General features: G+C 43.4%; 1 protein-coding gene across 1 annotated transcript; it reads right to left on the bottom strand.

Annotated features, from left to right (window-relative positions):
- Positions 1 to 26,741: 26,741 nt before the first annotated feature.
- IYD (iodotyrosine deiodinase) lies at positions 26,742 to 56,798 on the bottom strand. The gene is made up of 5 exons (XM_068985153.1): positions 56,600 to 56,798; positions 38,501 to 38,692; positions 36,481 to 36,640; positions 30,899 to 31,055; positions 26,742 to 28,208 (listed from the first exon to the last, which is right to left on the bottom strand). The coding sequence occupies exons 1-5, from the start codon at positions 56,769 to 56,771 to the stop codon at positions 28,026 to 28,028; spliced, it is 864 nt and encodes a 287-aa protein (XP_068841254.1). The 5' UTR covers positions 56,772 to 56,798; the 3' UTR covers positions 26,742 to 28,025.
- Positions 56,799 to 72,089: the final 15,291 nt, after the last annotated feature.

Genomic DNA, 72,089 nt, shown 5'->3' with positions numbered 1-72,089 from the left:
CTCTGTGGCCAAACTTCCCCTTAAAATCCACCCGGCGCCTCAGCTTTAGGAGCAAAGAAGGCCTTTCTTCCCCCAGGCCTATCTCCACTCTGACTCCAGGCGCCAGGTCAAAGTCCAGACCCACCTTCACGGGTCTGCGGGTTGGATGACCATGAACGCCTCACACTCCAGACTCCTGGAGGCTCCAGCCTGTCCCCAGACATCCTCGCTCAGTGTGCCCTGGGGCTGGTCCTGCGGCTGCTTCTGGTGCCCCACCAGGATGCAGTGTGTCAGGAAAGAGACCCTTCTCTTGCCCTTCACTGTTCTGAGTAGAACAGGTCTTTCGGGCGCGGTGTTTTGTGTCTCACTGCAGCTCAGGAACTGCGGCTGGAGATGAGAACTCACCAAAATGGCCCCTTCAGCTTCACCACGTGGCTTCATCTCTTCCAAGCCTAGAGATTCGCACCGCAACCGGAGGCCCTCCCGCCCTTTTTCCTACTGCCGGGCTTATATGGGCCACATTCAGATCCAAGTTTGTGAAAATAAGTTGGGGAAAGAAGGGGGCGAGGGGAGGGGTCTCTGATGGGAACGTTACTTGAGGAGGGCAGGCATTGTCCTGGCTCCCTGATCATCAGGACGGATTGTTCTCGACTCTTTTCCCCTTTGGCTACATGACCGTGTAGTCCACGAGCTGGGGCAAAGTGTCCTTCCCCCGCAGCTTTGGGCATGGCCACGTGAACGACTTCAACCAATGAAATGTAAGCAGGCACCATCCACTCGGGGAACTTACTTCGATGTTCTCGCGAGCTTTGGCTCATCCTCTCCATCTTGAGGGCTGCTTTTGCCTGGCGCGTATTAATGTGGTCCTTGCCGGGCGCCTATCAGTGTTATTATTACTTGGCCCAGGAATAGAGCTAGATGTGGGAACCCGGAGAGTGAAGAGGAGGAGTGATCAGCCTCTTTGCCCACCTTGTACCTCCACTTAACCCGTGTTCGGGTGCTCCAGGACCCTCCTGCTCCGGCCTTTACCAAGACCTCCTTAGTTTTTCTATCTTCTGTGGAAGATGCCCCTGCAGGTTCCTCCACCACATCTAGGGCTGCTACGTCCTTTAATCTGATCCCACATTCTCGTTGGCTCTCAAAACTTGAACGATTTGTGTCATCAACTGACCCTTTGTCTTACAGCTCAAATCACTAATTGAGCCTCCTACTAACTTGTCAAATAACGTTAGTGAGACAGTTTTCCAATAAAGCACTTAAATAAACCACACTTTTGAGTATAATAGCAGAGGGCAGTGAACACATTTCTATTAAAGGAGAAGGCAACAAAGGAAATGGGATTTCTAAATATTTAAGTGTATTTTCAAAGCCCATTATATCAAAGATTTTTAATTTTATTTTTTTTAAATACGAAAGTGACACAGTTCCAAAGTGTGTTAAATCCTGCCAGCATGGGGACATTTGCAGACACGTGTGTGGTACTCAGGCAGGCCTGGACAGCTCTTCCCCAGCATAAGCATCTCACAGACAAAAGTCCACTTGTGCCAATTCAATATATATGTCAGAGGAAAATTCATTCCTTTGCAGGATTATAGAAAAATTATTTCAGGACTGTTCAATCTTGCTCTATAAAACAAATTCTTAGTGAGTGAGTTAACTCTCTCAGAGTAAATTAGACACATTTTGGAAACTGCCTGAAACCCTGACGAGCATGCCGCCTGTTCGGTTGCCCAGGGCCTGCACTCTGAAAGAGCCTGTTCCTGCCCTAGGAGTCTTGGAATTCTTAATATTCATTGAACAGAAGCCTGCATTTTTCAGTTTGTACTGGGCCCCACAAATCATGTAACTGACCCTACTTTCAGGTCCCTATAAGAAAGAGAGAGGTTCTAAATAGTCCTTTGGTATTTTTCTAATCGTTTGTTAATCCACATGTATTCTTGACATCTACTTTGGTGACTGAAACCCTCTTCCACAGTAGACTGAATTTTTAGAAACCATCTTTCACCTCTTTTAATAGTGGCTGGAAGGGTCATGGGAGTGGGTCTGATGTCACTGGTTTAATGGCCAGTGGAAATATCACATTCCCTCATCAATTCAAAACACGCCATTCGTTTTATATTCACTGTCCCCAAGCCGGCTTTTCTGACGCCTACCTTCTTCCCAGAAATGAACGGTGAGAATTTGCTCTTTAGGGTAAAGTGGCCAGTTCAGCTACCTTAAGTTTGTTTGCGCTTGTGGCAATGGTTTAAAAAGGAAATTCCGTCCCCACCCCCTCCCTGAAAAAAAGAACATGGTAGGCAGTGCAGAGATTCAAAGGACTGTCGACTTGCAATGCGGGTATGCAGGGAGGATGGGAGGTGGCCACCAGAGGGAGGCTCTGAGGGAGATGAATGTCCCTTAAAGAAGAGGCAGGCAGCCCACCTCCTCCTGGAAGAATGCCCATTAAGGATGTGGGATTGTGCGTATGAATATTTAATTTGTGCCTTTTAATGGGTTTGTTTTTAGCATCTTTCTTATTTAAAAATAATTCTGACTTCATTTTCCCCGCTCCCCAAAAGGTAAATAAAGGCAAAATAGCGCTGAGAAAGCATCTCCAATGGCTTCCGAGTCATTTTGCTCGTTTTAATGCCCGAGACTCAATGTTCCTCGGGTGTCCTTGAGGTTAAAAGGATTCTCTGAAGCACACCATCTTTTCTTGCCCTCCTCCCACAGTTCCTGTCCTTCACCTTTTATAGGAAGACCATCTAAATGACAAATTACCAACGAGAGATTAGACTAGTCCTGGATCTTTAACCTCCCCCACCCCAAATATTCGGTATAATTATAGAGACAGTTTGTCTTGTGGATGATGGTTATGCTGGTTCTTCTCCAACAGAGACAGATGGCAAGAGGTAATTAACCTGTTTGCCAAACTGATAACTCATGGACATGACTGCCTCCTGAGAGTCACTCAAAGAGCAACACAGATGAATGGAGAATAAGCACCTTTAGGCTAAATGGCCAGTGGTGAGAAATATCAAAGAAAAGACATTATTTAACCATCTAAACTGTCCCACCATGACCTGGCCCTAATCTAGGCTCAACTGATCAATAGCTGCTGACATTGATGTAGGTTCCTACTGATTATAAAGTGTCTTTGGGTGCATTATCCTATCTTCAAGTCCCTGATCTGAGAATATACAAAAGGGTAACTTCCCACTGGAGAGATTCATTACACACTTGGAAAATAAATAATGAAAATAAGCCTTTTATTTATATCAACTAAGCATCTGAGGGGCTTCCCTGGTAGCTCAGCTGGTAAAGAATCTGCCTGCAATGCAGGAGACCTTGGATCGATCCTGGATTGGGGAGATCCCCTGGAGAGTAGATAGGCTATCCACTCCAGTATTCTTGGGCTTCCCTGGTGGCTCAGCTGGTAAAGAATCTGCCTGCAATGTGGGAGACCTGGGTTCGATCCCTGGGTTGGGAAGAACCCCTGGAGAAGGGGATGGCTGCCCACTCCAGTGTTCTGGCCTAGAGAATTCCATGGACTGTATAGTCTATGGGGTCGCAAAGAGACGTGACATGACTGAGTGATTTTCGCTTTCACTTTCAAGCATCTGAAGGGGCAGTGATGACTTGACAGTATGCCTGGGTTACTGCGGTTGCTGTTCTTCTGCAAAATTGCCTGTGGGTGGGTTTCCTCCATTTTTCTTGGCTCCTTTTCCCTGCTTTATGTACTGTTCTTCCACCTTTAGGCTCCAATCTCAGTCTTTTCCGTGGCTGACTTGCACCCGTCCCCACCTGGACCTTGGTTCTCATTGCCGCATCTTCCTGGTTCCACAGCTTCCTCCCCATTCCGTGCAGGGCACTGTCCAAGTGAAAGCCTTGACCTCTCCATGATGTGGCCCTGGCCTCATTTCCTCCTCTCTCTGCCTTGCCTCCATGCCCAGATCACAGTACCCACAGCAGGCAGCTTTCCATGCACACCATGGACTTTCTCACCTGGAGCCTCTCCTGCATGTCCCTTCTATCTGGGAAGGAAGTCATCACTTTCTGCTGAGACAGAAGGTCCCTCTCAAGGGCTTGAGAGTAAACATTTGAGGATTTGCCTGCCACAGGGTCTCTGTGGGGGCAACACACATGGAAGCAGTCATAGACAATACATAATTAAGCATTCTGGGTTCCACCAAAACTTGATTTTGAGATACGAAGAACTGGAATTTCAAATCATGTTTACATGTTGTAAGATAGTCTTCTCTTGATCTTTTTTCCCAGTCATTTAAAAATGTAAACATTGTTCTCAGGTCTTGGGTTGTATGAAAACCAGGCACTATCTGAATTTGGCTCACGGTATGTAGTTTGCCGGAGAAGGCAATGGCATCCCACTCCAGCACTCTTGCCTGGAAAATCCCATGGATGGAGGAGCCTGGAAAGCTGCAGGCCATGGGGTCGCTGCGAGCGGGACACGACTGAGTGACTTCACTTTCACTTTTCACTTTCATGCATTGGAGAAGGAAATGGCAACCCACTCCAGTGTTCTGCCTGGAGAATCCCAGGGACGGCGGAGCCTGATGGGCTGCCGTCTATGGGGTCGCACAGAGTCTGACACGACTGAAGCGACTTAGCAGCAGCAGCAGCATGTAGTTTGACAATTCCTTGATTTAGACTAGTATTAGTCTTCACAGCCATGTCAGGTGGTATCTTCAGGAAACTTCCCTGAATGTTGGGCACATTTGGCAAAAAAAAAAAAAAAAAAATCCTTTGTCTGTGTTCCCCCGGGACCAGTTTCCATTTTTTCATCTCTTCCCAAAGGATTTTCCAGTCAAGTGCCCTGCCACTGAGACGCAGCTCCATCCCCAAAGCATTTGGCAATGACCTGCTTTTGTGCCTGAGTTCCTACTAACAGCTTAGTCCCCCAGAGCAGAGCTGGAGCTTCCCTGCTCCTGGGCTCCAGGCCCGGCCCTGTACTCCCAGCCGGGTGAGGGCCCAGGCTCTGAGTGGCCCCTGGGTGGAGCTGGGTGTTCTGGGGTGGTATCTGAGCCATCTCCCCTGGTTTGCCTGGGCCTTGCAGGGAAATGGGCTTCCCAGGTGGTGCTAGTGGGGTAAAGAACTCATCGGCCAATGCAGAATTTGATTGAGAGAAGGGTTTGATTCCTGGGTCGGGAAGATCTCCTTGAGGAGGGCATGGCAACCCACTCCAGTAACCATGCCTGGAGAATCTCATGGACAGAGGAGCTGGGTGGGCTACAGTCCATGAGGTTGCAAAGAGTTGGACATGACTGAAGTGACTTAGCACACACACATGCAGGGAGACAGGTCACTGTAAATAAGAAAGCAGTGTGTAGGTTACACTGTGAACCAGACAGTTACCTGATCTAGAGAGAAGGAAGCAGTGATTATGGGGCAAAAAGAAGCATCATGTAGTTGGAACATACAAGAGCTCTAGAAATGAGAGGGACTCTCAAAACATGGAGACTGTGAAGGGGAAGGCATTTCCCTGCCACAGAACTCTCCTGAGAGCCAGAGGTGTCCTTCTGCCTCAGAATCACCAGCCTCATCTCAAGCTTACAGCTCAGAATGGCCAGGGGAGCTTGGGGATCTGCATTTTAGTTAGCTATTGGTACAGAACAAATTGCTCCTAAATTTAGTGGTTAAAAATAAAAATAACCATTTATCATTTCACTCCATTGTTATAGATCAGGAGTTGGAGAGTGGCTTAGCTCATAACTCAGCTGGTAAAGAATCTGCCTACAATGCAGGAGACCCCAATTCAATTCCTAGGTTGGGAACACCCACTGGAGAAGAGATAGGCTACCCATTCCAGGCTTCCCTGGTGGCTCAGCTGGTAAAGAATCTGCCTTCAATGGGGAGACCTGGGTTCGATCCCTGGGTTGGGAAGGTCTCCTGGAGAAGGGAATGGCTATCCACTCCAGTATTCTAGCCTGGAGAATTCCATGGACAGAGGAGCCTGGTAGGCTACAGTCCATGCAGTCACAAAGAGTCAGACACAACTGAGTGACCTTCACTTTCACTTCACTTAGCTGAATGGTCCTGTCTATGGCTCTCTCAGAAGATGATGGCCAAGAGGTCAACCAAGGCTATGGTCACCTGAAGTCCCAACTGGAGTTGGAGGATTTGATTCAAAATGGCATACACAGTGGTTCAGAAGTTGGTGCTGGGGGTTAGCAGCCTATCTCCTTTCTTCCTCAGGTGGATCTCTCCGTGTGTGTGTGTGTGTGTGTGTGTGTGTGTGTGTGTGTTTCACTGCTTCATTTCACCAGTATTTGTAATATGGCGTGATAGATCTTATTTTGAAGATGTTAGGATCGGTGGCCTCTTTTCATGAGCTTCTGAATCCATCATGTTGCTTAGGATCTTTCTTCTTCACAGGGATTTTTTTCACCCATTCACCACAAGCACTCAGCTTCATGCCTGGTAGCTTCCTCCACCAGGGCTTCCTGGATGTCCTGACAACATGGCAGCTGGATTGCGCCAAGAGATAACAAGGTGGAAGCTGCAATGGACCTCACTGTCACATTCTTTCCTTTTCACCATGTCTGTGGTTACCCAAGTCAGCCCCATTGCAGCATGGCAGGAAACGGTTCCAGGGTGTAACTATCAGGAGGCAGGAATCACTGGAGCCATCTTGTAGACTGGACATGGCAACAAAGGACTTAGAGCCTGTTTTTTTAAGGGCTAGATTAAAACAACTTTAAAAAAAATTATGTATGCTGATTTATAGAAAAACTTCCTTGATCCAAACTTCATCCAGATCCCTTAATCTAGACAAATGCTAAAAACAGAAAGCTATTTTCCAAGGCTAGATTTTGCTTGTGCCTGACTGGGTCTGGTATGAGTGGACTGGTTTTGGGGGAGTGGAACATGACATTTCCCACCCTGAGACAAATAGTTTTAACAATAGTTTTGTATCTTACCAAACTCTATATTGCTGGTGTGTATGTATAGTAAATGGGCTTCCCCGGTGGCTCAGATGGTAAAGAATCCTCCTGCAATGTGGGAGACCTGGGTTCAGTCCCTGGGTTGGGAAGATTCCCTGATAAGGGAATGGCTACCCACTTCAGTACTCTTGCCTGGATAATTCCCTGGACAGAGGAGCCTGGTGGGCTATAGTCCATGGGGTCGCAAAGAGTTGGACACGACTGAAGCAACTTGGCACACACACACGCTTCTGTTGTGAACATTGGACTATTTTACATCAATATCCAAATTCTCTTCTTCCAATTCCTGAAACTAGTTCTTATTGATGGAAGGTAAGCAGAAGTGTTGTACATTACCTCCAGACCGAGGCAGTTAAATGAAATAGGATTTACCCATCCTCCTCCTCTCCTGGCTGCTGGTCGAATGCAAAGCCCTGATAGAGGAAACCAAGGCACCAAAAATGGCAGAGCCACTAACTGAAAAAAGCCTGGATCCCTGAATGCCTGGAGCAGGGCTCCCTGCCTTTCTCCTGAGAGACCCATGTTAAGTTGTGAAGAAAGTGAGAAATAAACCTCTGCTTCGTTAAACCACTGAAACTTTCAGGTCTTTGTTCCTGTGACCAGCACTGCTGTTATGACTCATGCAAAGTATAAATCTTACGTAAATCTTTGCCATCCTAGAATTGAACTTAATTTTTCCAAAACTGAATCCCTGCCTACTTTCTTTTGTATTTGTGCTTTCTCATAAGATATTTCATTTTTAAACTAATAACAACAACAAAGCCCCAGACTGTTCTGGATCTTTATAATGGGTTGGTAACAGCTGTTGAAGGCCTTTGGGGGGAAAAATGTTGCCTTCTGGGTTGTAGCTTATGAGGTACAAATGTATTATATGATGTTACAACATATGACATGACACCTGGATAAAAAAAAAGGAATGTAGGGATTAAAAATAAAAGTAAATAAAGGTTATTAAAAATGATATCCTGTATACAAATTGATCCAGTATATTCAAAAATTAAAATAACTCTACTTCTTTATGAATGTCAGAGGACCACAAGGTTCTTTTTATATCCCAAGGACTGAACCAATTAAAAAAAAAACAACAACCTTTAACCATATACTTCTGGAATTAAAGGTCAGCTCTGAAAACTTCAATAACAGACTTATAAATACTAACAGTTCCTAAAATGCTGTCTGCATAATCAAGGACTATTTCTCAATGCTGCTCTATAAAAAACTAGATCACACCCTTGTTTTGTGATTTAGACTGTGAATTTTTGTCTTCTCCTTGTGTTAACGGAGCACCATGAGGAAACTGAGGAAAGCACGGTCAATGTGTCCCCTTTATTCCATCCATCTTTCACCCTCTTGGATCTACTGTCCCTTCACACCAGCCACTCCAGGGGCCACCAACACCCCAGGGGGCCTCTCCTTCCATTTCTTGGCTCAGCAGCAGGGCCCCAGCCAGGAGGTGGGCCTGCCAGCCCCCAGGCTGCCCTGCTTTCCACTTCCACACAGGGAGCCTTCCTGTGGCCACGTGTGTGGCTTGGTGATGTCAGACTAGCTAAATCTCATTTCTCTCTTCCGGCCTCTAAGTCTCTTAGTTCCCTTTATTGGCTCTGGACTTGCTCCACAGGATGTCCTACCAAACTTTTCCTCTGGGGGCCTGTGTCTCGCTCTAGAGGGCGTGCTGGCTGGGGCGGGGCGGGGGAGGGGGGGTTTGACTGGGAGATGCCAAATCTCAGTGACCACAGGACAGGCTCGTAACATGGCTGGTCTTGCTGGTTCAGCTTCAGACTGCGAATATTTCCTCTTCCCCCCACTTCCTCTTTTTTCAAAAGGCAAAGACAAATAAAGCTGAATAAAGAGAGCTATCATTTGCTTTGTATCTTGGGACATTTCTCTAACGTCTTTCCAAAAGCTGAGCCCCTTACATGCAACATAAAATGAATGGCATCTTTAAGAGGGTTGGGGAATTGATGTACTATACAAGAAAATTTCCAGGACGTTCCAGAGTAATGTTTTTCCTCTCCGTCAGTATGTGTAAGAAAGAGAAGAGGCCCAGACCACTGACGTAAGTGGGTGAAAAAGGAGTGTGCGGCAAAGGAGTAGTCAGAATACTTGAGCTGAAAGCAAAGGAGAGTGATCGTTTTTACAACCTAGCCTTAGACACTGAACAGGCGATTCGGGTGACTAGCTCTAGCACATCTGTATTTACACGATCTAGAAACGTAAATTACGAACACACAGGAAAATTCGGGGGTTGCCCGGGGAGAGAGAAAAGATAGTATCTGATTACACTGGTGTCTTTGTCCTTATGTATATGAAGTCCTGAACTAGCATGCGTGCGCCACCTGGTGGAGTCACAATACCTACGTTCACTTGGAAATGGATTCAATTCAGCAAGATGCTTTCAATTTCCCATCAACGGCAATGAAAGGGGATTGAAAAAGTATTTTTGTGGCAACCACATGTAGGGTATTTCCAAATTATGTAAGCCAATGATGAGTGAAAACTTACGAACTTCACACAAATGCCTGATTTCATCATCTAAAGGCATCCATTCAATGCCAAAGTGTATTGTGTCTGGACACCAAAGACACCCACCAGCTCTGCAGATAGTTCCTGCCTTCCAAAGCAGTTACAGATGTCTCCCTTCTGTTTTCAAGGTACTAAGAGGTAGTGATAGTACTAGTGGCAGCTAATAAAGAGAGAGAAGAATCATCCCTAAATTCAGTAGCCATCCTTCAAATAACCAACAGCTGATGTTTGCCATAAAGCAATAACATTGACCTGCCGAATCTCTTGCTCTGAAATTGTGGGGTGGGGGGTGGTTTTTGAAAATATTTACTCTAAATGTGAAGACTTCCCACACCAACTCTGACTCTCTCTTTCTTTAAACCATTTTTTAAATTAAATTTTTATTGGCATATGGTTGCTTTACAATGCTATGTTACAAAGCTATGTTACTTTCTACCATACAGCAAAGTGAATCAGTTATATGTGTATATATATCTCTTTTCTGGATTGCCTTCGATTTAGCTCACCGCAGAGCACCAGATAGCATTCCCTGAGCTGTACAGTAGGTTCTCATTAGTTATCTATTTTATACTTTTATACACACTAGCATATATATGTCAATCCCAGTCTCCCAACTCATCCCACCCCCTACATTCTCCCTTGGTGTCCATTATTTTTTTCCTCTGTGTCTCTACTTCTGCTTTGGAAATAGGATTTCTAGAGTCTGCATGTATGTATTAATATACTGTATTTGTTTTTCTCTTTCTGACTTACTTCATTCTGTATCTGATTCGCTATTTACTTGGAGTCTCCTGTTCTCTCTGACTTGTGTTCTTAAGGTCATCAACATCCACCTAAAGTTGTCCCCAGCTCTTAAATTTCCCTACTTATGCGCAATTCTCCGATCAGCCACTTACACTCTCAACTCTACCACACACAAGGAAAGAGTCAGAAGGAACTCAGGGAAGAAAGAATAGAAAATACCCAGAGTTTTTTTTTTTTTGCAAGTTCCTTTGAAATGACTGCACATTTTATACGGAATCTACAAAAACATAGAAATGTACAGAATGGTAAAATAGCTGACGTGAGAAGGAAGCAAGACCAAGGAAAACATCTCAGCAACTTTTGGAAACATTGGAAAAGTGGAAATGTGCCAACGTTTTAAAACATGGATTTTTAAAACACGAAAATAGAATATTTCAAATAGCTGTTGATGTTTGTTGGTTTATTTACTGTTTTGTTGTTGTTGTTGAGACGTAATTCACATAACATAGAATTCACCATTTTAAAGTATATAGTTCAAAGTTTTATTTTTCATTCACAAAGTTGTGCAACCATCGCATCAAACCAATCTTAGAACATTACAATTACTCCCCAGAAAAACCCCACACCCATACCTCACTCCCTGTCCCCTCTTCCCTCACCAGCCTCCGGCAACCAATAATCTACTTTTCATCTCTACAGATTTGCCTGTTCTATATACTCTGTGTAAATGGTAGCATATAGTAAGAGGTCTTTGGTGTTTAGCTTCTTGCGCTTAGCACGTTCAAAGTTCATCCATCTTGTAGCATTATAGTCCGTTGTATGAGTATATTGCACATCATTTTTCATACATTCAGTAGTTAATGGACATCTGGATTATTTCTACTGTTGGCTTTATTGTGAATAATGCTGCTATGAACATTCATATACAAGTTTTTATGTAAATATACATTTTCAATGCCCTTGAGTGTATGTTTATATATATGAGTGGGATTGATGGGTCACATGGTAATTGTATGTTTAACTCTTTGAAGAACTGCCAAGCTACTTTTTGCTGTGGCTGTACCATGTTATAGTCCCAACAACAATGTATGAGTGTTCTAATTTCTCTGTATCCTCACTAAGACTAGTAATTTTCTGATTAAAAATTACCATTATTATTATTTCCATCCTACCGGGTGTGAAGTGATCATTGATTTTTAAGAGTGAGTATTTCAGGTGATGCAATGGTAAGGAATCTGCCTGCCAATGCAGGAGGTACAAGAGACATAGTTTCAATCTCTGGATCGGAAAGCTCCCTTAGAAAAGGAAATATATTCTCCAGTATTCTTGCCTGGAGAACTCCAAGGACAGAGGAGCCTGGCAGGCTACAGTCCATGGGGTCGCAAAGAGTCAGGCAACATTAAGCGACTGAGCACACGCTCAACACACATTAATGCAAATACAGACTAGAAAACAAAGGAGATGCTCTTGGGCATAGAAAATAACTTTCAGATCAGTTCAGTTCAATTGCTCAGTCATGTCTGACTCTTTGAGACCCCATGAACCGCAGCATGCCAGGCCTCCCTGTCCATCACCAACTCCTGGAGTTCACCCAAACCCATGTCCATCAAGTCGGTGGTGCCATCCAACCATCTCATTCTCTGTCATCCCCTTTTCCTCCTGCCTTCAATCTTTCCCAGCATCAGGGTCTTTTCAAATGAGTCAGCTCTTCGCATCAGGTGGCCAAAGTATTGGAATTTCAGCTTCAACATCAGTCTTTCCAATGAACACCCAGGACTGATCTCCTTTAGGATGGACTGGTTGGATCTCCCTGCAGTCCAAGGGACTCTCAAGAGTCTTCTCCAACACCACAGTCCAAACACATCAATTCTTCTGTGCTCAGCTTTCTTTATAGTCCAACTCGCACATCCATACATGACCACTGGAAAAACCATAGCCTTGACTAGATGGACCTTTGTTGGCAAAGTAATGTCTCTTCTTTGTAATGTGCTGTCTAGGTTGGTCATAACTTTCCTTCCAAGGAGTAAGCTTCTTTTAATTTCATGGCTGCAGTCACCATCTACAGTGATTTTGGAGCCCCCAAAAATAAAGTCTGACACTGTTTCCACTCTTTTCCCATCTATTTGTTATGAAGTGATGGAGCCAGATGCCATGATCTTAGTTTTCTGAATGTTGAGCTTTAAGCCAACTTTTTCACCCTCCTCTTTCACTTTCATCAAGAGGCTCGTTAGTTCTCCTTCACTTTCTGCCATAAGGGTGGTGTCGTCTGCATATCTGAGGTTATTGAGATTTCTCCTGGCAATCTTGATTCCAGCTGGTGCTTCTTCCAGTCCAGCGTTTCTCATGATGTACTCTCCATAGAAGTTAAATAAGCAGGGGGACAATATACAACCTTGATGTACTCCTTTTCCTATTTGGAACCAGCCTGTTGTTCCATGTCCAGTTCTAACTGTTGCTTCATGACCTGCATACAGGTTTCTCAAGAGGCAGGTCAGGTGGTCTGGTATTCCCATTGAACTTTATGTTTATATATTAAGGTCAATTACATACTTGGCCCTCATCTAACCCAGACAAGAATAATTACCCAGCTTGTTTACCTAAGTATTCTGCTACCAGGGTGTTTATAGAATCACAGAGTCTTAGAGTGAAAACTGCCATAGAGAAGATTCCTCAACTTGTGCTACAGTTTCTAAATTGCAGAAATTTCTCTACAATTTATCTGATAGTTAATCATTTCATTCCACTCATGCAATGACAGGGAACTCTTTTCTTCACAAGACTTCCCATTTTATTTATAATTTCTAGAATAGCCTTCCTTACATTTAAAGCTTGCCTTCTTATAACATCATGTAAATTTTGAGACCACATGAAAAATCTTGAATTCCATTAAGCCACCGGTCATGTCCTTGTCCTCAATATTTCTCTTCATCAAGCTAACTGTCTTCAGAAGGTTACCCATCCTATAAAGTCATGGATTCCTCTCCTTCACCATCTCCGATGTCTTCCTCTAGATAGTAAAATGGGTCTATATCCCTCTAAACATGAATCACTGGGGTGTGAGCCCAGCACGCTTTCGACAGTAGGGAATACAGTGAGAGCGTTATTTGGCCGTGACGCTGTGCTTCCTCTGACGATGTTGTCTGAGACTGCATGCCTTTCTGCAACCGTGTTATAGTTGCAATTTGTTTGCTCAAACTGTGCTTGAGCCAATCAGCTAAAACCCACCAAACTTTTTCAAATGACATGCTCTCACTCCCCTGTTCTTGGGCAGTTGGTTTTCAAAACTTGCAGGACTCTTATCCTTTTTAAATTTCATCTTTTAAATTTTAGTCTCTAATTCCAAAGATTGTGACAATCTTTTGGACTCCTGAGTCTGTTTCCACTTCACTAACTACTTCTCTCAGGCTTTGTGCCCATCAAAAATTAGAAAGGCATTTTATTGGTCTTTGATCAATTCATGGTTATGAACCACATATCCAGCCTGCTCTCCTGGATGGCATCTGTTCTCACAGACAGCACCACTATGCAGTTCAAACACCTGTTCAAGTGTCTGTCTCTCTATTAGATTGGACTCTCATTGTTCTTTCAAGTACTAGTCACTCAGTAAGTTTTGGTGAATCAAGTTGGACTGAATCTCCTTTTCAAATGCCAGCTTAGAGTTTTTTTGGTAAGACCACTTGCCAAACATGTGAGAACATCTCCTGTCTTGCTAAAATCTCACTAATTAGTTATGTTAAACTATGGTCAAGGGGGAGGAAAAAGCTGTTCATTTATACCTTCTGCTTAGTTAGTAACTCATTTCCTAATACATCATCCTTCATCCACTAAGTTCTTGTAATGATACGTGCTAGGATCTGTATTAAGCATTTTGCATATGTTATCTCATCTCATCCTTAAAGGAAACCTATCAGGTACAATTATTTCCCAGTCTAGAGACGAGGAAACTGTGGCACAGGGGTAATTTAAGTAAATCATTCATGGTCACGTGTCCAATAACTAGCCAAGCAAGCATCGAAACTCAGGTCAAGTCTAATATGGGGCCAGAAAGCCAATCGCTATGCACCCTGTCACCTTTTATGAAGTCATGACTTTCACCCAGAAAAGAGATGAAATGCTATTATAATGTGTCACTGCGGACATCCATTTCCTTATCGGTATCCACAGATTCCTGCTGGTGATTAATACCTTCCATTCAAAGTGACCCACAGAGAATGGTTGCCTCGGAAAAAGGAAGGAAAAACATGAGACCCTGAGACCATAGAGGGTCTAATGAGATCTTAACATGCATTTCTAATGCTTTGTTTCTTGTATTTTAAAATAAAGAATACAAAATTATACAATGCAAATACTCACTAATACAAAGTGCTGGGTTTATGTGTGTTTTTATGTTCTCAATACTTGCCTGCATTTTTCAAATTACCAAAATAATATTTCAAAACAAAAATCTATAGATACGTGGAAATTTTGATGCATGTGAAACTGCTGATGCCACAGTTCCTTTTGATGTGGCTAAATGAGGCGGGCCACAGATTTCCCTGTTTCATCACAACAAGTTTAATGTACATCAGCAAAATCATAATTTAAAAATCACTTCAGGCTGTTTAGCTGAATGTATATAATTTCTTCTAGAAGAGCAATTCGCCTCCCAGCACTAGAGGAGAGAGGGAATACCCAGAATCCTCTTGACTCTGTGGACTCCATGCTGGAGCCCCAACAATTAAGCTTCTGTTTGAAGAGCTAGGCTAGGCCATTAGAAAATGAACTAATATGCATTCTTAATGCTGCAAATTTATTGCACGCATTGGCAACTAGGAAGAAATAAAAGGTTCCCAAAGATTATTTCTAAGTCATAAGATCAATGGAAGATTTTTTTTCATATTCTTTATACACATCCCAAATTTTCCACAGGAAAAAATAAAACTTTAATGTATTCTCTTTTGTCCTTCAATGTTTTACTATTCATCTAGAGGTTTATATGCTCTGAACCAGTGATATTGTTAACACTACTGAAGTTGCAAGCACTTTAGATAATTAACTGTCCCCAGATTGCTAGCAGCTTAGTACATTGAGGCTTCTATCTGTCTGTTGCTTCCCTGGTAAACTGTCACATCTTTCTTAATGTTGCTTCTTCGGTTTTTCGTCACCTTCCAAGTTCCTATTTCATTCACTGTATCCTAGGGAATTAAATGAATGTGCTTGTTAGGCCTGTTTGTAGAGTAAATAGACCTGAGTAAAGGTCTGAAGGCCTTTGTAGTGGAGGACTGCTCTGGATCTTTAGGGTGGGTTTGTGACAGCAAGTGAAGGCCTTTAGAGGTGGGAAATGTTGCCCTCTGGATTGCAACTTGTGAACCAGAGGATTGAGACTTTTTATAAATCCAAACATCTGTCAAGTGAGTCATTTCCATACTTGATATAAACTCTATTTTTTTGTTGTCGTTTAGTCGCTAAGTCGTGTCCGACTGTTAGAGGCCCATGGACTGTAACCCTCGGGGCTCCTCTGTCCATGGGATTCTCCAGGCAAGAATACTGGAGTGGGTTGCCATTACCTTCTCCGGGGGAGCTTCCAACCCAGGGACTGAACCAGAGTCTCATCCATCGGCAGGTGGATTCTTTACCACTGAGCCACCAGGAAAGATGTATAAACTCTACACACATCTCCTTTTTACCTCTAGAGTGTGTGGAAGAAGTTAGCTGCTTGCTGCTGAAAATAGTGTTTTGAAATCAAAGCAAAAATACATGAGCTTTATGAAGACACTGCAAACTTTTTTCTATTTTTATTCTTTATTAGGTGAAGAATGTCAACCTTCTGATTTTTTTAAATCTAGTACATTTTATTTGGAGCAAGTCCACTTAACAATTTATGCCCTGGGATTAGGCTATGAGATTAGACATTATAGATTGATTTTTGAAAAGTACCATTTTAATATATTATCATTGTAGTTGTTGAGTGTTTAAAATACATTTTATACATTTGTTTATATTTCCCCCAAGAAGCCCATGATTGGATCTATTGTGTTTTGACACTGCAGATCATTGGAAAAAGTTTCGATTTTCAGAGATTAGGGAACTGTTTTGACTCCACTGTAAAGTGTTTATTTGACTTGCTGTCCTTCAAAATAGAGACCAATGATAAATGGATCCGTTTCATAGGAATATACTTTGGGTTATTCTTTAGGAGTAGGAATAGTTTGCAATGAATCTCCATCATTTCTGTCTTCACTATGACTATTGCATCTAATATATACATGATACTTTATAGCCTCAAAATATAAATCATCTCAGTTGATTCTAACACCAAACAGTAGGAGTGATTCAGTTCAGTTCAGTTCAGTTGCTCAGTCATGTCCAACTCTTTGCGACCCCATGAATTGCAGCACACCAGACCTCCCTGTCCATCACCAACACCCAGAGTTCACTCACACTAACGTCCATCGAGTCCTTGATGCCATCCAGCCATCTCATCCTCTGTCGTCCCCTTCTCCTCCTGCCCCCAATCCCTCCCAGCATCAGAGTCTCTTCCAATGAGTCAACTCTTCGCATGAGGTAGTCAAAGTACTGGAGTTTCAGCTTTAGCATCATTCCTTCCAAAGAACATCCAGGACTGATCTCCTTTAGAACGGACTGGTTGGGTCTCCTTGCAGTCCATGGGACCTCTCATTGCCCACCGCCTAATGAGGAAGAGCCCAGTGGCTCTTGAGCCCGTTGTCTTCTGATTCTTATATAGGCGGCTTCTGACCACTCAGGGTAGCAGAGAGTGTCTGCTCCTGAGAAGGCTGGTTTTCTGCAGTCCAATGATCCTGGCTGGCCTGTGTTGGCTCAACAGTTTTATCTGTATTTGCTTCTTAATTACCAGCTATGACAAAGAATCCTCACTGTCAAGTCTTCATCTTATAAATTAATAATTCCAAATGAGAAAGAGTGAATCTCACACATATGTTTTAGAAGAATGTCAGTGAGCTTCTCAGAATCTCTCCTTCTAACATTGACTTTGAGAAGGACAGATCTTCTGGTAATTGGCTGGCACGTATTTGAGTTTACTTTTTATGATCAACCATAGAAATATGGCTTAGAAAAAGGAAAATGGAATTTTAAATCATACCTATTTGTATGTAAGGCTTAGAGTGAGTTGGTTTAATACTTCAATATAACTCATCATTTTGAAGTGAACCATTTTTCTCAATGACTGTGGTCTGTAGCTTCTTCTATGACTAATATGCCATATATCGTATTAAAATTGTCAAAGACTGCACTTTTCTGTGATGAAGAGAAAACACTGAAATATTCTTTATAAAAGCCTTTCCATATCCAGATTATTGTCAAAAGGTCTTATGTTTAGATAACAATGTAATGTGCTCATTTGCCCCCAAGAATGGTGGGAAAAGCAAAATATCACAGAAATTGCCTTTCTTATTGCCTCTATTGCTCCCCATTTTTTGTTTGCTTTTTGAAAAGAGAAGTTGCAATAATGTCAGCTGCCTTCAATCTTTATTGAAAGTAGATATATTAAAAAATAAGCAAGGGAGATTCATGCATTTAACAAATACCTGTGTGTGCATGCGTGATCAGATGCTCAGTCATGTCTGACTCTCTGCAAGCCCATGGACTGTGGCCCACCAGGCTCCTCTGTCCACAGAATTTTCCAGGCAAGAATACTGGAGTGGGTTACCATCTCCTACTCCAGGGGATTTCCCTGGCCCAGGGGTCAAACCGGTGTCTCCTGCATCTCCTGCAATGCCAGGTGGATTCTTTAACCACTGAGCCACCTGGGAAGCAATAAGTAAGAGATTCATGCACTTAACAAATAACCACATGCCTCATATATGGATGTAGCCATGAAAACTGGGTTCGGATAAAAAGTCATAAAGAATTAAAGCTACCATCCATTAGCTTTGATATTTGTGCCCATATGAGTTTTAATTAGTGGACATCTGCCTCTTTTATTTCCCCTCCAGCTTCTCCCCCACAATTTTCACCTTTACACCTTTATAGGTCACTACTAGGGTTCACGCTGTCTCTGGTTTAGTTTCTGCCTCTAAGCTTGGAAACTCTGAGTTTGACCTTCAACATTTAAAAAAATATTCACACAGTGGATGAAAACTGGCGTAAGTTAAATCACTTCACTCCCTTAGACCTTAATTAAGGAAATTGCAGAAGTGTTTATTTAATTACATTTAAATACCTAATTGAAGATCAGAAGTCCACTAACTTCTAGGTACATGAAGAGTTTGTGATGAAAGTTTCTTCATTTCAGTGTTATGAACTGAATTATTGAAACTCACATGCTTGATATGGTCCTTTTTTGTTTCAATAGTTAATAGGCTGAGCCTATGATCATAGAGCCTCCTGGGATCACTTGCTCAATATTTACTCTTTCAGATATTAATACTATAGAGGTAAAGAAAGAAGACCATATATCAAGTTTTTTATGTTTAATTTTAAATATGCTCTTTTCTTTTCTAGATATATTAGTAAGCACCAGAAAAAAAAATTTCCCTGTTCTAAAAAAAATTTAAAAAAAATAGGGAAGAAAGGAAGAAGGAGGAAGGGAGAAAAGAAGGAAGTCTCAGTCAATGAGAAGCACTGGTGGGAGTTCGGAGCATCAGAGAAAGGGTGAAGTCAGAGTACTCTGTGTGTGTCTCAGCCTGTGTCCTGAGCTGCACAGCTCTGGGGTCTCTACCAGGCAGGCCATCCATGTTCCCAGCTTTCTCCAGGTAGCCCCTCGGGGGAGACCTTCACCATCACCAGGAAGCGGAGGGTAACAGCCCATCAGTCATTGCCTCAACATCTATTTTGGTATGGCAGTGCTCCCATCAACTTTGCAACCAATTCCTTTTTTTAAATCCTCTTATGTAAATAAGTGATCTCCATTTAGGCCAGACCTGACTGATACACCCAATAATACCTTTCTTGGAAGGCAGCTATATGGGTGGCATGCACCCTTTCCAAGGGCAGAAAATGGGCTTTCACTTCCTTTTTCAGACCAAAACTCTTTAGTGTTTAGTATGTAAGTTTAGTAAGACCAACGCTCCAGTTTGCAACCGGAAATTAAATTATAAACTTAGAGTGCCAAAAGTGAAGAGACAGCACTTAGTTTAATCCCATCCCACCACGCCACTCTCCAAATACCTACCTCTACTCTGCCCATAATTATGTGGGGTTTGTTGTAACTGGTTTAATCTCATCAGCAAACCTGAGAGACCCAGGCTTTCCTTTTTTTACCCCCAAGAATTTCCCACTGAAAATGCAGAAAAAGTTTTGGTGAGGTCTCCCAATCATCGAGTGATAGCATCAAATTGCAGGGCTTCCCCGCAATGTGAATCGTATCAGACAATAATCACCAAGCACCTACCATGGGCCGGGCCGTGTGCCAGGTGCCCAGGGGACACCGAGCTTGGTTTCTGCTCTCTAAGAGCTGAGGGTCTAGTAGACAGTTTGGGTCGAGAAGGAGGGTGGCAAGTGCCATGGGAAGGGACACCACCGATGCTCCAAGGAGAGGGTCTGACCTTGGCCTTTGCCTCTGGAAGTCTCATTGGAGAATCTGGGGGACTTCTTCAGCAGAGTGGCAGCAAGTTGGGCCTTAAAGGATGGAAGATAAAGCTATAAGAAGTATACAGAAAGGTTGTCTGGGTCTGATCAGGAAGGGCAACCGTGGGGAATTGGGGGGCACAGAAAATGGTCCAGTTGGACTAAGCAGGAGTCTGAGTGACAGCAGGACACTGCGATGCTGGATTCTTGGGCTAGTTCTCTTTCATGTATTCTGACCAAATGCTCACTCTAGCTTGCTCTCGCTCTCTCTCTCTCCAGGTATCCGAGTCTGGCAGAGCTGGTCCTCAAGGACTAGAAGACCCTGTTACTGCCTCTGGGACTCACATCCCCACCCCTCTCAGCCCCCAGCCCATGATCACTCCCTCTCTCCAATTGCTCCCCTTTACCCCCACTTTGGGGGCTTCACTTTCCATCCCTTTGGTAGCCCTGCTGTCGGCTCATTTGCTAAGTGATGTATACATTCCAGGTTGGATCCAAGACAGTGTGGGATGAAAACCAAATGCAAATCCAACTAGGAAGAAAGGCCAGAATAAACACAAACTTCAAGACCTCAAATGAATAGCTTCCAAGGCTGAGCCTCGGTCTGAGCCATCCCCCAGGCCTCTGCGGCTCAGCCCGAAGCAGCCCCCACGGCTGCCTTGCGAGGACTTGCGGGGAGCTGGACAGAAGAACTCTGGGCGTTTCTTCTTCATCTTTTAAATATTGATGTGACCTCAGGGCTTCCACAGGGAGCCTCCGCTGGGTCAGCATTCCCTTTGCCAATATAGTGGCCTATCCCCCTCCCCTCTTTGTCCCCTTGGCCAAGATCCCCCCCATCACCATAGCATCACCTGACGGTCCCTGGCAGTTCTGTTCCTATACTCTTGGATCAGAGGCTCACCTTCTGAAGAATCTTCAGGAACTGTACCTCCTGCCTCCAATGGGATGTGTGTTTGGCTTACACCAGCTCAGCCATTAGGGAAAGCCCTTGAGCTGTCACTCCAGACTTTCTTCCTGGGGACAAAACTTTGGACCCATAGCTCAAGGGACTGTGTTTACCATAACTGCTTTCTCTCAGGCGTCAGGGAGTCAGCAGCCTGGGCTTGAATCCCAGCGCTGTCCTCAAGATAGTCCATAACCCTGGACAAGTCACTGTACCCCCTTGGGCCATCATATCTTCAGCCATTCAATAATATTCATGTCGCAGCCACTGCTCTGGGCACTTTGGAGACAGAGTGGGACATGCATGAGGGATAAGACATCTTAGAATTCAAGTCTGCTCATGGGAGATGCTCAATAAGTGAGTTCAAAATCTGGGACAGGGGAACCTTGGGAGAACAATTTAGTTGAAATTTCTAATTGAAATATGAATGCTCTTTGACCCAGCAAGTCTCTGCTGATGTATATACCCTAGAGAAATTCACATTTATACAAGGAGAAAGAATGAACAGAACAAAATTTAAATGCCAGCTCACAAGAGATTCAATTCCTGGTCTGGTTCAATTCCTGGGTGGGGAAGATGCCCTGGAGATGGGATAGGGTACCCACTCTAGTATTCTTGGGCTTCCCTTGTGGCTCAGCTGGTAAAGAATCTTCCTGCAAGGCAGGAGACCTGGATTCAATTCCTCAGTTGAGAAGATATCTTGAGAAGGGAAAGGAAACCCACTCCAGTGTTCTGGCCTGGACAATTCCATGGACTATCCATGGGGTCGCAAAGAGTCAAACACGCCTGAACAACTTTTACTTTCACTTTCACAAGATTGAAAATTGTGGGATGTGTTATGCCCAAGTCGCGAAATCTCCCAATGACCACCAGGGAGCCGATATCCGATGCAAAAACAAGAGAGTTTTTATTACCAAGCTAGAGCTGGGGCTCCCACCGTTACCGACGCAGCGGCTATAGGGAAGAGCCCTGGGTTTTGGATTATATTGCTTATATAGGGAGTGTTCATGAAAAAAAAAAAAGAATTTTTAGGTAGGGGGACGTCTGATTGGTGACTTTCTTTCGAAGGGTTGTGTGTTGGTTTCTGATTGGTCCCTGTTACCTAGGTAGACCACAAGTTCCTGAACGTTAAGTCAGGAGATTCTGGTCTGGGGTCCAATTGGCTCATGAGTGGTGGGGTGAGGTCAGAGGATTTCCAAAGGCTCTTTTCCCCCAAACTTACAAAATGGAGTTTTTCTGTTAACAAAATGGAGTAGCTTAGGTTCATCAGGATGTAGTCCTGAATGATTTCGTCATGGATTTTATTGAACCCTGGACCTGTATCCAAACTTACCATTATGAGGAACAGATCCCCCTCTACTTATTTAAGCCTCTATGGTTGGGTTTTTTTTGTTTATTCGTTACACATAACAAACATAACAGGGGTAGGGGAAGACCTCCTGGAGAAGGGGTAGGCTACCCACCCCAGTATTCTTGGGTTTCTCTGGTGGCTCAGATGGTAAAGAATCCACCCACAATGTGGGAGACCTGGGTTTGATACTTGGGTTAGGAAGATTCCCTGGAGGAGGGCACAGCAATCTGCTCCAATATTCTTGCCTGGAGAATCCCCATGGACAGAGGAGCCTGGTGGACACAGTCCATGGGGTTGCAAAGAATCAGACATGAGTAAGCAACTAAGCACAGCAGAGTGCATTTAAATAATTTAAAACTAATTATTTTTGGGAAGAAAGGCTTTGATTAATGCTTGATTAAAACTCAAGTTGAATAAATAAAACTCCCTTAAGACATCTGTCTCATTTACCAGAATCATTTATTATAATCTCTTAAACATGTTAAACTCCTTCTATAGACTTAATCATAGTTGATTTTCTGTTCTAGTACTTCATATAATTGACCTGGCAAGTCTATCACCAATTAAGCCAAAATGTTCTCATACATTTAAACAGCTCTTCTAAACCTGATAAATTAAATTGATAAATATAATAAATCTATTTTAATACTCTTAATGAGCTACCCTGTAAACTTTCTTATACCTTTCAACATAAAATTATAAGCCTAAATCAATTTCACATTTTAAATTGAAATCATAAGTTTAAAAAAATTTAATTATTTAATAAGAAACATAAGCAAGTGTGAGAGTATCAATATTATGGGTTTGATTTATTTCATCATCTCCGTATTGATTCTAAACATTATCAGACTTGAGAAGTCACTTATTCAACAAAGGAACAGATTTTTGACCTCAAGGAAGTCAAAGTTACTTCATCAAGGATTCATGACCACAATATGGTGAAATCTCAGATAAACCAAGGGCGCTGAGGAGCCAAAATCAAGAGAGCCAGCCCCCGACCCTTTCTGTGATCACCCGCCATGACAACAGGGGACAACTTCAGAAGCGTTTGATTTTAGAAGCTTCATTCCAGCTACCTCTTATTCTTCTTTATTCTTAATTATTATTAGAGGAGAAGAAAGTTGTTGACTCCACCTCCACCCAAGTTAGCTGGCTTCCTCTATTACATCACTGACTTCTAGCTTTGCTTGGCTCTCTGCAGACACTGCTCACGTACTTCCAGATTGCCCTAAGGACATTTTAATGGTCTTGAATTGAATCCTGAACATTTGGTTCTGCATCATGCTTCTAAAGTCATAAGAATAACATGAACCATTCCCCTTCCTTGTGACTTTTCAGGAATTCCCCACATGGGATTATAGCACCTCACTTTTCATCACACTGCTTTTCCTTGATGCAGGCGGCTGCGACCGGGCACACTAAGCGCGACTGAGAGGAGCTACCCCACATCCAAGGTCAGGGGCAGAAGCCAGGAGGACCCCATGCCCGAAGGGCGGTGGCCAAGAGGAGTTACCCCACGTCCAAGGTTAGGGGCAGAGGCCAACAGTGTCAGGCTGCGACAGTGCAGGAATGGCTGAGAGGAGCTACCCTGCGTCCGGGGTCAGGGGCACCAGTGGAGGAGCAATCCCATGTCCAATTGCGCGGGTGGAGGAGGGCCTAGAGGAGTTATCCCACGTTGAAGGTCAGGAAGGGTGGCAGTGAGGAGATACTCCTCATCCAAAGTAAGGAGCAGCGGCTGCACTTTGCTGGAGCAGCCATGAAGAGATACCCCACGCCCAGGGTAAGAGAAACCCAAGTAAGATGGTAGGTGTTGCAAGAGGGCATCAGAGGGCAGACACACTGAAACCATACTCACAGAAAACTAGTAAATCTAATCACACTAGGACCACACTCTTGTCTAACTCAATGACACTAAGCCATGCCCGAGGAGCAACCCAAGACAGGCGGGTCATGGTGGAGAGGTCTGACAGTATGTGGTCCACTGGAGAAGGGAATGGCAAACCACTTCAGTATTCTTGCCTTGAGAATCCCATGAACAGTATGAAAAGGCAAAATGATAGGATACTGAAAGAGAAACTCCCCAGGTCAGTAGGTGCCCAATATGCTACTGGAGAAGAGTGGAGAAATAACTCCAGAAAGAATGAAGGGATGGAGCCAAAGCAAAAACAACACTTAGCTGTGGATGTGACTGGTGATAGAAGCAAGATCCGATGCTGTAAAGAGCAACATTGCATAGGAACCTGGAATGTCAGGTCCATGAATCAAGGCAAATTGGAAGTGGTCAGACAAGAGATGGCAAGAGTGAACGTCGACATTCTAGGAATCAGCGAACTAAAATGGACTGGAATGGGTGAATTCAACTCAGATGACCATTATATCTACTACTGCAGGCAGGAATCCCTCAGAAGAAATGGAGTAGCCATCATGGTCAACAAAAGAGTCCGAAATGCAGTACTTGGATGCAATCTCAAAAACAACAGAATGATCTCTGTTCATTTCCAAGGCAAACCATTCAATATCACAGTTATCCAAGTCTATGCCCCGACCAGTAACACTGAAGAAGCTGAAGTTGAACGGTTCTATGAAGACATACAAGACCTTTCAGAACTAACACCCAATGTCCTTTTCATTACAGGGGACTGGAATGCAAAAGTAGGAAGTCAAGAAACACCTGGAGTAACAGGAAAATTTGGCCTTGGAATGTGGAATGAAGCAGGGCAAAGACTAATAGAGTTTTGCCAAGAAAATGCACTGGTCATAGCAAACACCCTCTTCCAACAACACAAGAGAAGACTCTACACATGGACATCACCAGATGGTCAACACCGAAATCAGACTGATTATATTCTTTGCAGCCAAAGATGGAGAAGCTCTATACAGTCAGCAAAAACAAGACCGGGAGCTGACTGTGGCTCAGATCATGAACTCCTTATTACCAAATTCAGACTTAAATTGAAGAAAGTAGGGAAAATCGCTAGACCATTCAGGATTGACCTAAATCAAATCCCTTATGATTATACAGTGGAAGTGAGAAATAGATTTAAGGGCCTAGATCTGATAGATAGAGTGCCTGATGAACTATGGAATGAGGTTCGTAACATTGTACAGGAGACAGGGATCAAGACCATCCCCATGGAAAAGAAATACAAAAAAGCAAAATGGCTGTCTGGGGAGGCCTTACAAATAGCTGTGAAAATAAGAGAAGCAAAAAGCAAAGGAGAAAAGGAAAGATATAAGCATCTGAACGCAGAGTTCCAAAGAATAGCAAGAAGAGATAAGAAAGCCTTCTTCAGCGATCAATGCAAAGAAATAGAGGAAAACAACAGAATGGGAAAGACTAGAGATCTCTTCAAGAAAATTAGAGATACCAAGGGAATATTTCATGCAAAGATGGGCTCGATAAAGGACAGAAATGGTAGGGACCTAACTGAAGCAGAAGATATTAAGAAGAGGTGGCAAGAATACACAGAAGAACTGTACAAAAATGATCTTCATGACCCAGATAATCACGATGGTGTGATCACTCATCTAGAGCCAGACATCCTGGAATGTGAAGTCAAGTGGGCCTTAGGAAGCATCACTACGAACAAAGCTAGTGGAGGTGATGGAATTCCAGTTGAGCTCTTTCAAATCCTGAAAGAGGATGCTGTGAAAGTGCTGCACTCGATATGCCAGCAAATTTGGAAAACTCAGCAGTGGCCACAGGACAGGAAAAGGTCAGTTTTCATTCCAATCCCAAAGAAAGGAAATGCCAAAGAATGCTCAAACTATCGCACAATTGCACTCATCTCACATGCTAGTTAAGTAATGCTCAAAATTCTCCAAGCCAGGCTTCAGCAATACATGAGCCGTGAACTTCCAGATGTTCAAGCTGGTTTTAGAAAAGGCAGAGGAACCAGAGATCAAATTGCCAACATCCACTGGATCATGGAAAAAGCAAGAGAGTTCCAGAAAAATATCTATTTCTGCATTATTGACTATGACAAAGCCTTTGACTGTGCGGATCACAAAACTGGAAAATTCTGAGAGAGATGGGAATACCAGACCACCTGACCTGCCTCTTGAGAAACCTATATGCAGGTCAGGAAGCAACAGTTAGAACTGGACATGAAACAACAGACTGGTTCCAAATAGGAAAAGGAGTCCATCAAGGCTGTATATTGTCACCCTGCTTATTTAACTTATATGCAGAGTACATCATGAGAAACGCTGGACTGGAGGAATCACAAGCTGGAATCAAGATTGCTGGGAGAAATATCAATAGCCTCACATATGCAGATGACACCATCCTTATGGCAGAAAGTGAAGAGGAACTAAAAAGCCTCTTGATGAAAGTGAAAGTGGGGAGTGAAAAAGTTTGCTTAAAGCTCAACATTCAGAAAATGAAGATCATGGCATCTGGTCCCATCACTTCATGGGAAATAGATGGGTAAACAGTAGAAACAGTGTCAGACTTTATTTTGGGGGGCTTCAAAATAACTGCAGATGGTGACTGCAGCCATGAAATTAAAAGATGCTTACTCCTTGGAAGGAAAGTTATGATCAACCTAGATAGCATATTCAGAAGCAGAGACATTACTTTGCCGACTAAGGTCCGTCTAGTCAAGGCTATGGTTTTTCCAGTAGTCATGTATGGATGTGAGAGTTGGACTGTGAAGAAGGCTGAGCGCCGAAAAATTGATACATATTAAAAAGCAGAGACATTACTTTGCCAACAAAGGTCTGTCAAGTCAAAGCTTTATTTTTTCCAGTGGTCATGTATGGATGTGAGAGTTGGAGTATAAAGAAAGCTGAGCACCGAAGAATTGATGCTTTTGAACTGTGGTGTTGGAGAAGACTCTTGAAAGTCCCTTGGACTGCAAGGAGATCCAACCAGTCCATTCTGAAGGAGATCAGCCCTGGGATTTCTTTGGAAGGAATGATGCTAAAGCTGAAACTCCAGTACTTTGGCCATCATGCGAAGAGTTGACTCATTGGAAAAGACCCTGATGCTGGGAGGGATTAGGGGCAGGAGGAGAAGGGGACGACAGAGGATGAGATGGCTGGATGGCATCACTGACTCGATGGACGTGAATCTGAGTGATCTCCGGGAGTTGGTGATGGACAGGGAGGCCTGGCGTGCTGTGATTCATGGGGTCGCAAAGAGTCAGACACGACTGAGCCACTGAACTGAGTGTCGGGAAAAACAGTGCTCTTTAAGAAAAAGAAAGCAAGTCCTGATTTGCATGTCTGCCAATTGCCTGATGTACTCCCACCGTCGGCAATTTCAAGCTACAAATGGTTTAATAACTGGCATGGAAAATTCATGAATATTTAACCATTAACTTCCACTAGCTGGTGCGAGCCAGCTCCAACACACACTGGGCTGGACAGTGTGTCTAACCATTTATATGCCCAGATGGTGGCCTGTTCAACTCACCTGCACAAGCACGCGCTGTTCTGCTCTGTGCTTGTGATGTTTTAAATATTTTGAAGGTTATTTACTGAAAACTAGTAGAGTATCCATGAAGCTCAGAAAGAGTTCCTCTTAAAAATAATCCTTGCTTAAAAGCCACCAGAAAGCGTGGGGTGGAAAGCCAGTTGATCAGTCTAAATTTAAATTCAGAAATCATCACACAGCTGAATTCTTGGGACTACACTAAATTTTCTAATAACTCTTTCCTCTATGAATTTTTAAAGAGTAAAAGAAAAAAAAGTCCCCCATGATTTTTCTGGAACAATTTAGAAAAATGTAAAAACCAGGGCATATTCTTAATAAATATTTAATGCATTTCCAAAATAGATAAGAAATGGAAGGGAACATACCTGTTCATCCCTTATTCTGTATGTTCAGCTAATCTCACTAACGGAACCAGGCCTTCTCAGACTCAAAGTGCTGGAGAAAGTGGAAAGGTTTCTTGACACACAGAGTGGCCTCCCCTGCAGAGTGGAGTGCCAGGGAGATGGGACACCCAGGGAAAGAGGAACTGGAGAGGGGAGCAGGGCATCACCTTCCAGCGTCTGCCTGCCTGGGTCCTGCCTACACAGTCACCATGATCTGATCCAGAGTTTTCCGTGCGAGGTTGGGCACCGTGGCATCTTTGCTGGGGTACCCCACAGGGAGCAGCATCAGGAGCTTTTCATTGGTGGGGCGGTTCAGAAGCACTCTCAGACGGGGGCCACAGTTGAGAGGTGTGGTGGTGACCGTCACCAGTCCAGCATTCTACAGCAGGAGAGAAAAAGAAAATACATTTTAAAGTCAGCAGGCAAAACCCCAGCTCTGCTTGTAGCCTGGGCACGTTCTAGTCCCTGTAAGAATATTTGTCCCATAGATGGGCAGAAAAGAAAGCTACCAACTTGGGCAATGGTGTCTTGAATTTTTCCTACCCTCCTCAACCTCCCCAGAACCCATCTTTGAACCGAACAGTGTGAAGCTTCTCAGAAAAAAAAGTACCAGTCTTATTTTTCACTGGTGTTTAAAAAATGGGAATGGTTGTTTCATGGAAAGAAGTTTGAGGTATCTAATCATACCAAGACAACATATTATATGTCAGCATACCTAGAAAGCATATTAAAAAGCAGAGACATTACTTTGCCAACAAAGGTCTGTCTAGTCAAAGCTTTATTTTTTCCAGTGGTCATGTATGGATGTGAGAGTTGGACTATAAAGAAAGCTGAGCACCGAAGAATTGATGCTTTTGAACTGTGGTGTTGGAGAAGACTCTTGAGAGTCCCTTGGACTGCAGGGAGATCCAATCAGTCCATCCTAAAGGAAATCAGTCCTGAATATTCATTGGAAGGATTGATGTTGAAGCTGAAACTCCAATACTTTGGCCACCTCATTCGAAGAACTGACTCATTTGAAAAGACCCTAATGTTGGGAAAGATTGAAGGCGGGAGGAGAAGGGGATGACAAAGGATGCGATGGTTGGATGGCATCACCGATGTGATGGACATGAGTTTGAGTAAGCTCTGGAAGTTGGTGATGGACAGGGAAGCCTGGCGTGCTGCAGTCTATGGGGTCGCAAAGAGTAGGACATGATTGAGTGGCTGAACTGACTCATAGCAAAGAAATGGAATAACAAAAGGCAGTTCCTGTGATTATACAAACAATCAGTGAAAGCAGAGCATCACCCCAGCTGAGCATACTTGATGTCCAGTGATGGAGGACCCAGCGGCCAAGAAATACATTAAGAGGTCGAGGAAATATTCCACCAACCTCTGCCCAGTCCCCCTGAATAATAAACATTCAATAAAAATCGTGTAACTTCAAGACACTTTCCCAGTTGGCTCTCTCTATCCTCCCCCTGATTTTCCCGTTAGATGATCAACGATAAGCCTGGGCCAGAAGGAAGTTCTGGAATTGTCTTTGGGAATCAAGCATACCTACAGTCTCTGGGCTTCCTTTGTGGCTCAGAGGTTAAAGCATCTGCCTGCAATGCAGGGGACCTGGGTTCGATCCCTGGGTCAGGAAGATCCCCTAGAGAAGGAAATGGCAACCCACTCCAGTATTCTTGCCTAGAGAATCCCATGGATGGAGGATCCTGGTGGGCTACAGTCCACCGGGTCGCAAAGAGTCGGACACGATTGAGCGAGTTCACTTTCACAGTCTCTGAGCAATCTGTCCATACAAGGGCTCCTGGAAGATTCTTTCCTGTCGCACAAATCTACAAATCACAAAACCCACACAAAACCTACACTCAATTACATTTTAACGCTAAAGGAGAACCGGGGTCTCCTGCATTGCAGGCAGATGCTTTACTATCTGAGCCACCAGGGAAGCCCTTTAAAGAACGCTAGAGGGCAGCAAATTCCCACGGTAAAGTGGAGAAGTTTGCCTAGTCAAACGCGCAGAAGCCGCGCTTGAAGCCAGCACAAGGCGAAACTGCTTCTTCCGGGACCCTATGTAGGATGGTGCCCTGAGGTTTGACCTTTGTAACGTTTGTATAGCACCTCCTTTTTGTAACCATTTTTCAAGTCATCTGAAGTGTTTTTTCTGATTTTTGTAATGTTTTATTTTTTATGTTTTTTTCCGTTTTATGCTACAGTGACTATTTTGCAGGTTTTCAACAAGCATGTTTTCCTTTGAGATAATGAAGAAGCACATAGGTTTTTGCAATCGACTGTCCCTTGATCCCTTGAAGGTTGGCTCATTCGCTCTTCTAATACTGTTTGCTTTGTTTATTTCTCTTGTTTACCATCGCTCTCCACCCTTTCCCAGGACCGCAGTCCCCACTAGAGTATATTGTTCACACAGAGGCAACTATTCCTGGTGCCTCCTGGAATCTGCCACATGAGAGGAGCTCAGAAAATATCTGGTATATGAATGACTTAAATCTTGTGAAATCCTGCTCTATTTCATGCTTAGTGTTACTGTAGCTCCTATATAGGTGGAATTTTTCTTAAGCACATGGACATGTTTCTTTTTTTTTTTTTTTCATCATGGACATGTTTCTGATGCAATATATAAACAACTTCTCAGGATAGGAGCTCCATAAGAGAGTCCCCCTTGTGGCTTTTTAATCCTCCCACTGGCTCAGACAACAGTGAACACAGCTGAGAAGCCAGGCCCTGCAACTTTCAGATTCCAAAGCTCCTCATGGGTGTTTACCAAAACCCTTAAAGTTTCATGTCCTTACAGAAGAAGGCAAACACAATGACCATTTTGTTGACCCTTAACTGATGTTATAAGTAAACTTCCAGGAAGGATTCCAGATTGTGTGAACCATCATCCTCACCAGCCCAGCTTTCTAGAGGTAGTTTATACATCAGAGTAACTTGCCTTAGGAATTCAACTTTAGATAAAACTCTACTAGTCCCTGAAATAGAAACTCAGCTGAAATTTGCAAATAAAACCACAGTCGGCCCCACGTATCATGTCTCTTTCTTGGACAGAGAGGGAGGGCGGTATACCTGCAGGGCAGCTAGGAGGATGCCACAAGCGATGGAAACACTGATCTCATTGTAGTAGTGAATCTTTTTCTTGCCATTTGCAGCAAATCCGTGGACTTGCTTGAAAATGAGAATCAAAACAGGGGCAGTGTCCAAGTACTCTTTAATCCAATTGGTCCTAAAGGCGAGAAAAAGATATTCAGAAGGATATTTTCTCTTAATGATTTTTTGTTCCCCTTTTACCACCTTACTGACATGAAAAATAAAAACATTTATTCATCTTTTATGGTTAAATTGAAAAAGACCAGGATTATTCTTTTGTCATATTCATCTTTTCCTAGCCAAAGTCAATAAACAGATATTCATAAAAAGTCACATGTGAAATGCTGAAAAGACACAACGATGGATTTTATAACCCACAGGATAATAAGTCACGTTTAGTAAAATAAAAACTTGGTAAATTTTATGAAAGAAAAATAAGCCAAATGCCTTAGGAGCTCCAAAATGAAATGCTAATTTTAAATAAGAAGGTTGTCAGAATGTATGCAAGATTTCTCTTGAGGAGGGACGCTGAAGACCAAGTGGAGAAAGGGCATTGGGGAGGGCACCCTAGTGAAGAGATGAGCAAAAGGCAGAGTTGGAAGGAAAATCCTTGGCCAGCCAGGGATTTCAGAAGTCTGATAGGCTGGAGGATGGTGTGCATGGTGGAGCATGTGTTTGGAGGGCTGGCAGTTTTCATATAGATTTTACACAGGGCTTTGTTCAGCAGGGCATGAAAAGTTACCATGCTTCTGAGCAGAAGCATCATGTGATCAAATCTGTTTCAGAAAGAGCCAGGTTGGTGAGAACCAGCTCCGGGGAGACCAGAGAGGAGAAGATGGCATGTCCCAGGAGAATCTGGGGAACTGTGAAGGCTGGAGCTGACAGATATGATACAAGAGAGCGAAGGGAGAAGGAAAAGGTGACAGTGAGGCTGAAGTGAGTCTCCAGATGGCGATGCTCTCAGCCTAGTTACGGAGAAAAGGAAGGAAACCTTTGTGGGAGAGGGACACAGCTCATGGGAGGTATAAATGCTGAGTTCCCATTTTTATTTTCCAGCTAGGAGCATGTCTTTCACTACCCTGCCCATACATTTTGACAAATGTTTCATTCTAGCACAGGTATTCAAAGGAAAGACCCCCATACAATGCTATGTATTTGAATTTTCCCTTAGGGTATATAATGTCATCAGTAAACAAGAGACAGTAATTGTTCATTTCATTTTTAACCTAGGAAGTATAATGCTTCCTTGTTAAACATACACTAAACTCGCATCTATATTTTTCCACTGTTTCTTTTACCCTACTTACTTCTGTAGATTACTTGTTCAAAGCTATGTCACCATACCTCAACCAGCTTACTCACATTTGACTAGGATCAATTCTTTTCCTCTTTAGAAGGAGGGAGAATGTTAATAGTTTACCAGAATACTCTGGAGTCAATTAGCTTTGCCATGTTAGGTAAGCCTCTCCCTTTCTCACAGCTCATCTTCCTCATGTGTAAAATGTACTCACCTCAAAAGGTTTTGTGACGGTAAAATCAGTCCAAATAGATCAGGTGCTTAGACTAGTACCCAGGGCATGGTGGCATGCCTGTGATAGCTAGTGTTCTTATCACAACTATATTTTATTTTACAGTAAATAATGCAAAACAATGTTTAAATATAAGGTGAAGAATAAGTAATTTACTTAGCAGTTTCAGAGGCAGAGTAGTAATTTTGTACAATTTTTGTACTTATTTTCCAGGGCACACATTGGTGGCTAGTATTTTGGTGTGTTCAATTTTACAGGAATGTATTATGACATTATATTAGAACTAATAGATTGCGACATGCTGAGGCCTGTTAAGAAACGACAAGTAACACCTTCTGCCTGGGGGGAGGGCCTCATGCCAGCAGCAGGAGAACAAAGCTTAACAGATAAGTTGGACCAGGTTGTGTATTTATAGGCTTTAATGATAGTTCTGAGTTTCAGAGCTGACCTAAATTGGATATCAGGAGGTGAGTGAGATGAGTGTTCATTTGCAATGCAATTTAGCAAACATTTATTCAGTTACCTATTATGCATTATCACTGTGCTAAGTGATACAAGCTGGGCCCTAGAGTTATAAACATATCTGTGCGTACATATTGTCTGCAGAGAAAGTCTGTAATGCTCATTGGATTCTCATGGGTATCTTGGTGTACAACAGAGGTTTCTAAAATACGGACTAGAAAATGAGAAGAAAAGTAAGCCAGCAATTAAAGTACTGTGTGCTGTGCTTAGTCACTCAGTCACGTCCGACTCTGTGACCCCATGGACTGTAGTCCACCAGGTTCCTCTGGCCATGAGGATTCTCCAGGCAAAAATGCTGAAGTGGGTTACCATGCCCTCCTCCAGGGGATCTTCTCAATCCAGGGATCAAGCCCAGGTCTCCCTGCATTGCAGGTGCATTCTTTACCAGCTGAGCCACCAAGGAAGCCCAAGAATACTGGAGTGGGTAGCCTATCCCTTCTCCAGGGGATCTTCCCAACTCAGGAATTGAACCAGGGTTTCCTGCATTGCAGGCGGATTCTTTACCAGCTGAGCTACTAGGGAAGCCCAAAATCCTGTGTGGTAATGGCTATTTGAGATGCATGGAAGGTGCGTATTAAGTACTTTGCGCACAGAGACAAGAGAGCAGCCGATTCTGCCTTCACTGGGGAGAGACGGGGCTGGCAGTGTGCTGTAGGTACTACACACACACAGAGCAAACATCTCTTTAAGAGAGAGGGACAGGCTCAAATGGACTTTACCTGTCTATGTTTTCTCGTGAATGTGCCATAAAATTTACATATTTATTATTAATACCCTGTACTTATTCCAGAACACAACCATAAGTTACAATGCCAATAGCCAATTTTGATAGGGTTTAAATAATATCTCAGGGGAAAAAAAATGTCCTCTGAGGCCAAAGAAATGAAAAGAGCAGGACTACGAGGCCAGCCTTCTCATCACCCAGCCTTGTCTACCAGAGGAGAAACCCGCTTTACCCCACAAGATGGCGAGCCCGTTGCCTTTCCTCAGGCTTCTGTCACACTGGGTGTTGGATGGCTGGAGCCGGAAGTGGCCACTAAAGGCCCACAGATGACAGCCTGGCGCAAAGGAACTTCTACTTCTACATGCCAAGGGCTGGAGCTGGCACCCCACCCCTCCTCATGCTCAACCTGAGGAGAGTTCAGAGGGGAAACGAGATGCCTGTGAGGAGTGCAGTGTTTGTAAAGGGGACCCTGCGACCAGTGTTCTAAATGACAAGGCTGAGGGGGGCTTCCCTTGTGGCTCAGCTGGTAAAGTACATGTCTGCAGTGTGGGAGACCTGGGTTTGATCCCTGGGTTGGGAAGATCCCCTGGAGAAGGGAAAGTCTACCCACTCCAGTATTCTGGTCTGGTCCAGTATTCTGGTCTAGTCACAAAGAGTCGGACACAACTGAGCGACTTTCACTTTCACTTTCACTTTCTCTGCAACAAGCGAAGCCATGTGCCTCAACTAGAGAAAGCTCATGTTCTGCAACAAAGACCCAGAGCAGCTGAAAAGATAAAAAACAAACTAAAAAAATTTTTAATTAAAAAATAAAATAACAAGGCTTAGTCTGAAAAAATGGAGTGTTTTTAACTATGCAAATGACTGAGAAATTACTGAATTCATCCTGGATATAATGTAGGGTAACTGGTCCTCAAAGAGGAAAAATGGGCTCAACAAGGCATAGTCAGTTGCAGGTTCCAGAAAAAAATGAAACTTCTTATGTGTCTACTCTAATACATTGAAGCCTCATGGTAAAGCCAGTAACACTGAATTCCAATCCACCCTGGAGTTAAGAAAGCCCGCAAAGTTACTAATGCCTAATGGATATTAAACCTGCACTAAATTTGTACTTTTACTGAGCATGTATTAAAACTAAAGTCTGCTCCGTGACATCATGTGGAAGATGTGATCATTATAGCAAGATATCATTTACTTCATTCAAGATCCTGAGAATTTCAGTCTTATGTTCCAGATAGTAGAAAAGTACATCCTCAAAGTTTAGTTTGCCAATAATTATTTGGGTCAGAGCCTGTTTGTTTACCAGACTTACTATGTGTCATCACTGTTCTGCATGCTTACAAACACGTTCAAATTTCATAATGAAATAGATACTAGACTTATTCCCATTTTGCAGATGAGGAAACTGAGGCACAGAGAAGTTGCTAAATAGTAGATCTCATATTTGAACCCAAGCACTCTGGCTTCTAAGGCCCTACTCTTAGCCTCTATCTTATTTAATCCTGATACCAAGTTTTTAACATTATTTGGGGTGAAAAAATAGAAGCTTAATGTGATGGTTAAGTTAAGGTGCCAGCTTGACAGGGACACAAGGAACCCAGATAGTTGCTTAAGCATTATTCTGGGTGTGTTGAAAGGATGTTTCTGGATGAGATTAACATGTGAATTGGCAGACTGAGTAAAGCCGATTACCTTCCCAATGTGGGTGGCCTGGTCTAATCTGTTGAAGGCCTGAGTAGAAAAAACACAGGTGGAGTAAGGGATAATTTTCTCCTTCTGCCTGACTGTCTTTGAGGACATCAGTCTTCTCCTGCCCTTGGACTCAGACTTGGACTGGAGCATACACCATCAGTTCCCCTGATTCCCAGGCCTTTGGACTCAAACCAAAACAGCAGCATTAGCTCTGCTGGGCCTCCTGCTTGCTGAGTGCAGGTCTTGGGATTTCTCAGCCTTCATAATCACTTAAGCCAGTTATAGTAAGTTGGCTCAAGTAATTATGAGCCAATTATGAATAGTAAATAAACTGTCTACTATAATAAATAATGTGCTAAAATGTGTTTAGTCTCTGGGTTGTGTCCAGCTCTTTGTGACCTCATGGACTATAGTCTGCCAGACTCCTCTGTCCATGGGGATTCTCTAGGCAAGAATACTGGAGTAGGTTCCCATGCCCTCCTCCAGGGGATCTTCCCAACCCAGGGATCAAACCTAGGTTTCCTGCATTGGAGATGGATTCTTTACCAACTGAGCCACCAGGGAAACCCAAGAACACTGGAGTGGGTAGCCCATCTTTTCTCCAAGGGAACTTCCTGACCCAGGAATTGAACCAGGGTTTCCTGCATTGCAGATGGATTCTTTACCAGCTGAGCTACCAGGAAAGCTCTATAATGAATAATATTATCTATTATATATATTAATATAATAAATCTCTTTCTCTCTGTGTTTCTATTTCTCTCTGTCTTTGTCTCTCTCTCTCTCTCCATTGATTCTGTTTCTCTGGAGAATCCAGACTCGTGCACTTAGAGACTGCAAGCAAACACCCAAGGTCTTGCACCTGGAAAAACCAGAGCTGAGACATGAACTGAGATGTGATCCCAGCTGGCAGCCCTAACACCTACCCAATATGTGTGCTCAGAGCAACACAGACATGAGGCCTGACTGCACTTCCATTATTTCTCCCACAGTTAAAATGAAACTTTTTAACACCTAAAACAAACCAGGCAATTGAATCTTAGGTATCTCATTTTAAGAAACCAAACCAAGCATGCCTGATTCTCCCCACTTTGTACCTGAATTTCTTCAGGTCTGCGACCCATCGAGGCCCCATCCTCTTCAGGTAGTTTATTTCCTCTTCCTCCTCAATGATCTCCCGAATCTTATGCTTCACGTCTGGGTCCTTCACAACCACAAATGTCCAGGGCTCTGTGTGGGCCCCACTTGGGGCTGTTCCTATCACACATTCAATTAACATCAGAAATTAAAACTGCAGGAAAACGTGAGACTGTTAGCTAAGAATTCCTATAACTCATATTTGCTCAAGATAATGTTAGATCATCTAGGACACAAAGTATCCAGCAGTAGCCTCTGGGGTCCTGCTGACATCCTGTTCTGTTCCGCCTCACTGTCAGGGTCTTTGAACCAACTCACTGAGATCGAGGCCAGCAGTTCCTGGACTATGGGAGTTTATCACTGCTTCTCTAATTATGTGGGAGAAGACCCCCCCTCGAAAATCGCACCGTGACCAGTAAGGAAACTCAGAGGGGAAGTTCTGTCACGCAAAATCCCCCCAAATCCATTATTTGTTTTGGTAAATATTTGTGTTGGTATTCTTGAAAAAAGCGTCAAGTCATGAAGGTTATTGGAACTCGAAAAATTTTAATGGCAAAAAGCACTTAAAATTTTTAAATGGTAAAAAGCACTCTCCAGGGCTTCCCTGGTGGCTCAGTGGATAAGAATCCTCCTAGCATTACAGAGGACATGGGTTTGATCCCTGATCCAGGAAGATCCCACATATGAAGAAGCAACTATACCCATGTGCCACAAGTACCGAAGCCTGTGCTCGAGAGCCCAGGAACTGCAACTACTGAGCACATGTGCCCCAAGTACCGGAGCCCCTACGCCTGGAGCGTGTGCACCACAAGAGAAGCCAGCTCAACAAGAAGCCTGGGCGTCGCAACTAGAGGAAAGCACACACAGCGACGAAGACCCAGCACAGCCACTAAATCAATGAGCAGATTTTTAAAAGAGCGCTCTCCGAAAGGCAACTGAACTATAAGTTGTTTAGTGCCTATATCACAGTTCTGAGGGTGGCACTGTGGGCTTGTGGTCCTATGTGGATACGTGAGAACTTCTTGGCCCTGGGCGCTTGGACACATAGCAATGTGCTTTTCAGCTCTCACAGGCTTTGGGAAAACTCAGACCATACTTGGATCAGTCCCAGTATCCCTGACAAAGCTTCATAGTGCATCATGGACTCAAGGAGCTTCACTTCTCCTTAAGATTTCAGCTAAGGAGCGAGCCAGGTTCTGGTCTGGAAGTCACCACTCTCTCCTAGAAATCGCTCACTGTTTCTAGAAGCAGACCACAGTGTGGAATATTTCAGAAGTATTTTTTTTCCTTCCTAGTGAGTAATTCAATGGCATAAACTCTATAGAAGGGCTCTCAAGCCTGCCAGCCTTCATGAGTTCACCATCCACCAGTCCCTGTGGTAGAGAGGGCATACTGAATTGTAAAATCAAGTCAAATCAAACATAAAGCCCTCTAGGTTGATACAGAGCCCCCTGTTTGAGTTCCCTGAGACATAGAGCAAATTCCCATTGGCTATGTATTTTACATATGGTAATGTAAGTTCCCATGTTACTCTCTGATGTGAACCCCCCCACCAAATGGAAGGTGTTAACTATTTGACCCCATGAGCTCCTGGAGCCTAATGTCTGATGAAGTTAACCCTTATGACACCACCCTGCGAGCTCACCATCAGCCAGTCAGAGACTTGTACCTGAGAGGATTGCATACCCTGCGGCTCCTCTCCCTCAGCTGCTGTTTAAAAATGCTTTGAACTCAGGGGGCTTTTAGGGAACGAACCACCCCTCTCCTTGCATGGCACTTCAATAAACCTTTCTCTGCTCCAAACTCCTACATTTGGTGTGTTTGGCCTCTCTGTGCATTGGGCATAGCAACTTGCACGAACAAGACTTTGCAGGTGAACCTATCACTCCAGGCTTTATCTGCTGCGTTTGAATTTCAACATTGCTCTACCACTGTCACTTGCAGCGGACATTCTCAAAGACCCACTGCACATGTACAGACCTGCTGCTTTGATGACATTGTCAATGACCTCCATTGGGACTTGCTCGTTACTTATGAATCTAACAGACCGTCTCTTATTGAGAAGTTCATAAAACTCCTGGGATCTCTTAACCATTTCCTTCTCTGGGTATCGGTTGTGGGAGAACGGGATGTGTTCCACCTCTTCCTCTGACTCTTGCCATTCATCAGCCTCTGCAAGTAGGAACAAGACAGCAGATTAAATGATCTCTTGGTTTTGAAAGGGAATGCTCCTTTCCCGCCCCCACATGCCTCATTAGCATAAGAATTCTTTTGAGTTGACTGTTTTTAGGAAACAGCAGACACAGGAGAAACTCTGAAAACCAGAGTAGAAGTCACCCTTTGGTAAGTAGACGTTTACATTTATAAAGGAATTCTCCATTTGGAAGTATCTTCCTCTCTGCACCGGGAAGAGAGGGATGATTCTAAATCACAGTGAACTCTTGCCAATAGAGAAGGTGTGGCCATAAATCTCTGTAACAACTTTACCCTTATTTACTCTGCTTTTTCTGATAACCTCCCATAACTGACTCTGCCCAACCCCCAACTCCTTTCTTTTGTCTTTATCTGAAAATATTTAAGGTGGTGGCTGGGGCCATTTCCCTGGCAGCTCAGCTGGTAAAGAATCAGCCTGCAATGCAGGAGACCCGTGTTTGATTACTGGCTTGGGAAGATTCCCTGGAGAAGGGAAGGGCAACACTCCCCAGTATTCTTGCCTGGAGAATTCCATGGACAGAGGAGCCTGGCAGGCTACAGTCTATGGGATCACAAAGAGTTGGACACAACTGAGCAACTTTCACTTTCCTTCTAGAGCCATTTCAAGGGGGTTACTCAGTTTTCCTGGGTCTCTCTCATGTACACAAGAAATATACATATTGTTAAATTTCTGTTTGTTTTTCTCTTGTTAACCTGTATTCATTATGAAGAAGAGATGTCTCAGCCAAAAACCTAGAAGAATAGAGGGAAAATTCTTTTTCCTCCTTTAGAGTCACAAAGCAACCACTAGGGAAAGGGAAATCAAGTTCTCAAAAATATCTATAAGGATATGAGCTCAAAAACATCATAAAAAAATGAAAAGGGTCTGAGAATCCTGAACTCTGATCTTGACTGTCCTTCAAACCCCAGACTGGTTACAAATCAAGAAAAAGAAAATTTTTGCTTCCTCATAGATGAAAAATATAAATTTCTGTTAATGGTGAACTAGCTTATTGAAGCTGTCTCCCACCAGCTGAAAATCACTAAAGTGAAAGTGAAGTCACTCAGTCATGTCCGACTCTTTGCAACCCCATGGACTATAGCCTACCAGGCTTCTCCATCCGTGGGATTTTCCAGGCAAGAATACTGGCGTGGGTTGCCATTTCCTTCTCCTGGAGATCTTCCCGACCCAGGGATTGAACCCGGGTCTCCCACATTGTAGGCAGACACTTTACAGTCTGAGCAACCAGGGAAGTCCAAAGTGTTAGTCGCTCAGCAGTGTCTGATCTTTTTGTGACCTTATCAACTGTAGCCCACCAGGCTGTCTGTTCATGGAATTCTCCAGGCATGAATACTAGAGTGGGTAGCCATTTCCTTCTCTAGGGGATCTTCCTGGCCCAAGGATTGAACCTGGGTCTCCTGCATTGAAGGCAGTTTCTCTAACATCTGAGCCATTAGCAATCATCGAAAATCACTAAGATCTTGAAAAAAAAAAAAAAGTATTACTTTAAAACCTATTGTAAAATCATTAAATTGCTAACAGCATAGTAAGACATACCCAGGCCAAAACTTAAGGGAAATTAGGAACCTGCGAAGGTAAATAACTGCAAAAGCTGCATTTGCCCTGTTAGTATCTGCCAATCCCTACATGTTTATTTTTATATTTTCAATGATCAAGAGAGACAGAAATCAAAGCCCAGACCCATATACAATGGGAAGCCTAACAAGCTGGGACCCCAAGACTACATCCTTAGAAAAAGTAAGAAATGTAAATAAGTCAGCCCTCAAGAGGTTACAGCATTTTTGTGAGTCATGCCTCAGAACTGAACTTGGAACAATGTGGTCCTGCCTGAAAATAGCCCCATCACCTAACAGAAGCAAATGCCAACATACAGATAATTTTAAGTACAATAGTCAGCAACCTACCAAAGACAACCAGACATACATAAAACCAAAACACCTTGAACAAAATATAGCAGAGCAGATTTTTAAAAATAGAATCAGACACGTGAAGTCTCCAAATATGGAATCGTCAGACTCAAAAGATAGAAAAACTTTGATGGCTAGGTTTGGAAGGAAAAAAAGACAAGCATTTATAAATCTGTAGGATACAGGAAAAAATGAAAAGTTACATGGAAAATAGTTTAAAATAGAGATTTTTAGAAATGAAAAATAAAATAACAGAACTAAGAACTTGGTGGATGAGTTTAACAGCAGGTTAGACATACCTAAAGAAAGAATTAATGAACTGAAGATAACTCAGAAAAAAATACCATGAATAGAGCAAGGAAAGACCAAAAGACGGAAAACATAAAAGATCAAGAAAAATAAAGCAGAATGAGAATGTCTATTATATGTCTGATGATAGTCACAGCAAGAGATGGGAAAGAGAATGTGGCAGAGGCCGTATTTGAAGGAGACTATTTGTTAAAAGGGCTTCCAGGGTGGCTCAGCAGAAGAAAAGCCACTGCAATGCAGGAGACACAAGAGATTCAGGTTCAGTTCTTGGGTGTGGAAGATCCTCTGCAGGAGGGCATGGCAACCCACGCCAGTGTTCTTCCCTGGAGAATCCCACGGACAGATGCATGCATCTGATTTAAAAAAAAAAAAAAAACTGATGAAAAATGCCAAATCTACAGATTCGAGAGCCCCAGTCAATCCCAGGTAGTAAAAGAGAAGGAAATGGCAACCCACTCTAGTGTTCTTGCCTGGAGAATTCCAGGGACAGAGGAGCCTGGTGGGCTGCCGTCTATAGGGTCTCTCAGAGTCAGACACAACTGAAGCGACTTAGCAGCGGCAGCAGCAGTGAAAGAGAAAAGAAGCCCACATCTTTTATAATCAAATATAAAATCTCAAAATCAGCCAGAGGGGCAAAAAGATTCCTTTAGGAAGAGGCCCAGATGGCTTCATAAGGGAGTTGGTTCTATCAAACACTCAAAGAACATGCATGTATGCATGCATACTGAGTCGCTTCAGTCGTGTCCAACTCTCCAGGTGCCTCTGTCCATGGGATTCTCCAGACAAGACTACTGGAGTGGGTTGCCATGCTTTCCTCCAAGGGATCTTTCCAACCCAGGGATCGAACCCTTGTCTCTTATGTCTCCTGCATTGGCAGGCAGGATTTTTTTCACCACTGGCACCAGCTGGGAAGCCTGAGTAATATTGGAGTGGGTTGCCATGCCCTCCTTCAGGGGATCTTCCCGACCTAGGGATCGAACCTTCATTTCTTAGTTTCCGGCACTGGCAAGCAGGTTCTTTATCACAAAGAACCATTATTGCTAAATTTTTTCAAACTCTTACCAAGAATAGAAATAGAGGAAACATCATCCCCAACTCATTTTATGACACTCACAACCTTGTTACCAAGTCTGACTTGGACATTACAAGAAAGAAAGGCTACAGATTCAACTTCCTCATAAATATAGATGCAAAGAGTCCTGACAAAAATATTGGTAAACAGAATTCAACAATATAAAAAGAACAATGCACTTTGATCAAGTTGGGATTATCCCAGGAATGCAAGTTAACAACGTTAGCAAAACCGTGTTTGTTACATTCACAAACTAGTAGTCATTGGAATACGGAAAAAGTGTTTGATAAAATTAGACATTCGTCTCTTAGTAAATTGGAAGTATAAAGGAACTTTCTTATCCTGATAAAGTCTAGCTATGGGGAAAAAATGAAAACACCCAGAACCAACTGCATAGTTAATGGTGAAACATTTAAACTCTTCCATCAGATATTGAAAATGAGTTAATATTCCCTATTCTCACCAGAGTTTTAATTATGAAAGGCTAAGTTTTGAAGCTTTTAGGAAAGCATGTAGGAAACTGTCTTCATGACTTTGTAGAGAAGAAGAATTTCTTAAACAAGAGACAAAAATATTAACCATAAGGAAAACACCTGTTCTGCTTACCTACACTAAATTTTATCTTTACACCTGCCTGCTTCTGCCATGTTTCTTGGTTTCCTCTGCTTCCGTCCTGTTCAGAGAGCTGTGAAAATCCATTATGTATAGTTCAAGGTTGTACAGAAGATGAAGATGCAATGGAGGATTCAATAGGTGGAGCTGAAAATGGTAAAATGAAGAAAATGAACTCACAGATCCGGTAGAAGATAAACAGGGAAGATACATCTGGTGAACTAGAAGCCTCACCACGGGCAGACCCAATCACCTCATTTTAGAAGGTTTTCCAGTCAATAACACTGTGAAGTTCCTGGTAGACTTTTCAAACAAAAGAGTTCAGAAGACCTTATTGCTGAATTCCCAGATGCTTCATTCCAACATTCTTGAAATTGTTGGTTATATATCTAAAATATCACAGTTCTAGCTCTGAACATGTGTGTTTCTTCATTCCTTTCACCATAACTAGACAGTATTTTTGGTCTGAATTACAAAGATTCAAATGTGAACTACAAAGATTCCAACTGAAAGAAATTCTAAGATATTGTCTTAAAAAATTAAAGATTATAAAAAATAGGAATGCTTTGAATGTAGAGTGTGTGTATATATATATATACACACATATATATATATATGTATAAAATTAGGCATTCATCTCTTAGTAAATTGAGAGTGGAAAAGAACTTTCTTAACCTAATAAAGTCTAACTATGGGGAAAAAACAAAATCAAAACACCCCAGAACCAACTGCATAGTTAATGGTGAAACATTTCAACTCTTTCATCAGATATTGAAACTGAATGAATATTGCCTGTTCTCATCAGAGTTTTAATTATGAAAGACAATTTTTGAAGTTTTTAAAAACGAATGTAGGAGACTATCTTAATGACTTTGTGGAGAAGAAGAATTTCTTAAATAAGACACAAAAATATTCAGTTCAGTTCAGTCGCTCAGTCATGTCCAACTCTTTGAGACGCCGTGAACTGCAGTACGCCAGGCCTCCCTGTCCATCACCAACTGTGGAGTCTACCCAAACCCATGTCCATTGAGTCGGTGATGCCATCCAACCATCTCATCCTCTGTCGTCCCCTTCTCCTCCTGCCTTCAATCTTTCCCAGCATCAGGGTCTTTTTCAATGAGTCAGTTCTTTGCATGAGGTGGCCAAAGTATTGGAGTTTCAGATTCAACATCAGTCCTTCCAATGAACACCCAGGACTGATCTCCTTTAGGATGGACTGGTTGGACCTCCTTGCAGTCCAAGGGACTCTCAAGAGTCTTCTCCAACACCACAGTTCAAAAGCATCAGTTCTTCTGTGCTCAGCTTTCTTTATAGTCCAATTCTCACATCCATACATGACCAGTGGAAAAACTAGCCTTGACTAGACGGACCTTTGTTGGTAAAGTAATGTCTCTGCTTTTGAATATGCTGCCTCGGTTGGTCATAGCTTTCCTTCCAAGGAGTAAGCATCTTTTAATTTCATGGCTGCAATCACCATCGGCAGTGATTTTCGAGCCCCCCAAAATAAAGTCAGCCACTGTTTCCACTGTCTCCCCATCTATTTCCCATGAAGTGATGGGACCAGATGCCATGATCTTCGTTTTCTGAATGTTGAGCTTTAAGCGAACTTTTTCACTCTCCTCTTTTACTTTCATCAAGAGGCTCTTTAGTTCTCCTTCACTTTCTGCCATAACGGTGGTGTCATCTGCATATCTGAGGTTATTGACATTTCTCCTGGAAATCTTGACTCCAGCTTGTGTTTCCTCCAGCCCAGTGTTTCTCATGATGTACTCTGCATGGAAGTTAAATACAGCCTTGAGGTACTCCTTTTTCTATTTGGAACCAGTCTGTTGTTCCATGTCCAGTTCTAACTGTTGCTTCCTGACCTGCATACAGGTTTCTCAAGAGGCAGGTCAGATGGTCTGGTATTCCTATCTCTTTCAGAATTTTCCCAGTTTATTGTGATCCACACAGTCAAAGGCTTTGGCATAGTCAATAAACCAGAAATAGATGTTTTTCTGGAACTCTCTTGCTTTTTCCATGATGCAGCGGATGTTGGCGATTTGATCTCTGGTTCCTCTACCTTTTCTAAAACCAGCTTGAACATCTGGAAGTTCACAGTTCACGTATTGCTGAAGCCTGGCTTGGAGAATTTTGAGCATTACTTTACTAGCATGTGAGATGAGTGCAATTGTGCAGTAATTTGAGCATTCTTTGGCATTGCCTTTCTTAGGGATTGGAATGAAAACTGACCTTTTCCAGTCCTGTGGCCACTGTTGAGTTTTCCAAATTTGCTGGCATATTGAGTGCAGCACTTTGATAGCATCATCTTTTAGGATTTGAAAGAGCTCAACTGGAATTCCATCACCTCCACTAGCTTTGTTCATAGTGATGCTTTCTAAGGCCCACTTGACTTCACATTCCAGGATGTCTGGCTCTAGGTGAGTGTGAGTGATCACACCATCATGATTATCTGTAAGGAAAAAATCTGTTCTGCTTACCTACACTAAATTTATCTTTACACCTGCCTGCTTCTACCATGTTATATGGTATGAACCATAATATATGGTAGAACATGGTAGAAGCAGGCAGGTATATATAAGGGCTTCCTTGGTGACTCAGAGGTTAAAGCATCTGCCTGCAATGCGAGAGACCTGGGTTCGATCCCTGGGTTGGGAAGATCCCCTGGAGAAGGAAATGTCAACCCACTCCACTATTCTTGCCTGGAGAATCCCATGGATGGAGGAGCCTGGTGGGCTACAGTCCACGGGGTCACAAAGAGTCAGATATGACTGAGCGACTTCACTCACATATATATATATTATATGTTCTACCATATTATACATATATATATATATATATTCTACATGCATACACATGCTTAACTTGAGTTAGTTTTGGACTTCTGGTTATTGTTGGGCTTCACCAACTACTAGAATCTTGGAGGCAGAAGATGCCAAAAAGAGACCAGTACAGAAGTGGACTTCAGTACATCAAATAGAATAAATTGATGTGAGTTGGACTTCTGAGGGAAATTTAAATCAGATAAACAAGGCTTCACCAAGAATGCTGCCAAAGAAATAAACACTGAAAATATCAGTGGAATCTAATGAGTAGATAGTTCTTTTATACAAAGGCTGAAGTCTTTCCTAAACCTGATCTGATATTTTTCAGCCTGATGGGGATTGGTGCAGAGAAGCCACATAACCAGTAGAAGGCAACTCCTACTAGTTAACAGCAGGTAATCAGAATCCACTATGATCAAATTCCCAAAAATGCTCAGCACTTCCTTTCCTTAAGGTAACAGATTCAGATTGTTTTAAACCATAAAATTTATCTGTATGTATGTGCATGTGTTACTGAATTATTACTGTACTACCTGAACTGTATCTTTAGAAAACTGAATATAATGCTATCATATATCTTTCTCATTCACAACCCAAAACCCAATGAATATTTGCCTGATAAGACATATTATATCCCATGCCTTCAGCTGTGTGACACAAAACAGTTAGCTGTGACTTTCTTCCTTGAGTAGATACAAATCCATTTTGATTCCATGGATTAACTGATGTTGGAGTTATGATTATATTGTGGTTGTTGTGACATTTACTAAAGGGTTCTCATTTTCAGTAATGGTTATTTACATAATTTAAACCTTACATAATTTAAATAATTTAAATTTCACTCTAAAGTGAAAAAAGGTAATAAAATTTAGAATGTTTTCTTCCACATATTAATGAGCTAATCTGTAATTTTCCTGGTGGCTCAGTGGTAAAAAATCCCCCTGCAATGTAGGAGACTTGGGTTCGCTCCCTGGGTTGGGAATATCCCCTGGAGAAAGAAATGGCAACCCACTCCAGTATTCTTGCCTGGGAAATCCCATGGACAGAGGAGCCTGGCAGGCTATGGTCCATGGTGTTCCAAAGGGTGGACACCACTGAGCGACTAAACCACCACCACCAGTCTGTGACTATAGGACATCATAGTTAAAAATCTAGGTGAAGGTTAGTACCAGAAGAGGTAGACCAGCAATCAAATGTCCAGAGAATATTTTCCAGTTGCCTAGAAACAGCCATGAGGCTGAGTTCAGACAAAGAGATGGTGACAAAAGTCAAAACCCCAGGGTCACCCAGGGCTTGAAGGTTTATGTTCCAACAGTAAGACTAAAACGTAACTAATCCAGCCCTGGTAACTTAGAGCCTAGAATAATATCCTGTGAGTGATCCAAGGAACCATAAGACCTGACCTCATATTAAAGATGTCCCAGTGTTACAATGTTGCTCAACTTGTAGGTGCAGATGTGACTATTCCCTGGAATAAGTAACAATATCTTCTTATTGTCGGTTAGTTGCTAGGTTTTGTCTGACTCTTTTGGGACCCCATGAACTGTAGCCCATCAGGCTCCTCTCTCCATGGGCTTTCCCAGGCAAGACTACTGAAGCGGGTTGCCATTTCTTTCTCTAGGGGATCTTCCTGATCCAGGATTAAAACCACTGTCTCCTGCTTGGTAGGTGGATTCTTTACCACTGAGGAAAGCCTAACTATATCACCTGGGAAGCCCTAAATATATCTCAGGCCTCAAAAAAAATTATGAGTAATTTTCCAAAAGAATAACCAGTGTACCTTAAAAAATAAGTGTGTTCAAGAAAATAAGAAGTCATGAATAATAACCATAGAAACCGCAGGCATCAGAAATAGACCTACAAAGACTTGAGATATTGGAATTATCAGACAGATCATGAAGCAGTTTCATACTGAGACTAGTGTGTAGGATGTTTACAGGAAGTAGCTTTGGGAACAAAATTTGTGGAAAGGAAAGGCAAGAAACACGATTGGATAGAAGACATCATATTTCAATGTAAGCCTTGTATGATGGCTTAGCCAATAATAGGGCTTCTTTGGAAGAAAAATATCCCATCAGAGTTGTCCCCAACTAGGCCCAAATGACTGGGCCTTTATACCCCTAAGCCAATCAGTTATTGCATATAAACCACCCTGGGAAAGGCAGAATCTTGGGCAAAGCAAAGGTAAATCCTGAAATATGCAGACAGCTGAAGGCTCTTTGTTTACAACACTCCCAATAGAAGGGGCAACTAGTCTTTCCTTGAAGGGTGATCTAGGTGATACATTTCCATGCCCATCACACTCTAACTCAGCAATCCCATGCATATCTCAGAGAAAGTCATGCATGTGTATTCCAGAAATAAGTATTAAAATGTTCCTAGAGGCATAGTTTATCATAGTTCTGAACTGGAGATAGCCCAGATCTTCATCAACAGTAAAATAAATAAATTGTGATATACTCATGATGGCACCCCACTCCAGTACTCTTGCCTGGAAAATCCCATGGATGGAGGAGCCTGGTGGGCTACAGTCCATGGGGTTGCTGAGAGTCAAACACGACTGAGCGACTTCACTTTCACTTTTCACTTTCCTGCATTGGAGAAGGAAATGACAACCCACTCCAGTGTTCTTGCCTGGAGAATCCCAGGGACGAGGGAGCCTGGTGGGCTGCCGTCTATGGGGTTGCACAGAGTTGGACACGACTGAAGCAACTTGGCAGCAGCAGCAGCATGAAACAGAATACTATACAGCAGCAAAAATGAATGAACTGCAGTCACGTGCCGAACCTGAATGAATTTTACAAATAAAATGTTAAGCTAAAGAACAAAGTCAAAAGAATATAAGCAATAGAGCTCTACTGTTTAGGAATGCATGTTTAGGTGACACGTCTATAAAGCACAGAAGTAATTCCTATAGACTTAAAAATAGTAGTTATGTCTGTGGGATGAAGAGGTGTGACTGGGAATGCATGGATTTATGGAGTACTAGAAATTTATACTTCTTGATCTAAGTGATGATTATATGGATTTTTGCTTTCAAATTATTTGTTAAGCCATCCATCTATGTTTTATACACTTTCCCAGCCAGCATATGACATATCACAGGCTTCTCTGGTGGCTCAGGATAAAGAATCCACCTGCCGTGCAGCAGATGCAGGTTCGATCCCTGTGTCCGTGAGGTTGCAAAGAGTTCAACATGACTTAGTGACTAAACCAACCGCTACCTTACATTTCACAATTAAGGGATGTGTGTGTGTGTGTGTGTGTGTGTGTGTGTGTGTGTTGTTTTAATAAGAAAGCCATAGAAATGAGTTGCGCAAAAAAACCCAAGGGTAGATCAACTGAACACAACTGTTAAGACACTTCATGGTCTCTTAAGTGAGACAGAAGGATGAGAGATGAACCGTCTGGGGAAGGTGGGGCAAAAGTAGGAGATGGAATGAATGGATACAGTTAATTTGTCCTAAACATGCAGTAATCTTTCATGGAGCCAGAACTATAGTTTAGGTTTCTTAACTCCTAAATCAGTGTTCCTTCCTTCCTGCCCGCCAAGTACAGAGGTTTTGCTTTCTGAGGCAGGTTTCAGTTACCCAGGGTCAACTGTGTTCTGAATACATTAAGCGGAAAATTCAAGAAATAAGCAATTTATACCAGTAGTCATGTATGGATGTGAGAGTTGAACTATAAAGAAGGCTGAATGCCAAAGAATTTATGCTTTTGAACTGTGGTGTTGGAGAAGATTCTTGAGAGTCCCTTGGACTGCAAGGAGATCCACCCAGTCCATCCTAAAGGAAATCAGTCCTGAATATTCATTGGAAGGACTAATGCTGAAGCTGAAACTCCAATATTTTGGCCACCTGATGCAAAGAATTGACTCATTGGAAAAGACCTTGATGCTGGGAAAGATTGAAGGCAGGAGGAGAAGGGGATGACAGAGAATGAGATGGTTGGATGGCATCACCAACTCGATGGACATGAGTTTGAGTAAGCTCAGGGAGTTGGTGTTGGACAGGGAAGCCTGGCGTGCTGCAATCCATGGGGTCGCAAAGAGTCAGACACAAATGAGCAACTGAACTGAACTGAAGTTTTAAATTATGCACCATTCTGAGCAAGATGATGAAATTTCATGCCTGTCCTGCTCCGTCCCCCTACCTACATGAATCGTCCTTCTGTCCACATATCCACCTAATTAGACACTTAGTAGCCTTTTAGGGCTTACTTGGTGGCTCAAATGGTAAAGAATTGACCTGCAGTGCTGGAGACCTGAGTTTGATCCCTAGGTTGGGAAGATGGAGGAAGGTGTGGAAACCCACTCCAGCATTCTTGCCTGGAGAATCCCCATGGACAGAGGAGCCTGATGGACCCCTGAAAGAGGAGCCTGGTGTGCCCCAGTCTGTGGAGTTGCAAAGAGACGGACACTACTGAGTGACAAAGCACAGCACAGTTATCAGGTCAACTGATGAGGTATTGCTTGTTCTCAGGTAACCCTGATTTTACTTAATAATGACCTCAAAGCACATGGGTAATGATGCTGGCAATTCAGATATTCTCTTACTGTGTCTAATTTAAACTTCACCATAGGCATGTATGTATAGGAAAAGCTTAGGATATGTAGGGTTCAGCACTATCTGTGGTTTCAGGATATCCACTTGGGGTCTTCCCCTCAAGACTGAGGGGTTTCCCCCATGGTTTCCCCTCAGGATTAGGGGGGACTGCAGTCAATATCCAGGAGGTGAGATGTCACTAAGGAAGCCCTCAGATAAAGATGAGAATGATAATCGAAACAGAGGGAAGAGAGCAAGAAGATCCAGGGCCTGGCCCTAAGGGCCCTGAGGGGCATTCCAGGTGGAATTCAGGTAGAAGAGAGTCCTCTGCCCCAGGGAGCATGCACACATTTCACTCCTGGGTATGTGAGGATGGGGAGAAAAAGGCAAGAGGGAGAAAAGGGGATTTGGGGGAGACTGAGAACCCAACTACAGTACTAGTAGGGATCGTGGTAGCTCACTGTTAGTAATGAGAAACTTCTTACACTTTACTAGCCAGGGGCAGTGGGAGCCCACATGGTACACATTTAATGAGATGGCCCAGTTACGAAATCAAATGCACTAGCTGTGATGGGGGAGGGGCCACTAACACCTACCAGCTTTCTAGCATTCCACTGTGAACCAAACTCAGATGTCATCAGGTCAACTATATCAAACGCATCCGCAAAGACTTCCGACACCATGCTACTCCCCACCCATGTGTCACAAAGTCCAGCAACCTGTTTAGTTAGTCATTGGTAAATGAGAGAAGGCATGAAAGGCCTCCTTAACTTCAGGTCTGTCCACCATTTGCAGAAACTAAAGGCAGTAGAGGGGCATGACTCAGCAGTTTCTGCAGCCACTGAAGTCCAGGGTAGGTGCTCCTACTCTGCCATAATGAAGGGGCTGCTTCTCAAGCCTTGTCAGCACAGCCTTGTCTCTGAGCAGGGCAGACACTTGGCCCCAACCACCACTGGGTTGGATTGTCCTGAAGGGCTTTCTGAGCAGAGCACAGAGGGGCTGCTGTTCCTGGAGACTCTCCCAGGACAGAAAGTCTACACTTGACCTGGAGAAAGGGGTCAGCTGAGCCAGATGGAGAGAAGCTCTGAGGGACTGCAGTGCAGTGAACAGATACAAAAGGCACGGCTTCTCCTTCCTCTTGAACTCCTAACCATCCCCGGCAGGGAATGTGGGCTCACGAAAGGAGAGGGAAGAGCCTCCGTTCTGTGGCTTTTCTGCCTCCAGCCCAGACCAGCCAAGCCACTCTGGTGGATTCATTTAAGCGGTAGAGCCCACATATTCCAAAATAAATGCACACCGCTGTGGTCTGCTTTTAACAGAGGTTATGTGCTATCACACATGGAGTTTGCTATTGACACCAAAACCAACTCGCCTTGTATTGTGGTTTGAATGCCAAGGAGCCAAATTGCTCCCTAATTAGGTTTAATGGCCAAGTAATTCTAGGTCATGTCTATCCTTTAATGTTTAACTTGGAGGCATTTTTCTGGCTACATCTCTATGTGAACTGCTTTTGTGTTTTTGCAGTTCCACTTCCAAATCTTGGCAAATGGGCCAAATGTTTTCCGGCTATGAAACCACAAGGCCAATTTGTGTCGTATCATCCTTGTTCCCTCCCTGCAATTTTGGAGGAGCCTTCAGCAACCATGTTGATAAGGCTCTGGGTGACACAGCTCTTGCAGTTGACAATGGGAACAACTCTGGAGCTCAGCATTGGCCCAGAGAACTTCTCCTTTCCACTTCCTCAGCCATCGCTTTCCTTTCTGTGTGGGCCTCTCAGCCATTTGTTGCAGTGTAAATTGACTCACTAGCAACAACAAGGGTGGGTGGGTTTGGGGAGTCTGGGAGTGTTCAGCTGGAAAGATCTGGACTAGAGCAATGCTATCCCAGGTGAAGTGGACAGAACTTATTTTCTGAGCCCCTCCACCTCTTCTGGAGTCCCCAATGTCCTGTGCTGACCTTTACTCTCCCCAGCAGTACCCACCCAGATTTGATCCCAAGGATGACATCTCCATCAAATCCTTTCCCGTCCCTAATCTTCTCTCATCTGAATTCAAATTTACCTCTCCTTTCTCCTAGGACTATAATGTCCTACAGGAGTCCTGGTGAACCAGCCTTTTAAAATTAGTCATGCGAAAGTATGCATGGGTGTCAAAAGATGATGAAATGCAAAGATGAAGCTGAATTCCTTGCTTCTTACAGCAGAGGAAAGCTAGGCAGGTCTTGAATGCTGCTGTTATATAGCATTTTTGTCAGTGGTGTGCTGGTAAACCAGATCTCTGAGAGTAGGGAGAAAAAGAGCACTGAATTATAGCACTGGCCAATTTCCAGTGCTATAATATAGAGTCAGTACTCCCATCATGGCCTGACTTCAAGCTGCTAGCAAGTGAACAAATGGCCCATAAATTTTCAGAACCTCTAAGATCTCCTCAGGCTAGTTCTTGCACACCACTTGGTTGGAAAACAAGGAGTTCAGGCATTGGTTGGCTTCCAGGCATGTAAGAGGGTTAATATCATCTGTAGGAACAGTGTTACTTGGTTGAGACTGTTGTTGATTAGTTGGCATGCAGAGGAGCTGGAACTGGAATGAATCCGTCTTTAATTGGTTGACTTGTTAAGCTTTTACTGAAATGAGCTGTCATTGATCCAATGAACAGGTTTGAAACAGCTGCATATGAGTACATAAAAATCTCTCTGTTCCTAAGTCTGAGGAACATTTTTATTCTCAGGTGTTGAGCACATTAGATAAAAATTTTGGCAAAGCCTTTATGAGCAGTGACTGGGACAATGAAAATTCAGTTAGAATACTAGCTTTTGATGGCTAGCGAAGCCAAGTAAAGAAAATCCACACTAATGTTAAAATGGACATATCTTAATGTGTTTCCTGTCTTTTTCTCCTATTTCCAGTTCCATGAGCTTTCATGAATCTGGGACTGACTAGAGGATTTTTGTGTGGTATTTTCAGTTCATTTTCGGGAAACAATCTGAGGTTTCCTATTTGAGATTAAATATGGGTCATTTATCTTCCTCAGACCTCTGCCACAGATAAAGAGGGAACAGAAAATCCTCATGAGGACACCATGTGTGACTGGTCCCCAGACAAAGTCTGTGTCTGACATCTAGTCAGCATGTCCCCTCTATGTCCTGCCCGCGCCTCTCCTCCCCTCGCCCCCCACCCCCCACCCCCCCCACACACAGGCTGATTCCCCGATCTGTGAAAGTGGAACAGGAATCTTCTGAGGCAGAGCTGGCAGAGGCTGGATTGGTGCTCATATTTCCCTCAGCTCACACTAGAATGGCCTACAATACTTATTGAACTGTTTTGTCTCTGTTAATTTTCAAAATGGCTTGCCCCTGTTCTCTCTTCTCTGTTAGCAAAGCCATCTCGTGTTTCCTTGGCTGCTGCTACTGCTGCTAAGTCACTTCAGTCGTGTCTGACTCTGTGCGACCCCATAGACAGCAGCCCACCAGGCTCCCCCGTCCCTGGGATTCTCCAGGCAAGCAATGGTAGCCTTCTCCTCTCTAATTATACCTGCATCGGAGCCTCAGTACTGGCAGGGTATCCTCTCTTAGACAGTGTCCACCCACCCAGTGGTTAAGAGCAGGGACTTGAGTGCCAGAGGAGACGGAGTTTAAACATTAGCCCTACCTACCACCTGTGTGCCCATGTGACCTCAGTAAGTATCTCTTATGCAGACAAGAAAAATCCCAACAAGAGACTGTGAACTCTACACTGGGGGAAATTTGCTCGTGGTTGCTGAGGCAGGTGCTACATGTTCACTTTATTCCTCCTTGTAAAGAATAGAGAATGAGAAGTGAATCAACAGGCAGAGAAGCAGAACGGGGCCGCACAGCTCTGGTATCTGGTCCCAACCATCAGGCGCGGGTCCCTGCTCCCAGGTCCCTGGTTCCCCACCAGCCACATTGATCCCTCTGTATCCCTTCCACCCTTGGGTCTTCAAAGCCAGTGGGCTTTTCTCAAAGCGCACACTACTTCTGATCTCTCAAGAAACGTTTAACTCTGTGGGCCATCTCCTGCCCACTCTGTTCTGGATCATTCTTTGGAAAAGCCTGGAAAAGCCTTCTTTGTAGACCTGGAACTCTGGAACCAGCTCCCGCTGGGTCCTGGCTCCACCACTAGCTGCTTGGACAGATGATTTAGATGATCTGAGCTCAGCTTCCTTATCTGTAATCTAGGGATGATAATAGTGCCTGCTCCCTGTATTGTTATGAGTCACCCTATGTAAAAATGACCTTGGATATAGAAAATACCTGGAAGGGCTTGTTACTAACCTGGCCCTTCTTCCCTACACCTTTTCTTCCAAGTCCATTCCTCCCAGGCAGTTCCTCTCATCTGAATGTGCTCCCCACCAGGTTCTCTCCTCAGCCTTCTCTTTAGCAATACCCTCTAGTGAATTCATTTTTTCCCCAACTTCCAAGCATCACCTTAAGCTAGTGACTCTCCAATCAGTGCCTGTGGCCTGGATCTCTCACCTAGAAACCTGCCTATCTTTCTGCTTCAATGTGCCACTGTTCATTCAAGCCCAACACGCCCTGCACTACACTCAACAGCCTCCCCTTTAAACCGGGTCCCCTCCCCTCACCTGCTTATGACAGTGTTGTTCTGATTCTTCCAGCCTCCAAATCATTGCCCTCTTCTTCCTCTCCCAGCAGCTAACTTATTGCCAGAGCCCATTGCTCTTCCTTGACTGTCCCCTGGATCCACCTCTTCTCTTGCATCACGCTATCCCTACCACCCTGCCCATTGTTACCAGAGCAGATCCTTACCCAGCTTCAAAGTGGAGCTCCCCTCATTCAGGAAAGTGCTTCTCAGCTGGCATGGTTGGCATCCAGGAAGGAGAGTGAGAGACAGCCCTGCTAGGAGGCTGCCTGGGCTTGGGCCCTGTGTGGTATACTCAGTGTACATGGTATAGCCAGTGCTACATGGCTTCCAGCATGGATTGCCAGCTTTGTACCCCACTCCCGAATCCTAAGGTTAGGACAACTCAAAACACACACACACACTTATACACATATGCACACATATACTTCCAGGTGGCCTTTTTTGGAGGGAGGGTGGAGCTTTATTTTTATTTTTTATTTTTTGAGAGGGGGCTCCAAAATCACTGCAGATAGTAACTGCAGCCATGAAATTAAAAGATGTCTGCTCCTTGGAAGAAAAGTTATGACCAATCTAGACAGCGTATTAAAAAGCAGAGACATTACTCTGCCAGCAAAGGTCCATCTAGTCAAAGCTTTGGTTTTTACAGTAGTCATGCATTGATGTGAGAGTTGATTATAAAGAAAGCTGTACACCAAAGAATTGATTGTTTTGAACTGTGGTGTTGGAGAAGACTCTTCAGAGTCCCTTGGACAGCAAGGAGATCCAACCAGTCCATCCTAAAGGAAATCAGTCCTGAATATTCACTGGAAGGACTGATGTTGAAGCTGAAAATCCAATACTTTGGCCACCTGATGTGAAGAACTGACTCATTTGAAAAGACCCTGATGCTGGGAAAGATTGAAGGTGGGAGGAGAAGGGGACAACAGATGATGAGATGGTTGGATGGCATCACCGACTCAAGGGACATGAGTGTGAGTAAACTCCGGGAGTAGGTGATGAACAGGGAGGCCTGACGTGCTGCAGTCCATGGGGTCACAAAGAGTCGGATACGACTGAGCGACTGAACTGAACTGGTGCCATTACTACCCCAGCTGAGAGTCACTGAGTCTCTTCCAAGTCAAATCCAGCCCACAGAGCCTCCTCAGACCCACCCCAAACACAGATCACTCAGAGCTCCCAAAAACCTCTCCCTGCCTGCCTGCCTCCTTCATCATCTTGTCTTTCTTGGGTCAACCATGCCCCCGCCCATCCTCAACATCCAACTTCATTTTCACCCCTTCCCTGGTCAGCACAGTCCTTCCGTCTTCTCAGCATCTTTCCTAGCAGTTCTAGTATTCAGGCTCCTTCTGTTCCCCTTAACCTTCTCACCCTTACTATTCATATTCTAGTAATCCACCCAGCCTGGTTCAGCCCTTCTGTAATGCCTTGCCAAGATTCTGAGCCTTCTCAAAACACCTTATCATCAGTTCCACCTGTCTCTTTTTTACTCTCTTTCAGTTGTCCGTTCATTGCCTTGTCTACTGAATCAGACACTCAGCTTTGAGGACCGCAGCCACTCGTGTCTGTAACCCACAGGGCTGCTATAATGAGTAGTAGTGAGCCCTTACACAGCTGCCCTTTTTTTATTTCAAATTTTTGATCAAAACCTGACTGCTTATCTCATGGCCACACCAGCCTGTGATGTGCCCCCTGCAGAAAGATTTTAGCAGCCAGTCAGGACAGGAGCTGGAGAAAGCCAGCCCTTCAACAGTTTTTTTTACTGATGATCCAGTTTTTTACTTGGTCACAGCAAATGACAAGCTGACACCCAAGAGAAATGATGTCTCCGTCACACACTAATTTGTTTGCACAATAGAAGTTGATGATGAAACTGACCTGCCTGCACTTATTTCTCTCCATAAGCCCCATCAGCCACTTGCCCTCATCGTAAAAATACAGAAGATGGGAACTGAGCAGCAGAGCCAGTGTCTTTACCTGCTTCCTCCTGGTGGACATCGGTGCTGTCTTTCAAGTCTTTATCTACCCAGGGACGAGCCTCAGCCCTAGGCTCCCCGTTCTTTCTGTCACTGCTCCCATCAGCATTTTTAAAAATCCACACCATCAAAATGCAGATGATGGCTACCAAAACTGGAGTCAGAAGAAGCATGGTGGTGAGACTGATCCTGAAGGGTGTCCATACTTCCCAGGCTGGGGTTTAAACAAACAGGGACAGGTGTGGGGAACGCTGGGAGATGAGTGAAGAGAGGGAGGGGTTTGCTCGGGGAAGGGACAGTGAACCTGCTGACTCCACGAGGACTTTGCCAAGGAGCAAAGATCGCAGCTGTGTGCATCAGGGTGTGTTGCGGGTCTGGCAATGCACGGGTGAGTGCACTTTTTTAAACTGTGTGCTCAATCAATGTATTCTTAGACAATCATTGCCAGGATTTGAGGATATACTTTAAAGCACTAGATCTTGCCAGCCATGGTGGAAGGTATTTCATCTTTCCCCTGTAGATTTTCTCTGAGAGCAATGTGTCTTCGACTGGCCTGATGCCAGGAGTCACTTAGTGTTGGCCCCTTCAAACCAACTTCCATGCCCGTTTTGAGCGGTTCCCAAATCTGGGATGTTTTCCTGCGGTTTTAGAGACTGGGCAAAGGATTGGCTATCTCAGGCCTCTCATGCACATTTTGCCTTATATATATCTATATTATTTGAATTCTTTTCAACCAGCATGTACTATTTTTTTACTATTTCTACTTTTTTATTGTGATAAGATATAATAATATAAAATATACTGTCCTAGCTCTTTTTAAGGCTCCAGTTCAATGACATTAAGTACATTCACAGTGTTGTAAACCCACCACCACTCTTCCACAAACTGCTTCATCACCCCAAACAGGAACCCTCTAACCGTGAAGCAGTAATTCCCCACTTTCTCTTCCCACAGGCCCTGGTAACTTCAAACCCACATCCTATGTTATGATTCTGACTGTCCTAGGAACCTTCTGTATGTGGACTCATACAGTATTTGTCTTTTTGTGAATGGCTTGTTTCACTTAGCCGAAAGCCTTCAAGATTCATCCATGTTTTAATACTGATCAGAACGTCATTCTTTTTCATGGTTCAATCGCTCAGTAGTGTCCAACTCTTTGCAACCCCATGAATCGCTAGCAGGTACTATATATTTTTATGGGGGCTTCTGCAATGGCTCAGCAGGTAACAAATCTGCTTGCAATGCAGCAGATGCAGGTTTGATCCCTGGATTGGGAAGATCCTCTGGAGAAGGGAATGGTAATCCACGCCATCGGCCTTGCCTGAAAAATCCCATGGACAGCGGAGCCTGGAGGGCTACAGTCTATGGGGTCACAAAGAGTCAGATACAACTGAGCCCTCGGCACAGCACATGTATTTTTATACTTAAAAAATAGACACTAAATAAATGTTATATTTACAAAAAGACCATTACAATACAGTGCAATAAGTGCTATAATAGACAAGTATGCCTGGTCCCTTATTCCATCTGAGACAGGACAAGACCCCACGGAGGACATAGCTTCTACTGTCTCAACAAACTCAGTGTGACCTGGGACAGTGCAATTGAGGGAGCCTGCACCAGAATCTAATCTACACACTCTCCCTTCCTTGAGAAACTCTTGCTACAAAAAAAAAAAGTCAGCTGACCTAGACAGTGTGTAGTGTAGTGACATGGTTACTTTGCCTGAATTTCCATTCTACTGTGTGCTCATGTCTCATTTCATGACTGGTGATCAAGAGTGGATGGATTGGTCAGTCTGCAGACCACACTGTGAACATCTTTACTCTAGAGAACATATTTTCCCAAAACACACATATGAGTCTTTACTTCCAGTGCTGGTGCTGAATCTAATGATCCCCATCCTTGAATCCTTCTGCTTTAGTAACATTCTGCAAGTGTATTTGCAGGGTAAGTGAAATGAGGTGAAAGAGCACTTTCCAGGAAAGAGACTTCCCGGGATTGAGTGAGGCAACACCGTTTCTAATGATTCACACAAGCAACCTGTCATCAAGCATTTCTATTAAGTACTTATTTAACAAGTGTTATATCAAGTATTCACACTAAAGGCTTAAAATAGGACGTGCTTGGGACTTCCCTGGTGTTACACTGGTTACAGCTCTGCACTTCCACTACCAGGGACATGTTCAACCCCTGGTTGGGAAACTAAGATCCCACATGCCACATGTCATGGCCAAAACAGAAACAGACTCACAGATTTAGAGAATGAACTTGTGGGTGCCAGGAGGAAGGATGGAGTGGAGTGGGGGAAAGGATAGTTAGGAAATTTGGAATGGACATGTACACACTGGTGCCCACCTGAAACTGTTATAACATTGTTAATCAGCTATACTCCAACACAAAATAAAAAGTTGTTTTTTTTTTTTAAAGAAGAACCTTATGGCTAAAAAAACAAAAACAATAGAGTGTGCCTATGTCTGCACCAAAATCTTATCTCAGTTCAAGTGTGAAGTTAGAGGAAAAAATTCAGAATGCTTTTAAACCTAACCGACCTCACCTATACACAGTCCATACTCACAAATAACTTTAACACCATCAAAGGATATTTAGTTTATATAGATCTAATGACCAGAGGACGGTGTGATGCAGAAGTTTATATTTCTATGTGTGATCGCTATGTTGATTCTTTATCTACATTATCCCATATAATCCACAGGATGAGTCACTTGATAAGAAACTCCACTGCTCCAGCCATTCCACTACATACAAGAATTGAAAGCAAGGTCTCAGAGAGATATTTGCACATTTATATTCACAGTACTATTTTTCACCATAGCCAAGAGATGGGAGCAACCCAACTGTCCATGGACAGAGGAATGGATAAACAATATAGTAGAGACACTAGAATATTATTCAACCCTAAAAAAGAGGGAAATTCTGACCCATGAATTTTGAAGACATCTGCTAAGCGGAAAGACATCCAGTCACAAAAGGATAAACCTTGTATAAATCACATGTATGAGATCTAATGTAGCCAAATTCATAAAGATAGAAAATACACTGATTGTTCACTGGCTGGGGGAGGGGAAAAGGAGAGTTATCATCTAATGGGTGCAGAGTTCCAGTTTTGCAAGACAAAAAGAGTTCTGGATTGTGGTGGATAGTGGTGATGGTTACGCAACAGAGAGAATGGACTTATACTGTTGAACAGTATGCTGAAAAAAAGCAAAGATGGTACATTTAATGTTGTGCACTGTGCTGTGCTCAGTCACTCAGTCGTGTCCGACTCTTTGCATGACCCCATGGACTGTTGCCCGGCAGGCTCCTCTGTCCATGGGGATTCTCCAGGCAAGAAGACTGGAGTGGGTTGCCATGCCCTCTTCCAGGGGATCTTCCCAACCCCAGATGGAATCCAGGTCTCCCGCATTGCAGGCAGATTCTCTATCATCTGAGCCACCAGGGAAGTCCTCAATGTTGTATATATTGTACCAAAAATATTTTAATTTAAAAAAATCTCCTCTGCCTTGAAGGAAAAGTGAAGAGCTTGTACAACAGTGCCTAAAGCACCATGAATGAGTGGAGACAGGTCCTTAAAGTGTAGTCCTGGATCCCCATCATCCACACCCCCAGAGGATTTGTTAGACATAAAAACTCTCGGGCCCTACTCCAGATCCACTGAACCAGAAACTCTGGAGGTGGGTCCAGCACTCGGTTTCAACAAGCACCCCAGGTGGCGCCGACCCTTGCTGAGGTCTGAGAACCACTGGACTCAAGAAAGGCTCGCTCCTCATGTTCCTGTGTTGATGTTGTTTAGTCGCTCAGTTGTGTCTGACTCTTCTATGACCCCATGAACTGTAGCCCTTCAGGGTCCTGTGTCCATGGAATTCTCCAGGCAAGAATACTAGAGTGGGTTGCCATTTCCTTCTCCAGGGCATCTTCCAGACCCAGGGATTGAACCCACATCTCCTGTTTGGTCTGTTTGGCAGACTTATTGTTTATCACTGCGCCACCATCGGTTCAGTTCAGTCACTCAGTCATGTTCCACTCTTTGGATCCCATGGATTGTAGCACACCAGGCTTCCCTGTCCATCACCAACTCCCGGAGCTTACTCAAACTCATGTCCATTGAGTCAGTGATACCATCCAGCCATCTCATCCTCTGTCGTCCCCTTCTCCTGCCTTCAATCTTTCACAGTATCAGGGTCTTTTCCAATGAGTCAGCTCTTCCCATCAGATGGCCAAAGTATTGGAGTTTCAGCTTCAGCATCAGTTCTTCCAATGAATATTCAGGACTGATTTCCTTTAGGATTGACTGATTGGATCTCCTTGCAGTCCAAGGGACTCTCAAGAATCTTCTCCAACACCACAGTTCAAAAGCATCAATTCTTTGGCACTCAGCTTCCTTTATAGTCCAACTCTCACATCCATACATGACTACTGGATAAATAACTTTGACTAGACGGACCTTTGTTGGCAAAGTAATGACTCTGCTATGGGAAGCCATAGCCCAGGGAATTATACTCAATATTCTATAATATTGTATATGGAATACGAATCTTAAAAGGATATGTGTGTGTCACACACACATATATGAATCACTTTGCTGTACACTTGAAGGTAACACAACATTGTAAATCAACTATAATCTAAAAAGAACCACTGCAGCCATTCAGAGGAGAGTTAACCAAGGACTCGACTCTTGGGGAAGAAAACTGGGGGAGTAGGAGGAGGAAATGGTGGCATAAAGTTTGGAGGTGGTAGAAGTGAGCAGGTCCAGATGTGGGGGTATTACAAAGCGGGAATCAGAAATGACATCCCTCCTTCTCCCAGCATATTCCAGTCTGTACTTTGTCTCATTCTCTTGGGAAAAGACTTTGGGATTTCATGGACTTCATGTTATTTAAGCCAATGAGCGTGTAAGTGGAGAGACTTCTATAAAGAGCTCTCAGGGAAAAAGCTGAAATGACAACACAGCACTCACAAAGCTGGGGATTGTTCCAGAATGTGATTCATCAAGTGAGACTGGCTCTGCCTCTTTCAAAACATGACTTCTGAGACTGGCGGATTTCCTGAGTGCTTCTTTTCTCACTCAAGCAACAGCCAAACAGTACTGCCGGGGTATGGGTTGGGGCCCACAGATGACAGATGACAGCAATTCCTCAACCTCTGTATTATATTATCTTTTGAAAACAATGCCTTTTTATGAAAGAGCTTAGCCACAAATGATGTGGCATCCATTCTAGACAAGAAGATGAAAACCCTGTGGTGATATTAGTTAGAAACAGTTTTTAATAGAAAAATGTTATGTTCCAGAACAACATTCCTTAGCATTTAGTGATACTGTATTTGCTTCCAGTAGAGATTCATTATTGCTTTTCTACACAATAAAAAAAATTATCATCTGATGATGGAATTATCATTGCCATCTTATTTCTCCTCTAAGAAGAAATTATGAGGCAGAATGTTAAGAAAACAAGGTGACTTGTAGGACAGGCATTGATTGCTTGGCATTTAAGAGAATGTCTGGTGTGTTCCTTTCCTAGTGTGTGTGTCAGTCACTCAGTCATATCCAACTCTTTGTAACTCCACTGACTGTAGCCTGCGAGGCTCCTCTGTCTGTGGAATTCTCAAGGCAAGAATGCTGGACTGGGTTGCCATTCCCTTCTCGAGGGGATCTTTCTGATCCGGGGATTGAATCTGGGTCTCCTGCACTGCAGGCAGATTTTTTACTGTCTGAGCCACCAGGGCAGCCCTAAGGCAGCTGTAACAAAGCCCTGTAAACCAGGTGACTTGAAAGAACAAAAATGTGTTGTCTCTCAGTTCTGGAGGTCAGAAGTCTGAACTCAAGGGGTCAGCAGGGCGGGGTTCCTACGGAAGTCTCCAGGGCTGATCAGGACTTTCTTTTTATTTCTGGTGGAAGCCAGCAAGCCTTGATGCTCCTCGGCTGGTAGAAACATCACTCCAGTCCTGCCTGCGGAGTCACATGGCGTTCTCCCAGTGTATCTTCACTTCCCCTTCCCCTTGTAAATCTGTGTCTGTACGTGTCTCCTTTTCTTATCAGGATACCAATCGTTTTATACCCTATGACCTCATCCTAACTTGACTACACCTGCAAAGACAGTGTGTCCTGGGGGACATCAGCATATCCCTTTGGGGCACCACTCAACCCATAACACCTGGTAAAATGGTGAAGATACTTCCTCCTCTTCTGGTGAGGGTAAGTTCATTGTGCAACATTAGTCACCTCATGGTGAGTCTCCAGGTTTTTAGCCTATCTGATTGTAAAGTGGGCAGAGCAGGAGAAATTGCACTCATTTCTCTCTAAGGCAACCACCCCATCCGTAATCAATGACTCATCTGCCCAGGTGGGAGGCTGAGATTGCTCAACACAAATGTTGGAAGACCAGAAACCTCTTTTTTTCATATGTCTAGACTCTGGAAAGTCTAGAGGTCCAAAGGTTATATCTTTTAATTTTCCTTATATTTAAGTTTTTGATTAGATATTAATGTTGATTACTTTAGCTAGCAACAGCCAGTCAAGTTTTTCTCCCATTACGTCACTCTGACTTCCACTTCTACCCGTCTCTGTCCACTGGGAGAACCAGGGCGGGAGAGGCCCGGAGCTCTTCTTCTGATTCCATGGGCTCCATCCTATAATCCAGGATGATCTCCCTATTTTAGTATTTCCTTGAAATATTAGCATAAAAGAATATTTCTGCAGACCAAGAAAGGCATTCAGTGCTTTTCTGCAACACAGTGACTTAAAATCTCTTTAATATTGCAGGCTAGGCATCACTGTTTCTCTATTCCTTAATAGATGAAGTGAGTTACTATACTCTTGTTTTATGAATGATTCATCTAAACTAAGCCTAACGCCTATTGCATAATATTCTAATTGCAAAATATACTTTTTTTAATGGTGGTAAAATATGCAAAACACAAACTTCCCCATTTTAGCCATTTTTAAGTGAACAGTTCGAAGGTGTGAAGGACATTCATGGTGTTGTGTGACCATTCCCACCTCCCATCTACAGAATGGTTTTTTACCATCCCAGTCCGGAAGTCTGTTAAACATCAAACATTAAAAATATCCATTAAGACATTAATTCCCTCTTCCCTCCTGCCTTGGTCCCTGGCAACCAACATACTATTTTCTATCTCTACAGAGTTGACTACTCTGAGTACTTCACATAACTGGAATCATATTTGTCCTTTCATGTCTGGCTTATTTCACAGCTCAACATTGTGGCTAATGTCAGAATTCCTTTGCTTTTTAAATCCAGATGATATTTCACGGAGTGTATCCACTGCATTTATTCATTTACCTGTTGATGGATCTGTTGAGTTGCTTCTACATTTTGGGTACTGTGAATAATCCTGCTATGGACATTGCTGTACCATGCTATTCTTTTTAACCCTATTAATGCATAGTTCAATTTGAGAAATGGACTGTAAAATTGGTTGCCCAGAACACATCGGGCTGATTCTTAAGGAAACACTATATAATACAAATTTCTGGAATTTTTTTTTCCTCCTAGTTAGCAACGTGTGTGTGTGCTCAGTCCTGTCCAACTTTTTGCAGCCCCATGGAGTGTACTCTGCCAGGCTCCTCTGCTCATGGAATTTTCCAGGCAAAAATACAGAAGTTGGGTGCCATTTCCTATTCCAGGGATCTTTTTGACCCAGGGATAGAACCCTCATCTCTTGTGTCTCCTGCATTGGCAGGCAGACTCTTTACCACTAGCGCCACCATAACAGTAACACTTAAATTCTTGTATTTTAATTTTTAAATGCTTCTCTAAAAAAATTTGTTTATTAAATAAATAGTGGCACAGATTCTTTAGAGAAAAAAGAACACAACACACACTAGCAAATGTAAATAAGGAAAACACAATTTAACAAAATTAGAACTAAGGTTGTATCTCAAATAATTACAAAGGGACATTTTAAATTACAACAAACTTCATACGATTCAGTGTGGATACCTTTTAAACCTCAATAAAATCAGCAATTTCCAGGGGAAAAACAAGCAAAATTCTCAAACGGACTAAAAAACATCAGTTACTATGATAAAAATTAAAAACATTGTCAAAGAATGTTATGTTCAAAAAAAGATGTGTCCTACCTCAAATGGTGACTTTTTCAAACACTCAAAGAACAATATTACCCAGGCTAAATAAAAAACCTCAGAGTATATGTAAATCTTCCCAATTTATTGAGCAAAAATAGGAATAATTCTACTAACAAAGCTCAACAGAGATAGCAGACCAAAAACAAAACAAAAACAATCACACTTATAAATCCCACTTGTAAATTTTACAGAAAGAATTAGCAATTTAAATTAATCAATATATTTTAAACATATCTTCACTAAATACATTTCAATAAGATTTATCCAAGCACTACAGAATAATTAAATATGAAGAAATCTAAATATATCATATTACAAAAATTGGTTAAATTTAAAATTATGCAATAATCTTCAAAAATTTCCAAAAGCTATCTGATATTCTTTAATACCCAGTCTGACTTTTAGAAACTTCTTTAGAAGCCCTAAAATTTTTTTAACATGATTTAAAAAATTCACCTTAAACTGAATCAACAATATTCTTAATGATAAACACTAGAGGCAATATCATTAAAATCAGAAATCAAAATTTAATAAGGAAGGAAAGACAAAGTGAGAGAGGGAAAGCTAGAAAAAAGAGAGCTTACTCTTTAGCATTCTTATTCTGGAAACTCTGGTCAAGATATTAAGAATGAAACTGTTAACAGACCTTCTAGATCATCACAACATGAGTGCCACATTCTTCAGCTGCATTTTACCAATAATAAAACTAATATTTTTGTTTCCATTTATCTATCTCCTGAGTCTATCTCTGAACTCCAAGTAGCAGAGAGAGTGGTGATTAATTATTAATTCATTACACTCAAACCCCAACCTTAGGCAATTTTTTTCTTCCAGTTTTCAGTTCAGTTCAGTCGCTCACTTGCATCTCACTCTTTATGACCCAGTGGACTGGAGCACACCAGGCTTCCCTGTCCACCACCAACTCCCGGAGCTTGCTCAAACTCATGTCCATCGAGTCAGTGATGCCATCCGACCATCTCATCCTCTGTCATCCCCTTCTCCTCCTGCCTTCAGTCTTTCCCAGCATCAGGGTCTTTTCAGTGAATCAGTTCTTCTCATCAGCTGGCCAAAGTATTGGAGCTTCAGCTTCAGCATCAGTCCTTCCAAAGAATATTCAGGATTGTATCGTTTTTTTTAGGTTCCACGTATAAGTGATATCATTTGATATCTGTGTAGAGACAGGGAACTCTTACCCAACACTAAAAGAATGGATGTATGTATATACATAACTGAATCACTTTGCTGTGCATCTGAAACTAAAATAATATTATAAATCAACTATAATCCAAGATAAAAATTAAATTTAAGAAAGAAAATAAAAAGCCTTCATGAGGTGGGGGGAATGCAAACCTGACCACAAGGTGGCAGGCGTGCGCTTAGACAGAGTCTCGCCGTCAGCTGAGAACAATGCCTGGGTTTGGCAGGGCCAGGCCCTCGGTGCGGACTTCTCAAAACGCAGGAGCACGTCCTCTCCTGGGCATGCCATGGCCTCTGGGAAATGGAGGAACAATGGTCTCAGAACCTGGAAGGCAAGAGAGCGGTGCTGGGGGTCATATTCGGGGTGAACTGGAGAACAGGAGCGAGCCTTCCGCAGGGCTGAGGGCATCATTTCACGTCTGTTTCCCAGGGCACAGGTTCCATCGTATCCTCTTCAGTCTAAACGTGCTCTGGACACTTAGCGGGAAAATCGTGGATTCCGTATCCTCCCCTCTTTTGAGTTAAATTGTGTTCCCCCAAAAGGTATGCTTAAGCCCTGACCCCAGTGCCTCGGGATGGGACTTTATTTTGAAATAGAGTCCCTGCAGATGTAATGAAGTAAAGTAAGATGAAGTCGTACTGCAGGAGTGACAAGCGAAAGTCGCTCAGTTGAGTCCGAATCTTTGCAACCCCGTGGTCTATACAGTGTGTCTAAGGCCAGAATACTGGAGTGGGTAGCCATTCCCTTCTCAGGGGGTTCTTCCCAACCCAGGGATCGAACCCAGGTCTCCTGCACTGTAGGCAGATTCTTTACAGTCTGAACCACTAGGGAAGGGTTGGCTCCAAATCCAACATGGCTGCTGCTGCTGCTAAGTCACGTCAGTCGTGTCCGACTCTGTGTGACCTTATAGACGGCAGCTCACCAGGCTACCCCGTCCCTGGGATTCTCCAGGCAAGTGGGTTGCCATTTCCTTCTCCAGTGCAGGAAAGTGAAAAGTGAAAAAAGTGAAGCCGCTCAGTCGTGTCGGACTCTTCGCGACCCCATGGACTCTAGCCTACCAGGCTCCTCCGTCCGTGGGAACATGGCTGGTGTCCTTATTAAAGCAAGGGAGACTTATATGCACAGGAAGACAGCCACGTGATGATGGAGGCAGAGATTAGCGTGCTGTGTCTGCAAGTTAAGGAACACCACAGGTTGCTGGCAAACACCAGAAACCAGACGAGATAGGAGGGAATTTCCCCTTCAGATTGCAGAGGAAGTATGACTCTGCCCACCCCTTGATTTCAGACTTCTTGCCTTCTCACTCCAGACTAGAAATCGGTTGTTTTAAGCCGCCCAATTTGTGGTACTTTGTTACAACAGCCCTAGGAAAGGAGGTGCTAAAGAATCCACCGGCCGGTCAGGAGATGCGGGTTTAATCCCTGGTGGGGAAGATCCCCTGGAGACGGAAATGGCAACCCACTCCGTTATTCTTGCCTGGGAAATCCCATGGACAGCAGAGCCTGGAGAGCTACAGTCCGTGGGGTCGCAGAGTCGAACACAACCACCACCACCTAGAAAACCACTTAAAAGACACTCTTCTAAGAAAAACATGTTCTAATCCCAATCTTTATCTTCTTTTTAGCCTGGATACTTTATTTGCTGTACCGTTTATGTCATTCTACACGCAAGAGTCTGACCAGGAAGGAAGAGGTTAAATGCTCTGATCAAATTTCAGAGAAAACTCCGGAAGGAAGGCTCTGGGTTTGCATTCCCAGCATCAGACCAAGCTTCCCCACCATTTCAAGGTTCACTTGGCAGTAATGGTTTCTTCCCTCCTCCCTTGTTGCATGCCAGGGAGGCTACCCACCCCCATCTGCCTGTTGGCAAAAAAGACCTCAGCAGAGAAGGCCCTCGGTGGATGCTATTTGTGTTTTCACCTCACACCCTCAATCTGGGTGGGAAGAAGGGCAGGAGAGAGGGCTTGTCTCTTTTCTGGAGAGTGCATCCGTGTGAATGACAGCTGAATGAGAGCCAGAAACCATAACCCTCAATCCCAGTGGAATAAAATTAAATCAGAGGGTAAAGTGTTTCAACAAGAATGATAGCATTGAACTGTCATTTAACTAAGATGCTTCCGGCTCATCCCGCCATCTGTTTAATAGATCGTCGACTTTAATAGATCAATTACCACTGCTCTGCAGTAAAACAAGGAATAACAGAGAGATGCTAAAAGCAGGATGGCCCCAGGAGAGGAGGCGAGCATTGCTGAGCAGAAGTGTGGTACCAGGGGCTCCCGGGGGGATGGTGGTGGCTGCCTTGCCCAAACAAATCCATTTCCTCTCCAGGACTTGAGGTGGCGCTTATATGATGATAACTTACTTCTTTGCTGGTTTCTTCTTTGGGGTCGGGGGCAGTGTGTGTGGAGGTGTTACCATAGTTACCAAAGAGATCAAGACACTGTTCAGAAAACTGAATCTCCTGACAGGGAGAAGGTGAGTTTTCAGGTCAAAAACACCAGCAGGAATGTGACTGAAGGAAATGTGGAGACGACTACAGGGAGAAATGCAAAATCCAAAGTAACCACAACACCCAGAATTCAGACTCTGTTATGCCCTCTTACTGCTCACACTCTAAAATGACAGTCTTCCTAAGACACAGTTACAGGTTAAGTTAATAATTGTGGTTCTACAGGATATCACAGAGTTTCCTACCTTACTGTAATTAGACAGGCAGCTTGCCAGTACCTCATGGCGAAGCCAGAGCTTAATTTTGGATTTAGGCAGCACAAATTGCTTAAGGAGGTTTGGAGCTACTGAGGGATTTTGCTGATTCCCCAGTGATTTTTCAGCCTCTCTGTACTTAGAGGAAAGAATTGAAGTCTCACTGGAAAGTATTATCCTGTGCCCCTCATTTCCACATCTGAAAATGACTTCATGGAGGTCAATGGGAGGGAAAAGGTGGATGGCCCCACTTCCCACCAGACAACATCAAAGAATCTCAGGGATCCCAGTTGACCCCAGCCTCTTGCTTTCCCGTTGACAAGTGGCTCACAAGGGTTGCACCAACTAGATATCTGCAGATCTAAAACATCAATCAGATGTCTTGAATATTCTCCCCACCCAGCCTGGAGTTCTATTCCTGTTCAACCACTGACAGAGTGTTTGACCTTAGACAAGTCTCTCAATCTCTCCAATCCTCTTTATCTTGTCTATAAAATGAGGACCACAAACCCTTTTCTTTCTGCCTCAGAGGTGGTTGTGAAACTCAAGTGAAATGTGTAAAGAAAGTGCTTCTAATTGGCAGACATATTTACAAAGGGAAGATATTCTAGGACTTCCCCTCTACAGGCGGGACTTCCGTCTGCTGACATGAATGACAGGAGGACAGGTCTCCAAGTCTGTCAGGAAGATGCCAACAAAAATATACCATGCGCTTGGGACTTGACAATTTTTACTTAATGTGCAGATTTTCACATGGGTTAGGAGTACCAGACTGCTGGGACAGCAGACACGCCAGAATAAGTTCCAGCAAATTAAAAAGAAATATGGCACTACTGCCTCTTTCCCACTTCCTTCAGGCTCTGGGGGCTCTTCCTGTCAGCCACGACCACTCACCAGCACATACCAAAAGATAAAAGAGAAAGTGCCCGGAGCACATAGGGGCATCTACTGCATCATTGTTCCCATTGCTTACACTTTAGCCAGGCTTGCATCTTAATGTAAAATGGAATCGCAAGGACAGTTCTTGTAAGTTATTAACCACCTGCCTTCTAATAAGATCTTCCCTCATAGCTCAGTTGGTAAAAAATATCCGCCTGCAATGCAGGAGACCCCGGTTTGATTCCTGGGTCGGGAAGATTCGCTGGAGAAGGGATAGGCTACCCACTCCAGTATTCTTGGGCTTCCCTTGTGGCTCAGCTGGTAAAGAATCTGTCTGCAGTGTGAGAGACCTGGGTTGAATCCCTGGGTTGGAAAGATCCCCTGGAGAAGGGAATGGCTACCCACTCCCGTATTCTGGCCTGGAGAATTCCATGGACTGTATAGTCCATGTGGTCACAAGGAGTCAGACATGACTGAGCGACTTTCACTAAATAAGTAAAAATAAGCTGAGAGGAGATACTCCATGTTCAAGGTCAGGAGGGGCAACCTCGTCCAGGGTAAGGAGCAGCGGCTGTGCTTTGCTGGAGCAGCCGTGAAGAGATACCCCATGACCAAGGTAAGAGAAACCCAAGTAAGACGGTAGGTGTTGAGTGAGGGCATCAGAGGGCAGACACACTGAAACCATAATTACAGAAAACGAGTCAATCTGATCACATGGACCACAGCCTTGTCTAACTCAATGAAACTTAGCCATGCCTGTGGGGGCCACCCAAGATGGACGGGTCATGATGGAGAGGTCTGACAGAATGTGGTCCACTGGAGAAGGGAATGGCAAACCACTACAGCATTCTTGCTTTGAGAACCCCATGAACAGTATGAAAAGGCAAAATGATAGGATACTGAAAGAGGAACTCCCCAGGTCGGCAAGTACCCAATATACTACTGGAGATCAGTGGAGAAATAACTCCAGAAAGAATGAAGGAGTGGAGCCAAAGCAGAAACAATACCCAGTTGTGGATGTGACTGGTGATAGAAGCAAGGTCCGATGCTGTAAAGAACAATATTGCATAGGAACCTGGAATGTTAGGTCCATGAATCAAGGCAAATTGAAAATGGTCAAACAGGAGGTGGCACGAGTGAACATCGACATTCTAGGAATCAGTGAACTAAAATGGACTGGAATGGGTGAATTTAACTCAGATGACCATTATATCTACTACTGTGGGCAGAAATCCCTTAGGAGAAATGGAGTAGCCATCATGGTCAACAAAAGAGTCCAAAATGCAGTACTTGGATGTAATATCAAAAATGACAGAATGATCTCTGTTCATTTCCAAGGCAAACCATTCAATATCACGGTAATCCAAGCCTATGCCCCAACCAGTAACGCTGAAGAAGTGGAAGGTGAATGGTTCTATGAAGACCTACAAGACCTTTTAGAACTAACACCCAAAAAAGATGTCCTTTTCATTATGGGGGACAAAAGTAGGAAGTCATTATGGGAATGCATTTCATTATGGGAATGCAAAAGTAGGAAGTCAAGAAACACCTGGAGTAACAGGCAAATTTGGCCTTGGAGTATGGAATGAAGCAGGCCAAAGGCTACTAGAGTTTTGCCAAGAGAACACACTGGTCATAGCAAACACCCTTTTCCAACAACACAAGACAAGACTCTATACATGGACATCACAGATGGTCAACACTGAAATCAGATTGATTATATTCTTTGCAGCCAAAGATGGAGAAGCTCTATACAGTCCACAAAAACAAGACCAGGAGCTGACTGTGGCTCAGATCATGAACTCCTTATTGCCAACTTTAGATATAAATTGAAGAAAGTAGGGAAAACCACTAGACCATTCAGGTATGACCTAAATCAAATCCCTTATGATTATACAGTGGAAGTGAGAAATAGATTTAAGGGACTAGATCTGATAGACAGAGTGCCTGATGAACTATGGATGGAGGGTCATGACATTGTGCAGGAGACAGGGATCAAGACCATCCCCAAGAAAAAGAAATGCAAAAAAGCAAAATGGCTGTCTGGGGAGGCCTTACAAATAGCTGTGAAAAGAAGAGAGGCAAAAAGCAAAGGAGAAAAGGAAAGATATAAACATCTGAATGCAGAGTTCCAAAGAATAGCAAGGAGAGATAAGGAAGCCTTCCTCAGCAATCAGTGCAAAGAAATAGAGGAAAACAACAGAATGGGAAAGACTAGAGATCTCTTCAAGAAAATTAGAGATACCAAGGGAATATTTCATGCAAAGATGGGCTCGACAAAGGACAGGAATGGTATGGACCTAACAGAAGCAGAAGATATTAAGAAGAGGTGACAAGAATACACAGAAGAACTGTACAAAAAAGATCTTCACGATGCAGATAATCACGATGGTGTGATCACTCATCTAGAGCCAGACATCCTGGAATGTGAAGTCAAGTGGGCCTTAGAAAGCATCACTACAAACAAAGCTAGTGGAGATGATGGAATTCCAGTTGAGCTATTTCAAATCCTAAAAGATGATGCTGTCAAAGCGTTGCACTCAATATGCCAGCAAATTTGGAAAACTCAGCAGTGGCCATA

The sequence above is a fragment of the Capricornis sumatraensis genome, chromosome 13, assembly GCF_032405125.1.
Source record: "Capricornis sumatraensis isolate serow.1 chromosome 13, serow.2, whole genome shotgun sequence".
NCBI lineage: Eukaryota > Metazoa > Chordata > Mammalia > Artiodactyla > Bovidae > Capricornis > Capricornis sumatraensis.
The sequence above is the reverse complement of the archived record's forward strand: the minus strand, read 5'-3'. Positions and strand labels throughout refer to the sequence as shown.

Coding starts and splice junctions, on each gene's coding strand:
- IYD (XM_068985153.1), bottom strand. CDS start 56,771: ATGCTTCTTCTGACTCCAGTTTTGGTAGCCATCATCTGCATTTTGATG. Junction 38,693..56,599: donor TGTCCACCAGGAGGAAGCAG/GTAAAGACACTG, acceptor TCCTACTTGCAG/AGGCTGATGAATGGCAAGAG. Junction 31,056..36,480: donor GCAGACCTGAAGAAATTCAG/GTACAAAGTGGG, acceptor TCTCGCCTTTAG/GACCAATTGGATTAAAGAGT.